The sequence below is a fragment of the Primulina eburnea genome, chromosome 7, assembly GCF_022965805.1.
Source record: "Primulina eburnea isolate SZY01 chromosome 7, ASM2296580v1, whole genome shotgun sequence".
NCBI lineage: Eukaryota > Viridiplantae > Streptophyta > Magnoliopsida > Lamiales > Gesneriaceae > Primulina > Primulina eburnea.
This window is the reverse complement of record NC_133107.1, coordinates 9,069,269-9,140,874: the sequence shown is the minus strand read 5'-3', so window position 1 is coordinate 9,140,874 and position 71,606 is coordinate 9,069,269. Positions and strand designations below refer to the sequence as shown.

The window sequence follows — 71,606 nt, the reverse complement described above, 5'->3', positions numbered from 1 at the left end:
ACTTCTATGATCGGAAAGTTGATAAGTCTTTAAGTGTGCAGAAAAATCGAAATATATTTTGAAATTGGACGTGTTGTCAGAAGATGTTGCCAACATTTGCGACAATATTTCATTTGTGAACATATCTCATATTTGTTTTCATGTTTCTATTTCTGTTACATTCTGTTATTAGGCATAAATAGGTCATGCATAAACATAACATTGTGAATATTGTTGGTCAAGAGGGTATGCGTATTTCAACAGAGAAAATTCGGTGAAAATCCAGATTTTGCTAGAAATCCAATATTTGTGATTTTTGATGGTTTAGTGGTGTTAATTCGATGTGGGTTTCAATTCTGGAAATTTTTTTGAAATGATTTTTGACGCAATTATCTCAGTAATTTTGGATAGTGATTACGGGCTAAAGCTGATCTTGTCTTCTATGAAAACTTAGTTTTTTTACTCTCATCTGGCTATGGAGGTAGATGTCCATTCTTGACAAAAAGGGGGAGAAGATGCTACTCAAACTCAAGGGACTGTGAATTGAAAGGATCACATGATACCATCTACCTGATACCTTTACTTGATTTCATTTTTAATGTTCTGCTCTGTTAAAGTTCTGCTTCCCTGATGTGTTTCTGTTTTAATGAACTGTTAATGATTTTTGTAGGTGTTGTGTCAGGTGTTGCCAACACAACGAACAACACCCGTACTAACTTGATTTTATTCAGGGGGAGAAAAATTCTCATATTAAAGGGGAGTTAACTGGAGTTAAACTGAGAAATTGAGTTTGATTTGATTTTGTCCAGAAAGACAAAAAGGGGAGATTGAAGGGAAATAATTTCCATATTAAATTTATTTCCCTAATATTATATTTTCTTTGTTGATTTGATTGAGTATAAAATTTAATTGTGGTTTTGCCTTTCTAGATAATTATGTTAAGATTTTATTGTGATATAATATCATGTGGAATATTTGTTTTATTTTTCTAGATATTACTTTTATGATAAAGATCTTAGAGATATGGTATCAATGTTTAAAAGAAGTTTATTTCTAATTAAACTCTCACTTTCCTTGTGAAATAGGTTTTCTTGAAGAATAAAATACTACATCTATAAATAAGAGATCAAAGACGTTGTTAAAATTTTCTCTCTCTCACTCTCTCTTCTCTCTCTCTTGTGCACAAGCCTTCTCGATTATTCATACACGCACTTTGGAGAGAGCTCTTGGATTGAGGATTCACGCATACTTTTAAGAGAGAGCTTTTTCGATTTATATGATTTTCACTCTTCGCTTGGAGGTTTTCATGAATGCATAGCTTATGCACTTTTGCACGTTCAGAATTTCAGAGAAAACCTTATTCAAGAGACGTGCTGTGTTTGAAGAGTTGTGACAGGGTGTTGCCGTGAATGTTGGGAACATCTCCAGACAACATCTGGGAAGAAGTTGGCCGAAGATTGCTTCTCTTGGATCTACTGTTTGGCAACACGTTTTTGCTTTCTTGTTTTAGTTTTATTCTGGTTATTTGTTTTAGAAAGCATTTGTTTTCTCAACTTGTTGAGGAAATTGATTTTAGTGAAAATCACTAGTGATAGGTTTTTGTGTAAACGGTTTGGTTTTCTAGTGAATAATTTTTGCCATAAGGCACCGCACAAGTATTAATACTTGTGCATATTTAATCTTGTCATTTATTTATTTCAAGTCAATTTGTGTTATAAAAGTTAATTTTCCGCTGCGTGCAGATGTTGTCCGAGATGTTGTAACATCTTGCACAACATTTAATTCTGATAAAACACGAATTCTCTTTGTTACATCATATTCTGATATTTTTATTATTTGTTATATCTGTCTGACAAAATAATCCTTACATATGTCGTATAGGAGCAAGAAACATCGTTTCAAACCAGTAGTCGTACACTTGGACTGTAAGTTGGCATGTTCTTGAGGTAATACATGAGTAATATTATGATTGCAAATACTTCCCATTGATTATTGCTATATGTACATTGTTAGTATCTTAATGATGAAAATATAGCACCATATTCCATTGTTATGTATTAAATATGAAAGAAACTCCTGAAGATTGAAGATGAGTGCTATGTTATGAACATGAAAGGAAAAAGATTGATTTTTACATGATATAGAGCTTGTTGACATCATGGGTGGTTTTAAGTCCACCAAACCTATTGGCCAATATATGTTCATGGGGCGTGGGTTGCCAAAGGTTGCTCCTTGACGTCCAACACAGTAGTAGCTATATAATAAAGCAAGCACGGTAATACAGGTCAACTAATGAGGCTCACGTACAAAAATGAACATGAATATATACTATGATATGACATGATTTAAAGATTCATTGTTGTCACGACTTGATATGTATGTTCGTTCGACGCATATTGATACGTACAAGTGCCAACTTATTGAGTTTTATAAACTCACGTAGCTCGTGTATTACATGATCAGGTGGAGAAGACGCATAGGATGCCGGTTCACCAATGGATGCTTGTGAGCCTCACCTCGACAAGAACCAGGACTTATTATTGTATAGATTCCGCATATGTATTATAATGAGTGTAATGTTAGGGTTTGAAACAAGTTCCATATTATGTTTCTGATGACACAAAGTATGCATGTATATGAGAATATGTATTTGTATAACAATATGGTGCATGGTTGTGTATGAAAATATAGTTGATGTTGTTGTATATGTGGTATTGCTTGAGTTTTTGGTTTAAACAAAAGTGTAGGGACATCATGCCAATTTTTAGAAACCATCAATTTGATGCCCCTTGTTTGATTTGTTTTATACTATAGGTATATCATTCAAACCCTATTTTGATTATGGTAATTATGCTAAGTATAGAGAAAGGGTGTGGCAGATACATCACATACTTTGGCCAGAGATTCCATGTACTATTATTTCATTAGATCACATAGGATATCCACACCTGTAGGTGAGCGGCAAATTCTCGACTACAATGCACTGGCTCCTATATATGTCGCAAATATACCAAATCTCGCCACTTTATGACCCTCATGGAGTCGGTAAACGAGTTAAAGCACAAACCTAGCATATAGAGTCTCAGTTTGTCCCGGGTCGTAAGAACTAATGGTGTACAATCATAATCACAGACTTATCATCTCGATGAATGATAACCACTTGGAAAGTCCGAGGGAGGTTAGTTCGGTATAATCATCGTACGACTACCCATCTGCATGTTTGGACATCTCTATGCCCTTACTAAGAAAACGTGGTATACAACATCACATATGCTAGTCTCGAGTTCAAGCGACTTTTATCCATATTTTAGGTGGTTGAATCGACTAGGAACAAATTTAGATCATACAGTGTTTACAAATGATTTTCAACATCGAATTACGATTCATTTGTAATAAAGTATAATCAAGGTTTGTATCTATGTTGTTCATGTGAGTATACAAATAAAAAAATAACAAACCATGAAATAATGAATTATATTAAATAAAGAATGTTTATTACAAATTAGTCAATAAATTCCCTAGCCAACAGTTGGCTTACATGACATCTACTCTAACAATAAAAATGTATTATCCCCCAAAGTTAGTTACTCTAGATCACTCAATCTTGATAATATAACAAGTATTGATATACTTTAATAAACTTCGCAAAATCTATGGGGCAATCCACTGGATGAGATGCCCTTGATGCTGAAATTTTAATAGTGTTTTCTTGAGAAAGAAAACAAAGTGAATTTGTATCAAGATATTTTCTTGTTATCTCATATATAAATTGATTGTAATAGTGCTTCCAATGGATGTAAGTTGTTTACTTTTGGCCGAAACACCTGAAATCATGTATCTTGTGTTTATTTATTATTTTTTAACTTTTTTTTCCCACACACATGATTGTTGCATCCAGAGTAAAAGAACCATAAATCTTCACTGCTGTCTCGGTTCATGTCTATGTGTGCCTTTAACTTCTCTTCTTGATCGTTTCTGCATAATGTTCTTCCTCCTTTTTTGAACACTGCCACTGAAAATTCCAAGCTTGTGATAATGGTCACATTCCACTGCTGTTTTGTCGAAGCTTTGTATGTTTCTTCCTTATCCTCTTCCTCTAAAATTTTCACAGTCTCAACCCTTTCCTCCAGTTTGATCTCCACGAGTGATCTTCAAGCTTGTTCTTCTCTAGCATGATACCTCATACATTGTTTATGCACCAGCATGCTGCTTTATAACTCATCAATGGTTAAGGTGTCTATATCCTTAATTGAACATACAACATAATCAAATTTGGGAATCATGGATCACAAAATCTTTCAATGACATCATCATCTCCTTTATTCTCACCATTCACTTTCATCTTAATTACGATGGCAAGAGTCTGAGAAAAATACTCGTGCATTGATTCTCCTTCCTTCATATGGAGTATTTCAAATTCCTTTCGAAGTGTTTGCAACATGGCACACTTGACTCGAGTTGTTCCTTGATATTTTTGCTTCATAGAGTCCCATATGTTCTTTGATGTATATGTGTTAAGGATCGTTTCTAGGACTGAACGATCCAATGCTTGAAGTAGTTAGTTTTTTCGCCTTCATATCTTTCAGCTTTTGATCTTCAATGTGGTTTCATTGTGGATCTCTAAGTGCTGCTGCAGAAACTTCATTCATTATTAAGCTTCAATATTCCTTTGAACGCAGGAAATTCTCTATGAGCATTGCCCAATGATTATAATGAATCTCCTATCGTCATTTTTTTAAGACTGTTGTTTCCAACGATAGTCGGGCCACTCGAGGGCTCTAGCACCAAATGTTAATAGTTGAGTTAAAGTAAAGATGCAATGTTTAGAAAGAAAATATATCTTATTTTATCAAATGAGAAACATGTCGGCTATTTGAATTGTGCAGGAACAAACCAAACTCAAAATTCATGTGTTTTCCTTCTAAGAAACTGAGAGAAATCAGAGCGAATTTTTATTGATATTGTCTTGTATCAATACTGATCAATAACATTCTCATGTTAATCAGTCCTCTTAAGCTCGCATATGGGCTGTGGCCTCAACTCCTCAATTTTGCTGCGATTAAAACTAGCAAAGTCGCCTCAGAAGTCAGAAATCATCTAGGTGCAAAAGTTATTAAACAAAATATTAAGGAAACTTGGAAGAATTTGAGAAAGACGATGAATTGTATTAGTTGGTAGATAACTTGATGATCACAAATGAAGACCATATCTTATTTTATAGTACTCGTGAATTATAATGGATGGTTAAAATCATGATCATCATCTAATGATAAAAGTCAAAAACTTGTGTGAGACGGTCTCACGAGTCTTATTTGTGAGACGGATCTCTTATTTGGGTCACACATACAAAAGTATCACTTTTTATGATAAGAGTATTACTTTTTATTGTGAATATGGGTAGGCTTGACCCGTCTCACGGATTAAGAGCCGTGAGACAGTCTCACATGAGACTCACTCATGATAAAAATAGGTTTTGTTGAACATTTTACCAACTAGATTGTTTTACTCTTTCCAAATATTCTAGATAATTCTTATAACTACAAAGAAAGGTTAAAGATACAGTAGAGAACATAAGTATGTTTGAATAAATTAAAAATATATGCCTTTTAATCCTGCTTGAGCAGTGCACTTGCAAAGTTGAACCCAAAAAAAGAAGAAGAATTTCAATTAAAAAAAATCCGACATATATACGAATATTACAACAATAGGAAAAATAATAGCTATCTCCACAAAAAAAAATTAGTAAAAAATATATTTTAAAAAATCAAACAAATAATAAAGAAAATAATCCAACAACAATAAAGAGAACCCCACGACCCGACAACGAATGACCCGAATTGGAATCCCTATCCTGTCGTGGAGTCAAAACAGGGCCCGACCCATTGTAGTTCGGGTTCGACCCGTATAGCTCTTGGATACCCGTAATATCATCGTTTGCTAGCTCCACTTTCCTCACACCCGATGGAATACTCGGGTACATTATCGATTCTTCGACCGAGCTGTGACCCAACCCGAGTAAGTGCCCGATCTCGTGAACCGCCACCGATTCGAGGTCCACGGCCGACAGCGGGGCGGCGTTGATGAAGTCGCCGTCGATCACCCAGTTCTCGTCGTTGTCCAGATGCAGCCTCCCAACCGTCGGCGCGAACGCGTGCGCCAGCGTGCCCAGGACCCCGTCGAACGGCTCGCCATCGCCGTGGTCGCCGCTGAAGAACCCGATCTTGATGTCCGCCTGCCGGAACGATGTAATCTGCGTGAAAGTCAGCGTGGTCACCTCTGACCACCGGTCGAAAGCGCGTGTGAACAGGCTCTGGACGTTTGGCGGCACCTGATTCTCCGGAGAGAAGGCGTACGTGAGCTCACTTTTTCTGGCCGGCCATCGGGGTCGGTTGGGGAAGAACGAGTAATGGGCAATCGTGTGGATCGTCGAATTTGTGCTTGGTGGTTTCCCGAAACGCATTGTGGAAGTCCCGTTGACCATATCGGGGTTGCCGCATCGGGGCTGCACGATGTGCTTCAAAGTCGGCGCATCTATCACTCCGGTGGTGTCGAGGTTGAAGTTGAGCTGGTAGATTTTGACGGCGGACTCGAAGGGGTCGTCGAATTCGTCGGAGAAATCCGCGTAAGAAGAATTAAGGTACCCGAAATACTGGAAGTATTTCTTGAGCTTAGGTAACCCATCGACTTTCATCCCATGTCTGCAGCCCGCAAGATTGTTAAACGCCTCCCAACCTGTGCCATTGGGGATCAACGATGCCGGGATTGATGTGATATTGGGGAAGAAATGTGCCGAAATCGGAGCTGGATTGACGAAAAAGATCAGCAGAGAGATTATCAGCAACGGTAACTTCATCTTCCTCGCGAGTGACAGAGAACGGATGAAATATTCTGCAATAAAATGGAGATGATCGAGTTTTAAAGATAAATATGATACGGAGGACGGCAGATTAATGGTGCTGATATAATCGTGTGAAAGAGAAGACAGACTGAGTCTATTTGAAAATTCAACATGTATTATTAAATTATTCCCCCCAACACCAATTCCTTCCAGGTTCTCTCATTTCTAACATTTTATTTAATTATTATTATCTGAAACATATAAATTTTTCAAAATATCTGACCAGCTCTAAAAATAAATTTGTTAAAAAGATTTAATATTTTTTTAATGTCGGTCATTCAGCCATTTATTCTTCTAGAAACTGATAATTCTTGAAACTTTTGTTTGGAGTTTGAGTGTAATTTCGACATTAAATCTGGGCAAAAACTTGTGTCAGACGGTCTCACGGATCGTATTTTATGAGACGAATCTTTTATTTGGGTCATCCATGATAAATTATTACTCTTTATGCTAAGATTATTATTTTTTATTGCGAATATCCGTAGGATTAACATGTCTCACAGATAAAGATTCGTGAAATTGTTTCATAAGAGGCCTACTTTTAAATCTATATACATCACATTTTATAATTAATATATACTACTACAATTTGAACACAATGAGCCGAGTGTCCATGCCCGAGCTAACATTTTGAAAAATTAATATTGGGAGCAAGCCATACAAAATTGTCAATTTTGTTGGATATAAGTCTCGCATTGTTTTATTTTAATTACTATTAAATCCCACGAGATCAAGATTTTAAACTCCATTTATATTCCCATCTCTGATCTTCCATTCAACTCAATTTTATAATTAGTCTGACTGCTAGCGAATTATTTCCAGAAGAATGTAACCAAGAAATTAAATTAATTTGGTAATCTGGCGTGACCAATAAATGAAACGTGATGCATTTTTTATTTTTTATTTTTGTTTAGGAGTGAAAGATATTGGTGTTCTAGCGAAAAGTTTGAAATTTACGGGGTTTGTTGTGATCGAATTACAATTTAAAATGATCGGATTACAATTTAAAAAGTGATGAACATGACCAATTCTTGATCGGTTCTGACTAGTTTGACCGTAAAACGGTTTTCAGATTAGGTTTGAACCGGACTCGTGGTAGTTTTCGGTCAAACCGACTAGTTCAGTTCAGTTTTTAAAACAATTATATGATTATTAAAGTATTTATATAAAATTTGAAATAATGATAGATAAATAGTAACTTCTTTAATTTTGACAAAGATTATGTTATGATTAAATGATAATTCCCAATTTTATCATTTCTTCATTATGGTTTGAATATTAAATTTAATTTATGATTATACATAAAAATATTATTTTTAATTATATTGGTTTGATGTTGAAAAATACGAGCACCCCTTCTGCACCGACTGCTTGACCAAGTACATCCGCTTCAAGCTCGAGGATCAGTATATATATCCCCGCTCGTCGGCCGATCCTTCTTCTTGCGATGGTGCGACGTACTCTGCGAGGGGGCGGTTATGGGTTATTATACATGCTATTTCCCGCATAGATAGGGATGGCAATTTTTCCCACTGGTTTGGGGCCCCGCGGGAAAAACCCGAAACGGGGATGTGGATCCTCGATTTTTTCGATTTTGGTTTCGGGTTCGGGGATTTTTTTAAATCCCCGATATAGTTCGGGGCGGGTATGAGATTATTATCCCCATCCCCGAAATCCCCGAACCTGTCCCGAAAATAATATCAATAATAAAATAATAGTATTATTAGTATTAATAATATAATAATAATATTGTTTTTTAAAATATTAATAATATTATTATTATTAATATTGATATTGTTATTAATATTAATATTAATATTATCTCTAATAATAATAGATAATAATAAATTTTGGTTTGAGAAAATCTTCGAATCCATTGCCATATTAATATTTTTGAAATGGGGATGAAGACGGGGATGAGATGTTGATCCCCGAAGTTTCGGGTTCGGGGATTCTCCGAACCCGAAAAAGCGGGGATGGGGACGGGGATGGGGGTGGGGATGGAATTCGGGGATGGGGATGAGAATGGCAAACCCGCCCCCGCCCCGGCCTATTGCCATCTCTACGCATAGAGTGTGGTGGGAACTTGGGGCGGTCGACATGCGCGAACTACAAGGGGTGGTGGGTTTGATTAATTTAAAAAAAATGTTTGTCACCTAACTTATCGGGTCCTATATGGACAAAACAGTGACTTTTCTGATTAAATAGATGAACGCTTGACATAAATTCGATTCTCTCAACATTTTCTTAAGCGAGAATGTCCTAACTAATTTGTATTGCAAGTAATTGCGTTAAGAATATAAATAATATATATTTGAAAAAACTTAGATTTTTTCCAGGTTATTGCGTTAAAGAATATTAATTGATTATATTTTATTTTTGAGAGAAGAAATAATTTTTTTGGGAAGGATTTTTCCAGACGTTTTCAAATTTTTGTTTGGACTTTGCAGCGTAATCTGTTTGACAAACTCAACGAGATGGCTTGTTGCTGAAGCTAAAATTATACAATCAATTAGTATAAAATTGAAATTTCGGTCAAATATATTAATCTTTTTATGATTTTAGTAATCTGTATTGTCAAATTTCAATTTTAATATGTTATATTTAATATTGAAATTTGAGAAAATATGATACCAAAATGATGAATAGTTGAATGAGAAATTGAGAAGGCTGGTGGCGCTGGAGGGTTGGATGAGGTGTCCCTCGTGTGGGATTTTCGTCCAACGGGTGGGGGATTGTTCATCTGTGAGATGCAGGTTAGTCTTTGGTATTTGGTTCATTTTTCGTTACTCGGATAGTTTATGTTTTGATTATGTTAATTTTAATGTAAAATAATAAATTTTTGGTTTTTTCGATTATTTTATTAATTAAAAAAGCGTTTTGGTCATTGAACTTGATCATTTCGGTTTTGTAGTCTGAGATAGCTCTAATTTGTCCGACATCATATCAATATTTCGATAAAAGAAAACCAAAAGTGAAAAAGAACCAACTTATTCAAACAATTACGACCCAATTTTTAACAAGGACAAAAATCTATTGTACGTCGAATTTTAAAAGTATTAGGTGCTTAATGTCAAAATGATGTGTGGAAGGGTTGTGTGGTCATGAAATATCTTCAAAACATTGTCATTGATTGTTGTAAAATGATGATTTTAGGTATTAAAAATGTTATTTGTTGCGAACCGGCTTGCAGCTCAATGGTCTCATCCCCTACAGGATTAGTCGGTTCTCTGGGTTCGATATGATCCCCCTCCTTGCGTGTGTTGTAGTAATAATAAAAAAATGTTATTTATTAAATCTAAAAACTATTTCAGCTTCTAATTTTTTAAAAAAAAATTTATTACAAGTAAATATGAGAATATTTTTTTACCCTAAGGCCATCTCCAACCCATCACCATGTTGATGTAATACTCCATCATAGTGTGAATTTTTCTTCTCCAACCCAACATCATTTCCTACTCCATTTTTGTGGTGTGCTACAGTATTTTGTGCAATACTGTAGCAATAGCATAAATCCCTTTTTTTTTTGTTTTTTTTTTTGGTTTTTTTTATGTTTTTTTAAGTATTAAGCTTAAGTATTTAAAATAATACTATTAAATACTAAAAAAAGTTAACGTAATTCAAAAAAATATTTAATTAAATTTTTAATTCATGTATATTTATAATGAATTTGATATATACATTATTTTAGATATTAATGATATTTTAATTATTGTGTTTAAAAATATTTTGTGAAATAAATTATTTGTTGTGAATAAAATAATAGAGAATATTCAGAGAATATTCTTTTTGGTGTAGAGTTTAGAGTTGATGGGTTGGAGATGAGTTTTAGATTTAGTGTAAAAATTACATTATTTTAAAGTTAGTGTGACATTAAGATAGTGTAATGGGTTGGAGATGGCCTAAAGTAGAGAAACAGATAAGAAGCGGTTAAAAAGATTCCTAGACATTGATAATTCTTCGAACTTTTTGTTTGGAGTTTGCAGAGTAATCATTTGACAAACTCAACGAGATGACATGTATTGTTTTTTCTGAAGCTCAAATATTATAAAATCAATTAAGGAAAAATAAAGTTTGTCCACTTATATTTTTATTTTAGATTTGGTCTATTGAGTTTTCAAAGTTTGATTTTGATGTGTTAACTTTTATATTTATTACTTTGGTTATATCGCTGACGTACATCAAAACAAACCAACAATTTCCGATGTCACTTTATTTTTTAATGTTTCGTTAGCATTTAGGCAAAAAATGACTGAACTTTTTTAATTTACAAAAACCAATATTTGAAAATTTAATGGGTCAAAATCCAAAACTGAACAAGTCAGTGGAAATAAAATATTTTCCCGTCAATTAATGTATAATTATCCTGTTTTTACAATGAGCTAAATGCCAATGAATGCGCAAACATTTTGAAAAATATTAATATTGACAAAATTTTGGGACCACTCATCATCAAATGTAAAATTGTCAATGAGTAAGTCTCTTGTGAGACGGTCTCATGAGTTTTTATGAAGTCATTTGATTGAGATCGAGTAGCAGATCCATCTCTCAGAAAAAGAAAAATCCTCCAATGTTGGTTTATGATTCCCTAATGCCGATAAAACACTTTACCAGATCTTCAGTTTCTAGTCTGAAGCCATTAATGTAAAGAAAGCTATCGTGCGCCCATATAAACTCTCTCGAGAAGGGACGAATCTGTAGTGACCCGTTCCAGAATCACCTACTAATCAAGAACTAAGCATGCAACTTAACTTAATTAATAACAATCAGAGATAATAGCGGAAAAGGTCAACAAATGATAGTTATACAATCCCATCGAAAATCCATAACAACTCAGAATGAAAAGAAAGTATACGGTACAACCATATCGAATCAAAGAGTACTGAATAAATAACTCCACCGGCTACTCAACGTCCTCCTCCTCCTCCTGAGCCATCCAACCTGAGGCCTGCCCCGTGGGAATGGGGTGTCCAAGATAAACAAAACCGAGGACGTGAGCGATAAGAACGCCCAGTACAAAAGCATGAGTATACAAGCCTATATGAAATGCACATGCTATGATATGATACCAGGGTAGTCAAGAAACAGGAGTAACAAAGGATCTCAAAATGCTCAGTCTAGAGGCGCCAAGTGGATAGTGCCGCGCGGTACTCCTCTGGGTCACTGCATCCACTACAAGATCAGACGTGGACCTAAAATGTCCCGGATCACCGAAGCCCTCCCGACCCGTCGGCCACTGTGTACTCTCGGTGTCCATGCGTCCACAAGATAGGGCTGAGCGGCCCCACAAGATATAGCTTATCTCGAAAGAGATACAGCTCAACAGTAAAGGCTATCTCGAAGGAGATACGGCTCAACATGAAATGCAACATGCAGTAATAAACGTGACATAATAGCATGCATCATATGACATATATCAATGCACCACATAATAATGCAACACATATAAGAATGTATACTCGACCAGGATATCTCGGATAGTACTTTCGTACCTCTATCACAGCAAGCCTAGCCTTACGCAACACCGCTAATCAGGTCTAGAACAAGCCTACGCATCAAAAGCATACCCAATGACCAATACTACCATGCTCAACTAGCAAAACCAGTACTACCAAAGGTTTAGGGTTTACCTTCGTCCGTCGACAGCCCTTTGATGTCGATTGCCTCGTAACTCCGGCGTCGCTACGCTACCAATCCTGGCAGCTCTTGGCTATCGCTCGACCAACAACTAACCCTAGAAACCTTCCAAACCTCTCAAAATGAGACACAACTTCAAGAACTTGCCATCCAAAATGAGGAATTCCGAGCACTATTTATAGGCTATGTTCGGATCCACCGAACCCACTTCGGAACGTCCGAACTCCTACGTGTCCATCAGCTCTTGACACCTCATGATCGGATCCACCGAACCTACACTTCGGAACGTCCGAACTCCCACGTGTCCATCGGCTCTTGACACCTCATGATCGGATCCACCGAACCTACACTTCGGAACGTCCGAACTCCCACGTGTCCATCGGCTCTTGACACCTCATGATCGGATCCACCGAACCTACACTTCGGATCGTCCGAACTCTTCGGTGCTACCGAACCATCTTCGGTCCGTCTGATCATGACCACGGTCAAAATTACACATTAAACCTTCTTAATCACCATTAATCCGTTAATTACCCAATTTGGAATTCGGGCTACTACATTCTCCCCCCCTTAAAAGATTTCGTCCTCGAAATCAGGCTTATAGGATGAACAAAACGGAATAACAACATCGTTATTACATCTCAATTGTTGTTGAACACAAATGATCTAGAAAATCCCGAAAGACTCGATTCATCAGATCCATGAACACTGCTGGCGCATTCGTCAATCCAAATGGCATAACTAGAAACTCATAATGCCCATATCGAGTACGAAATGCAGTCTTGGAAATATCATCTATACCAACACTACCCGTGGAAGAATCAATCGCATAGATGAGGTAGCCTTCCCCGCCCGCCTCTAAAGCACGACAGGCTTTCAGAGCAGATACCATTGGCATCGGAGGTCGCGCTCCCTCACCATAGAAAAACCAACTAGAGCTCTCAGTCATACGAAACTGAACAAGCTTCTGGTAACAATCCACGGTAGCTCGGTAGGTAGTCAATAGGTCTATACCTAGAATACAATCAAAATCTTCCATCTCCAAGATCATAAGATTCGCAATCAATTCGTTACCCTCAAAATCTAAGGGACAACCCATCACTAGACGCTTCGCTAACACCGAATGACCCATCGGGGTAGAAACGGAAAGAATGACGTCTAGAGAAACATACGGTAACTTATGACGCTTAACAAATCGTGCAGAAATGAATGAATGCGATGCTCCGGTATCAATAAGAACAAAAGCAGGAATACCGCATAAACAAAAAGTACCTGCTATGACTCTCTCTGTCTCATCTGCAGCCTGATCCTGGTTCAGCGCAAAAACCTGACCTTGGGCACGAGGTCTAAGATTTGAACTACCCACTGCCTGACCCTGCCTCCTCTGCTGAACAGTCGTCTGAGATCCGGAACCAGATCCTGCTCCACCTCGCAACTGAGGGCAATTCTTCTTGAGATGACCCATCTCTCCGCACTGAAAACAAGCTCCCGCGGCTGATCGGCATTGCTCCGATGGATGGTTCTTCCCACAATGCACACAAGAAACCTTATTCTTATCAAAGCGGAAAACACTGCTAGACCGTGATCCAGATCCAGAAGAAGAAGAACCAGATTTCTTGAAAGACTGAGATCGAGGGCTCAAAGTACTCGGAGGTCTAGAAGAAAGAATAGCCCTACCACGCTGGAGACTGATCTCTGCCTGGCGACACCAGTTCACTAACCCATCATAAGAAGTAGGATTATCACAGACAGTGACTCGATCAAAAATCTCCTGGTTAAGACCCTGGAGGAAATGGTCATACTTGACCTCAGAACTGCCACTGATATGAGGGGCAAAGGGTAACAACTCGAAGAACTTCTGCTGATATTCATCAACAGACATACTCCCCTGCTTAAGATTCAGGAGCTCAATCGTCTTTGCCTGGCGAAGGGCTGGAGGAAAATACAGCTGCATGAAAGCTGCACGGAAATCGGCCCAGGTCACCCTACCCTGAGACTGGACTATCGGCGCAGAAGTCGATCGCCACCACTTGCGCGCACGGCCCTCGAGAAGAAAACTAAGGGTCTCTATCCTCTGCTCCTCGGTGCACTGGAATGCACGGAAACAGCTCTCCATGCGCTCTAACCAATCCTCAGCATCATCGGGAGTCTCACCGCCGACTAAAGGCTTAGGCCCCATCTGAATGAAACGGTGCAAATCAAAACGCCTAGGACCATCCCGACGATGACGATGTTCACGATGGCGCCTACGATCGTCCTGGTCACCCCAACGACCTACACTTCCCTGACTACTCTCATCACCAAAGTGGTCAGCCATCGCTACAAGATAGAATGGGGAAAATGGTCAAATGGTCAACGAAAATCCCAAAACAGAAATCTATATCCCAAATTCGTAAGCATGCTCTGATACCATAAATGTAGTGACCCGTTCCAGAATCACCTACTAATCAAGAACTAAGCATGCAACTTAACTTAATTAATAACAATCAGAGATAATAGCGGAAAAGGTCAACAAATGATAGTTATACAATCCCATCGAAAATCCATAACAACTCAGAATGAAAAGAAAGTATACGGTACAACCATATCGAATCAAAGAGTACTGAATAAATAACTCCACCGGCTACTCAACGTCCTCCTCCTCCTCCTGAGCCATCCAACCTGAGGCCTGCCCCGTGGGAATGGGGTGTCCAAGATAAACAAAACCGAGGACGTGAGCGATAAGAACGCCCAGTACAAAAGCATGAGTATACAAGCCTATATGAAATGCACATGCTATGATATGATACCAGGGTAGTCAAGAAACAGGAGTAACAAAGGATCTCAAAATGCTCAGTCTAGAGGCGCCAAGTGGATAGTGCCGCGCGGTACTCCTCTGGGTCACTGCATCCACTACAAGATCAGACGTGGACCTAAAATGTCCCGGATCACCGAAGCCCTCCCGACCCGTCGGCCACTGTGTACTCTCGGTGTCCATGCGTCCACAAGATAGGGCTGAGCGGCCCCACAAGATATAGCTTATCTCGAAAGAGATACAGCTCAACAGTAAAGGCTATCTCGAAGGAGATACGGCTCAACATGAAATGCAACATGCAGTAATAAACGTGACATAATAGCATGCATCATATGACATATATCAATGCACCACATAATCATGCAACACATATAAGAATGTATACTCGACCAGGATATCTCGGATAGTACTTTCGTACCTCTATCACAGCAAGCCTAGCCTTACGCAACACCGCTAATCAGGTCTAGAACAAGCCTACGCATCAAAAGCATACCCAATGACCAATACTACCATGCTCAACTAGCAAAACCAGTACTACCAAAGGTTTAGGGTTTACCTTCGTCCGTCGACAGCCCTTTGATGTCGATTGCCTCGTAACTCCGGCGTCGCTACGCTACCAATCCTGGCAGCTCTTGGCTATCGCTCGACCAACAACTAACCCTAGAAACCTTCCAAACCTCTCAAAATGAGACATAACTTCAAGAACTTGCCATCCAAAATGAGGAATTCCGAGCACTATTTATAGGCTATGTTCGGATCCACCGAACCCACTTCGGAACGTCCGAACTCCTACGTGTCCATCAGCTCTTGACACCTCATGATCGGATCCACCGAACCTACACTTCGGAACGTCCGAACTCCCACGTGTCCATCGGCTCTTGACACCTCATGATCGGATCCACCGAACCTACACTTCGGAACGTCCGAACTCCCACGTGTCCATCGGCTCTTGACACCTCATGATCGGATCCACCGAACCTACACTTCGGATCGTCCGAACTCTTCGGTGCTACCGAACCATCTTCGGTCCGTCTGATCATGACCACGGTCAAAATTACACATTAAACCTTCTTAATCACCATTAATCCGTTAATTACCCAATTTGGAATTCGGGCTACTACAGAATCCCAGTTCCTATTCCTCTGATTAGAACCATTGATATTCAAAATAAAAAGTAATACTCTTAACATAAAAATTAATATTTTCATGGATAACCTAAATAAGAGATTCAATTCACGAAATTGATCCGTGAGATCGTCTCACAAGAGTTTTTGTGATTATCAATTTTGTTGTACCTAAGTTTGGTATTGTTTAAATGTATCTAATTGATTAATATTAACTAATTTCGACAAGATCAAGATTTTAGACTTCATTAATATATATTCAAAAAAAGACTTAATTCAAATGTACTATATATTAAGCCACAATTCTTTATAGGTCAGACCATTTACTCCAAAGTTATAATGTTACTATTATATTACCATCCCTAAGTAATAATTTTAAAAAATCGGAATATATTTAATAGATTGTATATGAATGCAACGTGTGCATAAGGGGACAAAATCATTTGCTACATTGGTGTTTCAAACCATGTTTCACTTTACTCAAACATACTATGTTTGCATAAAATATTAAAAAATAAACTCACTAACACAATGTTTAAACAAAATAAAATCAGTCATTGGTGAAACATTTGATTAATCTATTTTTTAAAAAGAAATCTATGTCCCAATCACGATAAACGACTAAAACAATATATTGATGGTTTTTAAATTTTAAAACTAGATTAATCAAACGTTTTATCGATTATTAATTGTATTTTGTGTATCCATGATGTTTAGCGCATTTAATTTTTAATAATTTGTGCAAACGAGACTTATTTAAGCAAAGTGTAGCATGATTTGGATCACCAAATATAACAAAAGATTCCGTCTGTAGTAACGAGAGCATTAATTTATATTATAAGTTAGACCGCTACCCAAATTATTTCAAGAACTAAATAACCAAGACTAGTAAAAGTTTTTGTGTTTTAATTTTTTGAAGCACGATACATGTGATATTAATTGTTGATTATCATGCTTATATGAATTATCGATTTTGGGAAATTTCAAGGAGAAATTGTTAGAGACCAACTCATCCAAATTTCATTGGTTCATACATGTGCACTCATTTGAGCCTAAATTCTTTGTTTTGTAATTTATAAATGACAAAATGTCAATTTTAGTCTTAAATCTATTGTGTTGTGACATTTTTAGTCTTATATCTTTTGTTGAATCAATTATGGTCTTGCAACCATGCAACGCCGATCAATTTTGGTCATTCTCCTCGAAATCATGTAATTAAATTACTAATATCATAATTAATTTTATAATTACTTAGTTTAAAAATTTCTCATTACGTGCATGTTTTACAATAAAATTATAAAAATTTAACAATGATATTAGCCATTTAATTATGCAACTTTTAGGAAAAAGACTACAATTTATCATCAAAACATAGCTACAAAACAATAATTTATTCAACAAAAGACAGAAATGAATATGTCACACACAATACATATAAAAAGACTAAAATTGATATTTGACCTTTACAAAATTATAAGCCAAGTGGCTATCTCGTGAGGTTTCAAAAAAATGTATGAGCCTGGGATTGAGCCGCATGGAAGTACGAGTTCAACAGCATTTTGAGCATTGAGTGGTTAAAAAAATTGTTTAAAAAAAACAAGTAAAAAATATTTTTTATAAGTTAAATTTTTTGACTTTTACACTTTTACTTTTATTTGAAAATAAAAAAAATTCAATATTTATCGAAATTACAACCACTTCTGTATATATATAAATTGGACTTTTACACTTTTACTTTTGTTTGAAAATAAAAAAATTCAATATTTATCTAAATTACAACGACTTCTGTATATATATATATATATATATATATATATATATATATATATATTTATATTATATATATATATATATAAACACTTTAACAAAATTAAATTTAGTTAAGTGTTTTTTTAAGCAACATGCTTATATATGCAAACTCGCATGTCTATGAGATATGATTTGGGTACTTTGAGAAGCAAAATGTTGTTATATTATTCCTTTTATCTCCTAGCTAGAATATTATTGTATCATGCATCCTGTACGGATTTGCTTATTATTGGGTTTCTTTTTTTTACAAAAAATTAAATTCTAAAAAAAATTGATTTTTAAAAATATTATAAATGATATGATTTTGCATTTTAAATGTAAAACATATTATATATATTTCGTTGAGATTCATACTCTTTTTATTCACGTTGCGCAACATATTAAAAATTCACGTTCAGCAACATACTACAAACATTGCGCAAATTTTATTTTCAATTTTCAAATTTGAGAAGGTAAAAGTTGAGTTTTTCTTTTATATATATAACGTATTCAGTGTTATATTATATTTTCATCAGTAATATTTTTATTATATTTATTTAATATTAATATATTTTAAATACTAATTTATGATTTTTATTATTTGTTACATGATGACTGCTAATCAAGGTCCAAGACATCCTGGTGTTTCTGTATTTGCAATCTTTATTGTAACGATCCATTACAGGCCCTGTGGACCGCCCATACGGCCCACTGTCCCGATCGATCCAAGGCTATCTCGATATTGAGCTCCCTCAAAGGGGCCTTTTCCCTCACGGGCTTTCCATAGGCGTCGTACGGGTTACTCATAGAACTCTTCAGCCCATGCACTGAAGCTTGTGCCTTCCAAGGATCGAACCTAAGACCACATGGATATATAGGTACTTAGCCAGGATCTTACCTACTTTTTCAGAAACGTTAGTAGATTGAACATACCCAACAAACAAGCTATCAAAATATCATATTGCTTTCCACAAAACTCTACGTGCAGAACTAGCTTCTTTATACTGTCAGTGATCGTTTCTAGCACATTTTGTGTAGGTCTATCTGGGAATAAAATTAACGATAAGATAAAGAAAGAAAGGGCGACAACAACAATGTCTTTGAATTAATGAATCATTTAATGAGCTACAGTCGAACATTGAAGGGAAAAAAATACATAAAATAATATATATAGAGAGAATGTCAAAGAAGAGAAAACAGATAGACGATTCAAGATTGCATTCTTAAAAACACTTTTGAGAAATTTCTAGACAGCTTAAGTCGAAGGATTCATCATCTTAATTCTATATTAGTTGTTAGAATGTGTATCTCAACTGTTGTAAGAAGTTTCAATTTAGACATGTGATAAGTAGTTCTCATGTTGAAGCAGATTATTACATGTTTTATAAAACCAAAGTCTTCTAGTGAAAACTTTCCACAAGTGGAAGAAAAAGTGACGTAAAAGATCAAGTGTTCGAGCATCTATAAACATCACTTGTATTATTTCCTTATTGCATTTATTTATATTATTTAAATTGCCTTATTTGAGTATAAATTATTCATAAGATTCATTAGACCGCTTTCACACAATTTGTGGGCCGATCGTTTCTTAAGAAGCTGAGAAAATCTGGTCTTGATATTTAACAACATCAAGACTTAAATATCAAGACCGGTCGCACTATTTGACAGAGTTTAAAAAAAGTTTTTAAAAAAAATTTCATCCCTCTAAACTCTAACCCGATTTAACATTATAGATAGCTCTCACTACTTTCTATCATATTAAATAAAATATAAATTTTTTTATGTAATATTACGTATTCCAATTTTTAAAAAGAATGTCATCGTGAATTTTTATATATTGATTGTCCGTAAATTATTATTATTATTATTATTATTATTATTATTATTATTATTATTATTATTATTATTATTATTGTTGTTGTTGTTAAAAAAATTAATATAAATAGTTTTTAAACTTTTTCTCAAAAATAAATTTTTAATCAAAATTTATTCATCAAAAAATTAAAAATTTTGGCTTTTTGAAAATTATATATTAACTATTTAAAATTTTGATAAAATAATAACATATGATCTTTTAAATATTTTTTCTATTTTTTTGTTAGTAACAATTTCGTTCAACTAAGATAAATAAGTGTTTATCCTCATTTGAGCGTTATCTCAAATAACATAAATATTTTTATATACTAATATTTAAATTTTAAATATGTTCATTATATTCTGTCAATAATTTTAAATAACTATTCAAACACTAATACTTGTTAATTTTTTTAATAATTATTTACATAAAATAACATTTTTGCATTTTACGAGTGAAATACTAGTCTATATAAAGAAGGATAACCTCTTGGTGAAATAGGTTGACGAGATTCAGATACTATATGGTAGTGTTTGGGAATGAAATTGGAATAAGGATAAGTCACCTTTGATTAAATAAATATTGAGGATCTGAGATGTTCTTATATCAGCCCAGAGTGCGGCGATCTTGCTGGAGAGTTGGTTAAGCTGTGATGGTGGCCTTGCTAGAGCTTACTATTTCTTTGTCCAGAAAGAGGGGCGTTATCCATGGAAACCTCTCATTTGGAAACCATACATTCTGCCCAGGCATCGATTTGCCATGTGGTTGTTTGGACATGGTAAGTTCCCTATTACGATAAACAATACTACATTGAGAACAAGATTTGTGTGTTGTGTAATGAACATGAAGAATATGTGCTCATCTCTTCTTTGCTTGTGTTGTCTCGAAGAAAATTTAGAAGGGTATTAGGGAATGGCTTGGAATGCACAAGATCATGGGTTATGCAACCTCAGTTTTGAAAGGATTCGAGATGTTTACAGAGGTAATTCTGCACTATCGAAGATGAGATGTACTGCCTAAGCAGCGTGTCTGCAACATTTGGAATGCACGCAATCGGACACGCTTCGAAGATATCTGATGCTCATCTCTTCTTCGCTTGTGTTGTCTCGAAGCAAATTTGGAAGGGTATTAGGGAATGACTTGGAATGCGCAAGATCATGGGTTTTGCAACCTCGGTTTTGAACGAATTCGAGATGTTTTCAGAGGTAATTCTGCACTGTCAAAGATGAGATGTACTGCCTAAGCAGCGTGTCTGCAACATTTGGAATGCACACAATCGAACACTCTTCGAAGATATCTGATGCTCATCTCTTCTTTGCTTGTGTCATCTGATGCTCATCTCTTCTTTGCTTGTGTTGTCTCGAAGCAAATTTGGAAGTGTATTAGGGAATGACTTGGAATGCGCAAGATCATGGGTTCTGCAACCTCAGTTTTGAAAGAATTCGAGATGTTTTCAGAGGTAATTATGCACTGTCAAAGATGAGATGTATTGCCTAAGCAGCATGTCTGCAACATTTGAAATGCACGTAATTGAACACTCTTTGAAGATATCTGATGCTCATCTCTTCTTTGCTTGTGTTGTCTCGAAGCAAATTTGGAAGTGTATTAAGGAATGACTTGGAATGCGCAAGATCATGGGTTCTGCAGCCTTAGTTTTAAAACATTTCGAGTTGTTTTTAGAGGTAATTCAGCACTGTCCAAGATGGGATGTACTGCCTAAGCAGTGTGTGTATCTACAACATTTGGAACACAGCAATCGAACACTCTTTGAAGATGACTTGCCTTGTACCGAGAGCATTATTAGGAAAGTCAAGATTTTTACCCTACCATGTACCCCTAGTTATTTGAATATAAGCTCTTGATTGTATGAGCTTTTGCTTCTTTATTGCATGGATACAACTATCCTATCTTGTTCCTAGCACCATGGGCGGTTATAGTCGGCCTCCCGGTTGAACTTTTCTTGGTTGGATGTTCGTTATCGTCTGGAGATGTCGAGTATACTTGTACAAAACTCTTTTTACCTTCTTTTTGATGGATGCTAATTTCATAAATAAATAAAAAAGAAAATGAAATACATGGCAAACGTTTAACATACCGAACGCAGAATGTAACAGCGGCTTTTCTATTTGAGCCACTTTTAACTTGAAATTGCTGTCACCTATATTTTCGACAATTTACATAGCTATACCTTGACATGCATTCCTTCAGGACTTTGCGACAAGAAAAGCGAAAAGTAACTTAAGACTAGTTGAAAAGATTCGTAGTACCATTTCCCTCTTTCTAAAAGCGGGAGTCTTCAACTACACTGGAACATAAGGCCACACACCCATCATTTAAACACCAAAAAGGTCAAATGTATGGGTTTTGTATATATCACATACCAAAGAGAAAGCAATTAGAATAGCAAGGAAGAAACAGCGCACTTCCTTCCACTTGAAGAGGCTGCCTGAATGGATTTAGCTGAATCTGCAGAAGAAAAAATACGACTCAATTTCATATGAAGTTTGGAGATGTCCGAATGCAGAATATTTGGAGCATAAAATGTAGAGAAACACACAGGGATTTTTGGAGCTCTGCCGGTGGCAGAGGTTATGCAACGAGCTGCCAAATGAGAAGCCTCTTCACAGTAATCAGAAAAAACAGCTGGAACTTTGATCTCCTTGATTAGATTCTAAATTAGATACAGAGATGGTCAAAACACACAAATTGACTTCTAGCAACAACTAGTACACATAAAAATGCTTAAACGCTATCCCGCTGAGAGGCGAATCCAAAAGTTTAGTCGAGATATTCAGAGTTTGGAGCTAATTTATATTTCCCTTCAAGGGGGTTTTTTCTTCGCGGTAGGTGTAGGTGGGGGTGGGGGGGGGGGGGGATGGAGGAGGGAATTCGTAACTCACAAGAGTTGGCAACCAGCTCATGTAGGCAGCAATACCAGCATTTGGGGCAATGATTATATGAGGAATTGAATCCTACCAATCAAACCAACCTAATCAGATATGAACATAGTGAAAACAAGTAATACACCTTTCGAAGAGTGGGGATAACCTTCACCAATTCTTCGAAATGGTCATGGTAACAACCTGCGTGAAGCTGTAATGTAATTGCTTGCGAATTGTGTGATGTTAAGCCCTTGCTATCTTTTTCAATGGGACATTTGCATTGACAATCTATCAGATCACATTCAGCATAGGAGTAAAGATCAACTTTTTCACCATCCCTACAATACAAGTATATGAAATGTTTTTAAATTTGAAAATGTTAAATTGTATTGAAATTATAGTTAGAAAGCAAAACTAGTCAAAAACATCTGGAGAAACACCTGACCTATGATGCGGAATTTCGGGACCAACAAAGTCTAAATGCACATTTACTCCTGGAAAAAGTGCACGTAATTCTCCAAACACCGCCAATTGAAGCATCTCTTTTTCTGGCCCTTCGAGGTTTTTTTCACAAATAAAAACATGAAGTCAACACCAACAATTTTTTTTTTTGATAGGAAACGATAATTTATTAATATTAGAGTGAATAGGAGTACATCACACTATCGTAATGTCGCACAACATACAACACCAACAATTATTATGTGACTTTAAATATCATATGAAAGTTTCATATACAGGGGGTAATATTTAAAATATAATTATCTAATTTTGTTCGTAACTAGAAATTAAAGCCGTGATCTTTAATTTAAAATTTCTTGCATGGTTCATTGAATGAAACCATTCTATCCAGATTGGTAACCATGAGACTCTTGTAAGTTGTAATGAAAGTGCTTTATATAATTTGATTATATAGGACAAAAGCACAATAAGTTTTGAATCTATATCTCAATTCTGAGTAATCCATAGACTCTTATTTGTTACATTGTATCTTTTGACATAGCAACGACACAAATACACATAGTGTCAATTTTTCCTGTAATTTGGATAAACTAAAATAAATTGCTATGAATTTATATACAAGATGAAAATGAAATCCATTCTATTCCTACGCAAAGAAATCAGATAAATGGTTCCAAGTATTAGATTCAGGACTTGAATAATAAGTACGCTTAATTGGTGATTAGATCATAAATATAATATTTATTAGAGTATTAATGAGACTTAAAGAAAAAGATATGATTAAAGAGAATAGTCGAAATTACCTATCTTTGATTATGAACCGATATATATTTTAATCCTCAACACTTGATAAAAGAGAAGTATATTTTCATTGATTTAATTTTTAAGAATTCTAAATTCGTAAAATTTCCATATTTTGTATATTCAATATGCATATCATATAAATACATTAATTATATCAATAATAATAATTCACTTCCTTCTTTCGAGCGAGGTGATGGATGTTTGATGTGGAAATATATACATATATATATATGCATATAATCATCTCTCATTTTATTTCCTATATAATCCACATATACATATAGCATTTATGTACATATATTAGTCGTATCATAACACTTCATCTCCCTGTTTTACAGAGGTGGTTGACGTGTGATGTCTCCTCCACAGTTCAGTCTCTTGCGTCCTTTTTTTTATATATGCACTTATATATCATATTCACTATAATATCAATAATCACTTCTCTGTTTGAGGGAGGTGACTAACTTGATTTATGGAGGTGATTAGATCTCTTTCAGAATCCCTGTCGCTTTTCGTTTAATTTAAATATTTATCCTATAAACATTTAAAAGCAAAGCAATTTATACTATTAAGACAAGATATCAGGTGGAATGAAAATGTTATGTGAGAGACATCATAAAATAATATTTAATATTATTTATCTTCAATAAAAGAACCAAAAGACCTCACAAGTGCTCTCATCGATAGAATAGGCAAATTATTCTAATTGGTTAGGCAGAACCAAATGTTTAATTATTTGGTATTTCATCCATAAGGGTGTATAATATATCTACTCTGTGATTCCAAAATCCAAATCATATGTAATTTCCAGGTTCCATAGTAGAAATAACTATTATAATATGCAACCAGTAGATAATTCAAGAGCATAATCTGCACGTCAGAAAATAAAGATTATACATGGCGTACCACTAGCTACGGTAATTGTGAATGTAATTTGTACAGAAGCACAGAAATGAATTCATAGTTTTCTTAAGCGACAGGAAATAGTCATATGCACTCAACCTGTTTCAGATGGTACTATTAATCCAAAGATCTTAATATATAAGTTGAGGTAGAACTTCGGCTCTAGAATGGCTAGTTTCAGGGACCAAGGTGGCTTAAATGCTAAAATATATTGCGAGTCTGTAGAAGGATTTAAAACTCACCAAAAGCTAAAAGGGAAAATTTAAAAATGCACAAATTCACGTCAAACAAAACTATGTTGAATTTGCAAAGACAAATACCTAAGTAATGTATGCGCAGTTCATTGCTGGTTTCAGAATTCATGCTTTCAAGAGTAACAAGTTGAACAGCCCAATATATTGTGAGTGGCTGGAACAAGTGAAATCACAAGAGAAAGCATTTATAGTCCGCAATCATTAAAATAAATTCACGAAGAGATGCAGGGATGCATACACGAGAGATAAGCCACCAATCTCCACATGTTCAGACTCTAGAGGTTGAGACCAGTCAGGGAAATTCCGTATTGGAGAAATTTACAGGCATTTAAACCAATGAATCGACGGGAGGTCGCATATATTCATTTCTTACAAGTGTTGCATGTGTAAGTAACAATCATAATGGACAATTAAAAATGCATAAAATCTATTTTTGGTCAGGCCAGTTAATTTCAAAGATACAAAATAACATACCCAATGAAGAAGTACAGCTGCCGGAGAATCTAGAGGGATGCACCTCCACTCATAGTACTCCTTCCAGCTAGTCAATTGTCGGGTAATTGGAGAGAGAGGACCTGAACTATCACATGAAACCAATTCTAGTAACACATGCATTAAAGCTTATTACAACCATTCATCAAGCGAAAAATAATACCTTTACAGGGGCACAACGGGCTACCAAGATTCCAAAGGCGAATCAACCTAAAAACAAACTTGTGAGAATTCTAAGAGATAGGAGAGCATCTCTAACTCACTTATTCTCCAATGCCTTACGATGTCGGGTTAATTATTAATAAAATGGACCATAATTTATAGACATTTAAAAAATTAAAGCTCTAAATCTTATTTTCATATACCAACTGTATTCATACATGATTTCAACTCCAGTTCTAGAATATCCAAATTACTAAAACAAAATCAATGTTTTCCCATTCAAATTAGTAAACCCGCAAAATTATGGTAAAATCGGTTAGCTCAAATACCTTGATTGATCGAAACTACTAGCTGACGTTCCGCAACTACATTCACACTTCCACATTCCTACTCGGTGAATTCCATGTTTTATAAAAAACGAACACCGCGTCTCCTAATGCCAAAATTAGACAATTAATCCAAATTCACATGTGACCAGAATAAAATGAAATCAATAACAAGTACAAAAAATTAACCTGAATTTGAGTAGCGTCCTGAGAAAAGGAAAATGGAAAATCATTCAGAACATCAGCACACTTCATTTGCTGTTGAAACCTTCCGCACTCTTTTCTATGCACGGTCCAGTGCGAAACCTAAAATCGTTGATTAACAACACAGCGAAAGCTTAACAATAATCCATGGAGCATGAAAAGCTAAAAACGCGCGCAAATACGTACATAAGCGGGTATGCATAGGTACCTGATGAGAGACGGAGCAATAGGAAACAGCGCGGCAACGGTGGCAGCGTCTGGTGGGTGGGCCGGAACATGGGGTCCGGCTTCCCCTTCCGGCGCATTCCATTATGCGTCCCCGGCTATAATGGTTCAGATGAAAATCGCTGGTACCGCAATGCGATTTCTATTGTATTTAGATGATGTTGGGCCTGATGGACTCAATAGTTGGACGATCCAACTAATTAATTGGGCCTATGTTGTATAGTTCTTTTGGAGAGCAGTCAAATAAGGCTTGCCATATTTTCAGATTTATTAGCTCAAACACAAAAAGGTGAAGTCACAAGTTAGAGTAGATCTCTTGTGAGACGTCCTCACGAGTTTTTATCTATGAGACGAGTCAATCATGTCGATATTCACAATAAAAAGTAATACTCTTAGGGTGTGTTTGGTTGAGTTATTTAAATATGAATAGATTAATAGTCAAATACTTATCGTTAAAATTTTAAGTTGTTTTAATAATCATTTTGACCTGGTTTAAGATCCAATTTTATTAATCAAATAGTTATCCATAAAATTGGATCTTAAACCGGGTCAAAATGATTATTAAAACAACTTAAAATTTTAATGAAAAGTATTGACTATTAATCTATCTTTATTTAAATAACTCAACCAAACACACACTTAGCATAAAAAGTAATATTTTTTCATTGATGATCCAAATAAGAGATCCGTCTAACAAAATACGATCTGTGAGACCGTCTAATACAAGTTTTTGTCTTTGTTCCTATCATTCCAAATTAATGCATGAGTCATTGTGTATTTGTAGAATCTTTTATATAATTATTTCGATTTATATTAAAATAGAATACTATTATAATCGTAAAAGGTAATGAAAAGTCTTATTATAATTTGAAAATTATTGTATTTAAATAGAGATAATATCATAACTGTACAAACTAAGAGATTAAACTGCAATTTGAAATAATTTTTTTTAAAAAAAAAAGAAAGAAAGACTAAACTGCAATTTAAAACAAAGAAATGAAAAAAAAAAAAAGATAATAACAAATATCATGACTAAACTGCAATTTAAAACAAAGAAATGAAAAAAAAAAAAAAAGATAATAACAAATATCATGATGTCATTTTGTCTCTGCTATAAAAATTCTTTATAAATAGCAATAGATTTCTCCATTCGATCAAACCAAAAACAAAGAGCTTTAGTTTGTACCATTCATGCGATGACACATTGCCATTTATGTTACACCCCTAATGTGTGAATACATCGTGAACTTAAAATGTAGTTCGAATGATGAATGACATTAATATATCAACGATAAATCTATATATATAACATAATGATTTATAATTATATTCTTTTATAAAATTTGAGTCAAACGCTTGACGAACAACAACTGTAATCAGTTAATATCTCATCATTCGCATCTAACGGTATCTAATTCATACATATAATTATGAGCTTTGCGATACGGTGCAGTCTATATCGGCGGAGAACGTCATGCTGAGAGATCGCATGACGTCACTAGAGGAGCAGGTCCGAGCCCTAGTTGCAGGCATGTCACAGACAGCTGCTGGGCATACGTCAGGACGCACGGCGTCTGTACCCGACACTTCTCACAGGGGTCGATCCCGAGCCCGTGGCGCATCAGTTGGTCATTCTTCTCGTAGGTATCAATTATCACAGACTTATATTCCTCCGACGCAGGGGTACGGGGAAGACGACGACGACGACCACGACGACCACGACGACGACGAGACGCAGTCACCTTAGATACTTTTTTTTTTTGATTTTTTTTTTATGACAGCTGTAGAAAACAATTTATTCTTATTTTTATTCTAATAATATGATTATGTTTTTTAAATTGTGTTGTCAATAGTTTGTTAATTTTACATCACAATGTATATATTATATTAAATAAAAAAAAAATTGGAAAATAACGACAGATTACTTTTAACCGTCGCTATACCGTCGCTTTATATAGCGACGGTGTTGACAATACCGTCGCTATAGGGAGCGACGGTTTTTAAAGCACCGTCGCTATATATAGCGACGGTTAAAACCTAAACCGTCGCTATAGTAAGCGACGGTTTACACATAACCGTCGCTTAATAAAGCGACTGTCGGAAATAAACCGTCGCTCAAAATAACGACGGTTGGAATTACAACGTCGTTATATATAGCGACGGGTTTAATTTAACCGTTGCCAAAATGGCGACGGTAATCATAATGAAAACCGTCGCCATAATGGTCACGGTTTCTGAGTTAGAGTCGCTTGGCAAGGCAACGCGCCCCCCGGTTACGGTTAACCGAGCCGACGCCAAAACCGTCGCTATAACCAATTTGCGACGGTTTTAGCGACGGTTTGGACCGTCGCTAACCTCCGCGTTTTTTTGTAGTGTAAATGAGTTGGAAAAGGAACTGATATTCTCTATATTATTCCATTCTTCGTGTTAGAAGATACACTTGAGGAGGATTGATAATGCTCAACGTCGAACGATTTTAGACATTTATTTTCCATTAATTTAATATTTATAACCGTCGCTAACCTCCGCGTTTTTTTGTAGTGTAAATGAGTTGGAAAAGGAACTGATATTCTCTATATTATTCCATTCTTCGTGTTAGAAGATACACTTGAGGAGGATTGATAATGCTCAACGTCGAACGATTTTAGACATTTATTTTCCATTAATTTAATATTTATTTGAATAAAATAAATATAATACGAAGATGTACCGTGACATGGATTACGTTTCTCTAAAGTATTTAGATAATAAACTCAAAAGACCCATAATTAAAATTATTTTTTTTCCCGGACACCATTTTTTCTACATAACCTGGTAAACCATCTGAAAGGGCTGTCTGATTATCCTTACAACATAACTACATACGATCCTTCCGACATGGATAGAAGACGAGAGTTCGATTCTATATACGCTCAAAGCTCAACCAATCTCTCTCTGCAGCGATACAGATGAACATCAAATGCATACTCTTACATCTCCAACGATGGCTGCTGCTTGAAGTTGATAATCGATATTTTGTAGCCAATGATGCAGTTTCACCCATTTGATGATGCAGCAGCAGGTCTACGATTTGCCGTCTTATTACCAGCACTCTCCTGCAAAATCACAGCAGAGTAACCGGTTCAGCATGAGAAATGTAGATGTAACTCCACTCGAAAATGGCAATGTAAATAACACAATATTTGAATAGTGTCTCGACAAATGCACATCACCAATGGGAAGCTGAGAACCTAAAAAAACATAGATACACAAAATAATCAGCACTTTGGGAAGCTGAGAATGGTCCACACGCCTTTTTGAATACAACACCACCAATGAATAGAATACAATACATCATTTCAAAACTCCGATCTTTCATAGTTTCTTATAACTATTTTCCCTGACTTTCTATAAAAGCCAACATTGTATACGATTTAGTCAGAATAGGATCTTTAACAGCGTAGAATGCAGTCAAAACACAACCATTTATCATGTAGATATGGTATCCGCTTTTTTGATTTGACAGATGCTTCTATCGAATCCCATAGACATACCCAACCTCATCATCCAAGTATCATCCAAGAAATATTCGATTTGGTGGTGACAATTTTTAGCACTATGCCACTATCCCATTCATTATGACGAATGTTTTTCATATTTGGTTTACAGGATATTAAGGCAAATGCAAACTCTAATAACAAATCTGAGGGATACTTTTTAGGCAAATAGTCAACGCTGTATGCTTTTTGTGAGTTTCAGAGGCCAACCAAACATTAAATAACAAGCAATTATTTATCTCTCACACCCTAAGATCACACCTTCACATGGTAACAGCGCATGGTTCTAAAATTCGCTAGACGCTAGTCGGGCGCCAAACTAGCGCCTAGAGCCTAGGCCGCCTAGGCGGAGACTAGGTGCCGCTAGGCGGATTCCACGGTATCGAGAGACTTGTAATGGTTTTTAGTCTAAATTTCAGCCCAAACTTTGTTAAAATCCAATTGATACTTGGTTCATTCCTCCTGCTTCTTCTGCTAAGAGAAGATCAGAATAACAGGCGAAGCAAAAAAAAATCAAAATAAAGAAAAAAATTACTTTTAGGGTCTGATTCGATTTTCTTATATGTGCAAAAGTAGACAGATACAGAAGATGAGAGTGGCGTGTTAGGGTAAGCGTAAGCTAACAAATCCTAGTTTTAATTGGGCTTTCAATCCCCAAAAAATAAAAGCACGAGCCTATAATTCTTTCTTTATGTCATGTTCTAGTTTAATTCGACTTTCAAAAATTAAAAGCCCAAAAAAAATTTGCCAAAAAAACTTTAAACACCTAGGCCCGCAAGCCCGCCTAAGAGCCCTTGCCGCATAGGCTGGCCTCCTAGAACCTTGTCGGTGCGGTCAAGCGGCGCCTAGGCGGCCGCCTAGCCCGAGTTTTAGAACACTTCACATTCTAGACGAACAAAAATCAGCTCTCATGAGGTGAGATCTATTATACTTTAATGCAAAAGTTCTCAACAATTTTGATGTCGAGGGAGGAATATACCTTTTCTGGGTGATCTTTTCCACGTCTATAAAAAGATGGCAGAGGATTGGCCTTAAAGTTGTGAGATTGTCGCAACTTTCTAATCTCAGGCGTTTTTTCTTCCTGGATCAAATGTATCTTGTTGAGTCATAGTTGATATGTAAATGGGGTGACATCAACTGGTAAAGGGCCTAATATATCGAAATGGAGTATTCTTCTCAATCCTTTCATGTAAATAAAGCTTACCTTTGATTTTGCACTAAGTTGTGCATTTTCTGCCTCTCTGGCAATTGATTTTGCCTTTAAATTGCACAGAAACTGCTTCAAGATCAATAACAGCGGCACAAATGAAGCAAATCAGTAACAAGATTCATCAATCAAAGCACCAAATCAACACGTAACAGATGCTAAAGAAGGATAGGTTGGGTAGAAATACCTCTTTTCGTTTCTCATCTTTTTCATCACCTTTCAAGCCTACAGACGGAGAGACAACTATTGTATTCTTTTTGTGCTGTCCAGAACTTTTATGTGATCTGCCGTAGAAGGAGAGTCAATTCAAGGATAAGATCCTAGCACAACCTAAATAATTATAAAATTTACAAAAGTGTTTGAAAATCAGCAAAAAGTTAAGTTAGTCATGTTGTAAGTTCCTTTCCTCGTCACAACTTTGGATTTTAATAATCATTTAACTAAATGTTTTTAAAAGACGGGTTAAATGAAGGAAAGGATCCACTAGTTACCCATACCGTCTCTGCACATTCCACTAATTTATAAAGAACGAGAAGCAAGGTCGGCTTCAATAATGGATGATTTGAAAGATCTTTCAAGAAAATATAACAAGGAACAAATCTATATCACTCACCCATGCAAATAGTATATAAATCAGATATAAGAAATCTTACCCCCAGAGCAAAGGCTTTGATTGCTGATCCCACTGATTCTTTCGATTCACCATCTTTTCTGCAGCATTTCTAAGTCTACAGTCGAAATGATAAATCAATTCCACATACAAAGCCTAAAGCAGTGAAGGAATGGGAAGGGAAAACAAATTGTTGATTTCCCACTAAAAACAAAAATTCAATAGACCAATAAGGAATGTCCATTGCAAGTGCTTTTGTTGCATAAATTGAAAGGAGATTAGAAGGAAAAAAAGAGGAAACTTTTTGCCAGCAGATAGATGAGAAACAGAGAAAATTGATTACCCTTTATTTTCCTTTTGAGGAGTTAGAGAAGGGGAGATCATCTCAGATGCTGTTGATGATACCTTAACCTGGCCAAATACATTGTTGAAAAATCAAGTTTACATATATACCACGCCAAAAACAAAACGCAGACATAAATACATGACTCACTGACGGAAAGTAGCAATCCTATAATAACATACAAACCTGCTTTATTGTACTAGATTTTCCATCGGTGGGAAGTCCATTTATTTGACTCTGGAAACTCTTAAAAGCTCGCCTAACAATATCCTTATCCCCCATTTTCTCCATTATCATAGACTTCCGAGTCATTCCAAAAGGAGTTGAAGATTTTGCAGGGCCCAAGCTAAGAGACATGTGCAGGGATGTTGGAGCAACTCTCTTGCTTTCTACCACCATTGATTGGTTCAACTTCTTCTTTCCGGACAGGGAGGCAGAGGTGGGTGTGGAAATTAAAGATGGCTTTGAATATTTAGGAGTAGAAGCCTGTGAATGCTTGACAGCAGGTGACGCAACTTTAATTTTTGTACCAGTCAAATTTCTCTCCATTTTAGTTTGGGTCACCTAGCCACCATACACAATTATACATAAAACCAGATCAATTTAGTTGTTGGCACTAATAACATGGTTACTTATACAAGAACGAGCAGGCAGAAGAAATGTATTACCTTTTGATTTATATTTCCTGCATTGAGCTTGGAACTTTGTTTTCTCAGTTCGGTTATTTGTTTTACTGTATTCTTGCTTTCAGGCGGATGTTCTGCATGTTCAGGATCCTTATTAGAGGAGTCTCTTCCTCGGCTGGTACAGCTTCTTCTCCATTCCACCCATCGTCAGCCACTAGAACATTGGTCTCTTTCTTAGCTTCCTCATCCATGGGGTTTAGATCCTCCACAGCAGTAGAAGCTTCCTCCTTTTCCTCATCCAAAATGGCCATATCTATGAAGCCATTACTGTAGGCTCCCTGCTCAAGCACTACAGTTGATGTATCTTCATCTTTTGCCTCATCGACCATCACTTCACGGGCAACTACGCCATTTGATTTCTCCCCATTGCATGATTCAAAGTTAGCATGCATCCCAGATGAACTTTCATTATGATCATCAATGGTTGGCTCATCTCGACTAGAAGCAACTGGTTCCATTTGGTTTTCTTGCTCAAATTGCTCGGATTTTTTAGTAGCAATCTTCTTGTAGTGGGCTTCAAAGTATGCTTTTTTCTGGGCTACAGATCCAGGAGTTGATAAACTTCCAGCTTCATCCAAATACTTATTGGGAGAGAAAGATGACCATTTCTCCCAAGAAAGTGCATCATTCTCAAACCTACCAAATGAAACCGACACTTCAAGCCTAGAATCAGGTCTCACCGGCTCATCCATCTGCTTCCTATAAATAAAGATCTTTATCTCAGTCAAAAGTTAATGGACCTCAAGAATTAAAACTCCCAACAACACAAGGGCAAGCAAGGGGAGTCTTCAATTATGTGTGATTCATCTAGACTCCACAACAAACACAGAAAGAATCAAACTGTAACCAAATGGACCACCATTATAATATATATTTCAAAGAACTAAAATTCTATCCATTCTCAAGGATGATTAATCAGAAAGCTACCTCGGTTGAAGCAAGAATGGGCACAACATTGTTTCAAAGAACTAAAAAAAGAGGTCACAATCAAGACAAGTTGAAGACAATGAATAAGCTGCCAGTTGAAAACAACACCCATCTGCTGTGTTTCTTACCCAACTAAGTGTCAAAAAAATTGCAACTTTTTACAGCTGCACACAGTTGTACGTCCCAAGTTCTAATGTAAACACCTGTCATAACAACCTCAATCATCGGAACACAAAATGTGCAATAAAAATCTAAAAGAACGTACAAAGATTTGCATAACAATACACAGATCAGGAACTAAAAAAGGTGTTCCTTTTGCCTCTCACCTTTTACACTGAAAACCCACTTTCTAAAATGAGTAAAACTTGATCTTTGCAATCTTTGAGCCTGCAAAGAACATTAAGCGCCATATTTAACGGGTTAAGTGGAGAAAAACTTCAAACGAATGCCACTGCTAACCAAATAATTTAAGGGTTAATACTGAATAAGTACCGAATTGACTAATTTGAAGGGAAAACGAGTTTTTTACTGGAAGAATTGTTAAGGTAATGATGATTACAGAGTGGATAGAGATGTGTTCGAAGGCCCACTGGAAGGGAGAGTGAAGTTAAATCCAGTGAAGAAATGGAAGCATGAAAACGGCATCGCACGTGCCAGATCTCGTAGTTCAATCATGGAGGGATAAGGGGGCACGTGTGGGCCCTCAAAATATAAATGAGTAATTATTGAAAAATTTAAAAATAACAACACACCAAGTAAAAGGTTGATATAAACTGTAAGTTTGAGAAAAATCCTCTACTTCATTTGGTCAATCTACTACTTTCTCCAAGAGTATAGTATAGAATCGGATGTTTTTCTAATCACAAAAACTTTTGTAAGACGAACATGTAGTTTTCCAGATAAGTCAATGGTGTTTGATTATTATTTTCTTTGCTTTCGTGGTAGTCTTGTTTGATTCGAGTAATTCAGTCAATTTCACATGACGAGTGAAACAACTAATTACTTGCTATTTGAAAATTTTACATATTGAAGTCAAGTTTATGATGTATCAAGAGAAAGCACATTTCCTGTAGAATATATAATGTTTGATGCATAATTTATACATAAAATATGAATATAACATATATATATATGTCAGAATGAATATTACATGAAATTCTATTCCAACATAAATTCCATAAATGTGAAGCGACAAAATAATACATAAGTTAAGATAATATATAACGATAGCTGTTCGGCCATTGAGGGCCTCCCCCCTAGCTGCAGCCACAGGAGGAGAGCTACGAGTAACCTGCACCAGTTGTCCTAAAATTAAGAGTGTTCTTTATCAAGATAAATAAGAGACAGTAAAGAAAAAAACTTGGAAAAGGGGCTCGACTTCTTTCCAGAATTAGAGTTCGACCACAGCTCTCCCCCTTTTTTTGGGGGAGATCAGGTGAGAGGAAAAGGCTTAAGGCAACTAATCCCAAGCACGATAACTCCTGTTCCGAGTGATAAGGCCTAGGATAGAAGGTAGAAACAAAACAATTGCTTTCAAGGTACAATTTTGGGGACGATTTGCAATATGAGATGTCATAACTTTTTATTTTCAGATATTTACTTAATAAATATTTAAATTTTTGTTATAAATGTTAATATAAAAGTAAATGTGGTGAAGATGATAGTTTAAACCAAGTTATCTTATATTTGTTTTTTCGAAAGAGAAATAAAGTGTCGTAAATTTGTAAAAGATACATAAATTCGAACATAAATCAATTAACAATGTCGTGAGAAAATACAACAGGCAAAAATAAAATAGTAAAGTAAATCGGGCCTATACGAAGTACGGTTCTTACCTTCAGAGACCTTGTGACCCACGAACATCATAATTATAGCATTTTTCAGAGAATTTTTTCTTTGAAATGTCTCATTTGGGTCCCAGATTCATCTTTTTGTTTGAAGGAGAAAAGTTTTTATTTTTCGAGCCTTGACCTTGCTCGACAACATTCGTGAAATGTCCACTATTCGTTTTCTTAAAACGTACTAGAAATTTTAATTTTTTTTCCTCCTTAATCTTGATAATTCGAAATATACATATATATATATATATGCTTTAAAATGCTTTGACACCATTTTTAAAACAAAACAACTAACTAACATTTAAAAATCCAAAGGAAAATAGCTTGAATCATGAAAATCGTTAAACATTTTACTGACCTTAAAAGCATTATTTGAAAAGTATAGCTCATACTATATATCTCAAAAACCTCTCAAAAACATACATAAAAAGTCGTATAAATCTCTTTAACATAACTTAAATAATAATAACTAGTGTAGAAAATTAGCGCTAGTCCTCGGGTTATGTGCACATTCAGTCCAGCAAAGTCAACCATCAAGACCTCCATTATCATAATCAATTGCATCAATCACACCTAGTGAGTCTAAAGACTCAACACACCATAATCTTGATAACAACATGATACATATACAAAACACATGCAACTATGAAAATACTTGTACTTAAAATATTGTTTTCATAATCGTGCGTAACATAACCATAAACATTTTCATAACATTTTCATAAACATTTTCATGAAGATGCATAAACTTTAAACAATTACGTTTTCATTAACATTTTCATAAAGATGCATAAACTTTAAACATAAACATTTTAATATCATCGTAAACATATCCATATTCGTATCCATATCCATATTCATATTCATATCCACATATTCATATTCATATTCGTTTTCGTTGAATTCAGATCGTTAATTGTGACTTGCGTAATCATATTCGTATTGGGCGATGGATCCATCTACACGTAACCATAGTATTGGGCGCGCGGAGGCATCAACGACATTCTCACCCGTCAACTAAGCCTTGGCCTATGTATTACCATATCATGTCATTAGAAATACGATCGTCAGGCTCCCTATGTGACCATTTCCCATAGACGGGCTCCCTCTGGGACCTTCTCCCATAAATGGGCTTTCTCTGGAGCCTTTCTCGTAAACAGGCTCCCTCTGGGGCCTTTTCCCTCACGATATCTCCAATCATATCATTGTATCTTCGTATTAGTCACAATTACTTCACTTCCTTCAATGTTTCGTATTTTCATCACTTTATAAAAATTAAACATGCATATAACGTTTTTCTTTTAAACCAAGCATGCAACATATTTTTTAACGTTATCGTTTCATCATAATAATCCATAAACATTTTAACATATTAAATCATAAAAATCCATTAGCATTTAAAATAAATGTTTTGACATATTAAATCATAAAAATCCATAACATTTAAAATAATAATATTAGTATATAAAACAATATTCAGGATACTGCCATGACGTTTACTAATTTTCGGGTGTAAAATTACCGTTTTACCCCTAGACGTAAAATTTCACGTTTTTGACATTTTATTAATTTCATCGACTCTAGATAATCCCAAATAAATATTTAAGCTTACATTAATTTTCCCATATTTTTATTTGGCATAAATCGATAATTTTTAAATATAATTTATTAATGCGTTTTAATTCGGAATTAAGCCAAACTTTAATATAGAATTTCTTAATTAAAAATTAGACTTTTAATAATTATTTGGCCCTTGTGAACCATGATTCGACACCCGTTGAGCCATGTTTCAACTTTTTTAGCCATTAGAACCCTAAGTTTCGAACCACACTAAGACACCTTGAACCAACTTACATTTTTATCGAGCCACCTTAGAGCGAGCCTGAGCCAAATTTGAACCAACCCTCCCCTGGACCCTCGTGAACCCTTATAACCCCTAGTACTTGACCATAGCCCCAAAACCGAAGCCACAACTCAGGACAAGCCATGGCCGAGAAACCCACCTAGACTAGGACTCCGTGTTTTCTTGCTTAGCCACTTAACCAACAAGCCAGCCCCTGAACCTGACCCTTGAGCCCCTCCTAGGGCCCTAGTGACTTGACCTAGCCTAGCCCAGCCCTGGTTACAACTGAGCCATGCCATGCAACCAAACTCCCTATCACATGTTTCGTTTCCAGATTTTGTTCCTTCGAGTGCAACATGGTTTGTGTGTGTCTAGGACCCTTGTGTAAAACATGCCCCTTACCATCCTAATTCATGGCAGCCCCTTTAGGTAGATATAAAACATGTTTTTGGTACAAAAAAACAAGCTTTAAATATCACCTTGGACGCATAAACGAAAATATAACAAAGTGTCCCTTGTTTTTCATGTAAAACATCTTTAAACAAATACTATAGTGTGATGGATGAGTAAAGGAAAGAGATGACATGCCTTTGCGTTTTTAATGCACAAATTATTGTTGACGAATCGAAGAACGATAACTTGAAGAACCCTTGAAATTTTCAAAGCTTTCTTTGTTTTTTGATGGTGTGTGCCATGTGGTTAAGAGCAAAAAGAGTCTTGGTAATCTGATGGTGAGGGAGGCGTGAGTTTATGTGTGAATTATGGGGTGAATTGCCCTTTAAATATTAATTAAATCACTAATAATAGCTTATGCCTATTAGCAAAGTTAATTAGGCTCAATAAGTTCATTAGTGATAATTAAAATTATTTTGTTTACTAAAGTTTGTGAATTTATTAGCCGGCTTGTCAATACGTTTGTATTTCTGTTGAAGATCTAACATCGATAAGAATTACGTCTCGGCATATAAATCACCTCAAAAACTCCTTATTTTCAAAAATATGAAAAAACATCAACCATATCTTAAATAATTAAAAACAATTATTTAATAAAAACATTTTCCATTTTTCAGCCTCCGGTCTCCATTCCACGATCGCAACTCGAATAACTTTTAAAAATACATTTTAATACAACCATGTAGAAAAGTATATTTTAAATATGTCAACATGCACAATATAATTAATTTATGCAATTAAAACAATTAATTGAAATACACAAGGAATTTAATAACTTGCATGCATGTGATTCGCGTTGACCTTCAAATATTCGGGGCGTTACAATTTACCTTGACAACAACTAAAGGAAGCAATCGCATTTCAGAACTCTTGTTGTCTTCCTCGATGCGAAGTCGAACAATGAGCTTTTCAATATTCATATCATTCCGCTTCAGTTTCAAATAATTTTTGAAATCGTTCCAAGCTAGAGGTAGCTTCTGAACAATAGCAATTACTTGGAAAGAATTCGCTCAAAGTCATCCCCTCAGTGTGAATCTCATGAAGAATCACTTGGATTTCTTAAACTTGAACGATAAACGGCTTAGAACCCAACATTTTAAAATCTAGAAAGCTACCTACAAGAAATTTCTTGGCCCCGACATTCTCGATTTTGTACTTTTTGTCCAGGGATTTTTTCATAGATCTTTAGCCGTTTTCTTTTCGTAAAACACATTATAAAGAGAATTGGAAAATCCATTCAGTACATAATTTCGACATAGGAAATCATAATGATTTCATGCCTCCAGAGTACTGATGGATTCAACATCTCCCCCACCCTTCTTTGATTTTAGGAGCATTCTTATATGGGAATCTGGCTAGGTTCAATGTCTTTATTTAAAACAACGGTTTTTGCTGCCACATTTTGAAGTTCACTGGTGTGAACTTCTTTGGTTTTTCTCTGTGACCGGCTGGAACAAAAATTGCAACAGCACATCAGGCAATAAGAGGAATGACTAGAGGCGTACCAGGAAAAGTGATATGAGGACCAACATGACCAGTTTCCCATCGTATGTTTGTTTCAAAAGTCATATCATAAAGAAATCACGTAATGAGTATATCATATATGTTTTAAGGTTGTTAAACAAATGTCGTAGTTCTCAAAAGAAAATTAAAGTACAATAAACATGTAAAAAATACATAAATTTGAACATAAACTAATGAACAAGTTCTTGTAAAAATACAACAGGCAAAACTAAAACAGTAAAGAAAACAGAAGCCTGTACGAAGTACAGTTTCCTTAAAACATATTTGTCTTCTCCGAATGTGCTTCGAGATCAGGACGGACAACTAGTTCCTAGGATACAACGAAAAAAACATGCAGAAACTTAGCACGAAATAACTACACCGACGAACTGAAAACGTATATTCACTTTATGACCAAAACTTAACTGAAACTGAATGAAAAGCTAACAATATAAAATGCAAGAGAATGCTTGAATGAAATCGTGAGTGCGTTCGTAAAATATATTTTTTATATTTTTGGATTGAGGAAATATACATACTATTTACAAGCTCCAAATGCAAACCAAAATCTATACAAGATTAATTAACTCTATTAATCTTGCAATTAACTCAATAATATATAGAGTCAAAAGTCTTCAATTGGAAAGTCAAAAAGATACTTCTACAATCATGAGTCACGACCGTGTAGAACCAAATGGCATTCTTACATTCATGAGTCATAACTTTTCTTCAAACTATAAATTTGATTCAAATTTCTCACAATATTTTCCGACTCTATTAAATGGTTGAGTTTAACCTATTATGATAGTATCTTCAAGATAGATCTGATAGCCACCCATTGCCAAAAATATTTTCCATGTGAGATTAACATTGACCATGCGATTTCACCAGTGATAATAGTTGAATTTGTGGTGAGTTGATATTCTCATATTCATACCGTAGCATCTTAATAACCACGATAATGGTACCACATATATTTTTTCATATGCGTCCCAACGTGAGACCACATGGAAAATACAATTGCCCCCTATGAACGGTCGGATATATAGTGGGGGGCCTATAGGTTTTCCCTGCGAAGCATCAAATAAGTCAATACCCCTAATATAATGAACTAAATATTGTATAAGAAATGTTTTAGGCACCGTAAGATGAGATTAATAATTTGAAGATAATAGAAGGGATAAGAAAGTTTAGTACATGGACATTTAGTACAAGTTTAAACTTGAGTTTCTGTTTGGTTCTATTTATTCTGTCTGGATAAATACTAATATCTGTCAACGATCACAATTTTCGATGGGTCGTTTATTTTCTCAATTATATTAAACTTAACAATTTTTTTCTCAGTTTACTACTAATTATGTTACACATTCTAGCTGCAACATTCCTTTCATTTCCTTCTTTTGCTTAATTTTCAAATTTCATCATTATGTATTTCATGCAGTGACATAAACATCTTTCAATAATGAAAAACATAAGTTGATCTGAAGTGCAAAACAAAATCGAAATTTTCTTATAAACTTTCGTAGATATAAAAGGCTAGTCGATGGCACCTAAACTCCCAAGAGTTTTCCACACACACTGGCAATGAACATAGAAAATCACCTCAGGACTTGTCCAAAGGCGACCCGAGGGAGAGTCGATGGGATTAATCATCCTCCCTAAAATATATATCAATCAAATTCATCAAAAGGTCGATAAAGGCCATAGTATTCTGTCAGAACAATATCATGGTTGCCCTAACAATCTATTCGGGAGAGGTGTTAGAGAGCCCTTGCTCGTCCCCCTCCAGATTCGCGCTGTTCAAGTTTCTAGGAGGATTTCTGTGTGGTCTGGATGGTGTCCTGATAATCTTGACAACTTTGTTAAACCTCTCAGGGTGTTATATATTTCTTCTGTTCTTGAATGCCTTTCATCGAATGCACAGAACTCGAAGATTTCATCTTCAGTCTCAATCAAACTGCAACCCGGCTGTTTCTTGGATCCCATATCCCTCAACGCAACTTTTAACCGAGCCAAGTCTTCCCACTTCTTTGCTTCCCCATAAACATTTGACAACATAACATAGTTTGCAGGGTTTTGTGGATCAAGTTCAATGAGTTTCTGAAGAGACAATTCTGCCAATTTTATATTCTTGTGAACTCGAGAAGCTGCAAGTAAGGTGCTCCAAATGACACTATCTGGTTTGATAGGCATCTTTTGCACAAACTCCACAGCATGCTCCAAAACACCAGCACGCGCCAAGAGATCAACCATGCATCCAAAATGTTCAATTTGAGGTATGATAGAATATTCATTAATCATTGACTGAAAATAGTTTAATCCATCTTTAACAAATCCCATGTGAGAACAAGCGCATAATATGCCTATGAAAGTGATTCCATCTGGTTTTTCTCCACGATATTTCATCTCATTGAAAAGGCTCAATGCATCAGCTCCATGACTGTGCACCGCTAAACAATTAATTATCGTGTTCCATGAAACTAAATCTTTCTTAATCATGCCCCTAAACACGTCAACTGCACTTCTTACCAACCCACATTTTGCATACATTTCGATCAAACCATTACAGACATAAATATTCGTTTTGTACCCGTTGTTCTCGGCATATATATGCACCCATTTACCAAAATCAAGAGCTCCTAATCTCGCACAAGCAGTTAACACGTTAACAAGCGTCGCGTCATTGGGCTGCACATCATTCTCCTTCAGCATCCTTTTAAACAGACCAAGAACCTCAACGAAACGCCCATTATGAGCATACCCACCAATCAATCCATTCCAAGAGAAAATATTCCTATCCTGCATCTCCTCAAACAACCTCTCGCATCTTTCAACATCCCCATTCTTCGCATATCCATTCAACAAAGTATTCCACGAGATCAAATCTTTATCTGGCATGAGTTCGAAAAGCCTCTTAGCTTCCACCATATCTCCACACTCTATGTATGCTGAAACAATCCTGTTCCAAAGCACAACATCCCTTTCAGGTGCCAAATCAAACAGCCTCCTCCCTGATACCAAATCACCATTTGCAATATACCCAAGTATCATTGCAGTCCAAGATACGACATTCCTCAATACCATCTCAATAAACACTCTATAAGCACAAGCTACAGAACCCCCGTCGGAATAAAACTCAATTAAAGTAGTTCCTACATACGTATTCGTCTTGAAACCAAACTTCAAAGAAAGGCAATGCATTTCCTCACCTTCTCTGAAAGCCAATAACTTGCAGCATGACTTCAAGACCACAGGAAATGTGTAGCAGTTGGGCTTCACATTCTCCCTCATCATATCACCAAACAACGCTATCGCTTCCCTGTACGCATCATTGTCGAGATACCCTTTTGACATCACATTCCAAAGAGACGTAAATCTTGGACTGGTCAATTTGTCGAACATTTTCCGGGCGTAACACAGTTCCTGGAACGAAGAAGCCTTGTGCAGAAAATGGGAGGTAACGAGGTGAGTTCTGGAATCAACAGCATTTGATATGATCTGGGATTGAATTTGTCGGAGTTGCTTGAGGGTTTTACATGATCTGACGAGGGTGATTAGTTTTTGCTCTAGTGCTTCCAAAGAATTTGGTTTCAAGTTTGGAGCAAATTTATTAGCTATTTTGAGACTGAAAAACGGTGGCAACGGACAACAGATTTCGTGGTAAAAAAAAAAAAAATTGGATATGATATTCTTATGTAGTTATGGAATGTGATGTTAAATTCTGAAAAAACAAGGTTCTATATTATGAGAAAATTGGTTTTAAATCCCCAAACCCAAACTCACTTTATCTTAACTCCATACCCCTCAAAAACTTTGCCCAAACTCCCTTAAAACCAAAAATGTGACAAAAAAACCCTCATATTCAAGTGATTGATTTTTTGAGCCAAAAATAGTATCAGAGCCTAGGTAAAATTATTTCAAACATACAAATTATTATTACCAAGTAATTAAATGTTTGAGGAGGAAAATTTTCTCAAATTACATGAATCCGAACCCAGGTTCGAGATTATTTATTTAAAAGAAATATTCCAGAACTCTGGAATATTTGCAACAGGAAGATCTAACTAAGGTTAGATATCAAGAAAGAACTTATCAGAATACTAAGATAAAATTATGATTCAAAATAACAAGTTCTTAGAAAATGAAACAAGATGTATTAAACGTTTTGATCCAACCCCGTATATTGAAAAAGCAGTTTATTATCAAGATCTTATTCAGGTATACCGATTTGAGGACATTGCCTCAGATGAAAGTATATATGAAGAAGAAGAAGTCTTGAGTTAGAAAAATCTGATGGAACAAAATCGAAATTTGACTGAAGACGAAGTGTTTCGATACGAAACACATGAAGATTTGTCTGGATTATTTAGCCAGACAACAATATCTCGTAATATGGTTCAAAGAATCATGAGAGAAAATCCTAGTCTACAGAGATATCAAGAATTCTCTGCAGGACAGGTAGAAAATTTTTTAGGAAGTCTTGGCCTAAGAAACAGAAAGTATCATCTAATCTATAAAGTTTTCAGAAGGGAAATGACAATTCCTATGGAACTTACATCAAATAGAATGGAGATGCAACTAATTTCTTCCGAAGAAATTAAGGAGGAATTATAAAAACTCAAGATAGAAGTAGCAAGGACTATGTCCTAGATTCATATCGGAGCAATCCAGATTTTGATAAAAGCTACTTTCAAAGAAGGAATAGATTCACCCATTGATACTGGTATATGCGATAAAAGATAAAAGAATGGGGAACCTTCAAGATTCAGTACTGGGAACTATCTCAGGAAATCTCTGCGAAAGAAAGATTGTAGGAGTAATTTATCCGAGAATTGCCTACAACTTAGTAGATCGAGATTTTAGTAGAGCCTTAACATTACATCAAAATTTCATGGAAAAAGGACTGATGAAAGAGGGTAATAGACCATATTCTATTACCTATCAAATTTTATATGCTCTATCTAATACACATCATTCAGAATTATTTATTAGAAATGAGTTCATTGAAATACCCGAGATATTTGGAAAAGTTGTCCAGACAATTTATCTAGAAAGATTTGAGTTTTCTTTAATACAAGAAACAGATATCCAAATACAAGAAAATCGATTCTAGAAAAGAATCAAAGTCTCAGATTAGAATCAAGGAGACTATCTTTCCAAGGAGATAGAATTACGAGTTATAGGTGGGGGAAAGCGCATGTCCAAGAAACAAACAGTAGCCGAAAAGCTTTTCCACCATAGGAAAGCTTAGATGCCAGGGAAGGAAATAGAAATAATATTTGATATTACGAAACAAAGGAATCAATTTCTTTGTAATACCATATACTATTTGGAGCAACCTATGATAGGAATTTACCAAGAAATGATCAATATCGGAGAATTGGAAGTTCATATCAAAGGAATTCCAGGAAAAGAATCAGATGGACTGGTTCTTGGACTAGAGTTTCTCGAGGACCATAAACCTTGGAAACGTCTAGAGTAAGGAATTGAGTTTATGGCAGATGATAAGATGTGGAAAATCCAATGACCACAAGCCCATTCTCGATATATATTCCAGTAGGAATGTTATATGAACAATATAAGGCAGAATATTTTGCTGCTTATATTGATTCAGGAGCTGGAATCTGTACAACAAAAAGAAGAGTTTTTCCAAATAATTTGGAAGAAGAATTACCAAAGATTGCTGGAAGAGATTTTTCCAGAAGAATTTTAATCTTATGTAAGGGGATTCAGATGACAGAAATCGTAATTGGCGATGATGAACAAACACCTTGGTACAAGGTAAAAACACCACCAATTTATTTTCATGATACACGAGCTGATATTCTGCTAGGAAATAATTTCCTACAAATGTTCAAGTCCTATACTCAAGAAAATGAGACTAGAAGATTAGTGTTTACAACACGTTGTGATCACAAAATTATAGTCCAGAGAATGCGAGAGGCAATTTACAGAAAATTCCAATGCAGCAAGCGTGGTGATGAAGCAAAATTTTTAAACCCAAAAATGAAGGATTCTAGACGGTTTGGAGAAATAATGCTCCAATTCAGAGCAGATAAAGAACTCCAACCAGAAGAAATAGAATGCCTTAAGATAGCTCTACATAAGAATGAGGTAGTGTTTGAATATAAGGTATCATTAGAATATTTCAAGAAAATGATCAAAGAAAATTACAATGAAGATAATTTGGCATGGTGGGATAAAAATCAACTCAAAGCTTGCCTTAAAATTAAGAAATGCAAAGAATATGAATTTGTCCGTTGTAAGCCTATCCCACTGAATATCATTGATCAAAGGGATATGCATATTATAATCAAGGAACATTTGGACCTTGGTTTAATCAAAGCAGGAATTTCACCATATAGCAGCCCAGGATTCCTGGTAAGAAATCATGGTGAAATAAAAAGGAACAAACCCATAGTAGTTATTAATTATCGAGAGATTAATAAGATTCTGGAGTTTGATGGGTATTTTATGCCTAGCAGAGAACATCTAATCAGTGCATACGCAATGCAAAGATATTCTCAAAGTTCGATTGTAAGTCTGGTTTTTATCAAATTCGAATGGAGGAAGAAAGCAAGAAATTCACAACTTTCTCCACACCACAAAGACACTATATCTGGGAGGTATTACCAATTGGATTGGCTAATTCACCACAGATATTTCAAAGAAAGATGGATTATATATTTAAGATTATTTCAAATTTATGTTTGTCTACATTGATGATGTTTTAATTGCATTTAAAAATATGGAAGAACATATTAAGTATTTAGAGATTTTCTCTGATGTTTGTAAAAAGAAGGACTTGTTCTATCAGAAAAGAAAGCAGTCATTACCACAAGAAAGATTGACTTCCTTGGAATAGAAATCGATGAATCTGGAATAATTTTTCAAGATCATATAGTAGAAAAGGTGCAAAATATTCAAACGAGTTAAAAAAAAAAAAGAGACAACTTCAGAGTTTTCTAGGAGTTGTTAATTTTGCTGAGATGTTTATAAAAACCTAGCAAAACACCACACAGAAGGACAAGTCCAGTTAAAGGAGATTTGTAAAAATCTTCCGAAAATGGTTATTCCTCAAGATGAGGATGATTTGGTATTATATACGGATGCTAGTGATCATTGGTGGGCGGCAGTCTTAACAAAGCTCACTTCAGATGGAGAACAACCATGTAGATATTGCAGTGGACCATTCTCAGATGCAGAAGCCATAAGATGGCATATCAACGAAAAGGAATTCTATGCAGTAAAAAGGGCTTTGGAAAAATGGCCAATATTTTTACTCGCAAAGAAATTCACTTTAAAAGTTGATAATACACAGGAGAAAGCTTTCTTAAGGAATAGAATTGAGTCTAAACATGAGAAGACTAGATTATTAAGATGGCAAGCACTATGTCAGAATTATATTTTTGATATTGTGATAATTAAATCTCATGAAAATATTCTTGTAGATTTTTTTAACAAGAGATGAACAGTGGTGATATCGATGCCATCATCAAGATGCAGAAGAATTTGAGAGAACATCTTGAAATGCTTCAAAACGAGTTTAACAAGTTGGTCTTAAATGCAGAAGTTGCGGGAAGACTACAATAAGCCGATAAGAGAATTGTCTCTGATTGAATCACATGATGTTTACAGGCTTATACTCAGTTATGGTCTGTAATGCAAAGACCTATCCTATAAGACATTGAGAAGCCACCGGTTTCCCAAATGGAGAGTTTTCGAGTACATGACTCTATACATGGAGCAGGGGATTAAAATACCCCTAGCACAAGTGTTAAGTCGGGATCATCTCCAGATGAGTCGGCTGAAACAAAAATTGAGACTCCAGATCCTTATCTCGAGTATTCAAGTCAACCCTTCACCTCGGGGATTGAAGAGAGAAAGATCAACCTTAGACCTAATACTGACAAGGGCAAATCTAAGGTTGGTACTGATGAAGCTACAATTTCTCCATTACAGGTATACTAACAATTGTGGGAGAAATTAAAAACAAGAGTAGGCATTAACCCCGCTACCAATAGGGTTGATGTTTCAGAAAAATATCCTAGGGTATGGATGAAACCAAATTCATATCCGAAGGAGGTCAAAGCATGGTATGAATTCGGAGCTCTTGCCTCAGTTTATACCACATCACCCAGCTTCCCAGAAATTGCAGGATCACCCAAATGGATCTAGGAAGATGTTCATGAAACTTGGGCGAATAACGATTATTTGTCCATAAGAAATATTCTGGAGCAATACTTTTTCAGTACATCACCAGAACCAGCAGGGAAAGACTCACACGAAGATTTTCATTTTATCAAGTTAAGGAGGCCAGATTCAAATGCCCAGAAATTTATCAAGGATCCTCCGTCAGATGAAACACCCCTGTTGCTTCAATAACTGAAGACGACATTTTCACCAAAAGAGCATGGGGTGTATGGGTTTGTCTTACTGAGATCGACAAAGTCAAGTTTCCGTTTAAGTTTTATCAGAATTCGATAACCGGATCATTCCAGTTAAATACTATGACATGAAAAACCACAAGTTTTGCATAAGATCTATTCGAAAAGAAAAGAAATCTTCTGTGGAATAGCAAGCTGCCAGTGAGTAAAGAGGCTCGTCGGAAATTCTGTAACATGGCACATGTGGGAAGATGGTAAGAAAACATCTGCTCAGAATGCCATAACCAGAAAGGACCAGAGTTTGGTAAAGGATTCAAGCCGAGATCTGATCGGAAACACTTTACCGGCACCAATACAAGTGAGGAAGGACCACAAGCACGTTTTCCTTGGGGACACAGAAAGCCAAAGATTCCCCGACAAAGCTAAAGTGGACATGTGACCATCCCACTAACAAAAGTAAGGACCATCATGTGAGTGGAATACAAGGACCACTAATAATCGATGGTAAAAGACAAAAGAACATTGGATTCTCTCTCTTTAAAGAAAAAGGAAATCAAATAAACAGACAAGAAACTTTAACCCCATAAAATCATCTAAAAAGAGAAGTTAAAACGGGGTAAAAGAAACACACAAGAAAAATTTGAAACCTAAAAAAATGTATTACACATATCTGAAGGTTTCTAAAAGACGCATCAAGAGAATAAGAAAGCAGCTGGTAAATAATAAAGATCTCTACAAACTGTTAAAAGAAGAAGAGAACGAGATCTCAGCTTATATAATACAAACACATATCTATTGGTTATGCCAGGAGATCAAGTCAGAAAAAAGAGCTGTTTCTAGACTAATAATCTAGGAAGAAGACAAGCTGAGTGGAAGGACAATTCAATCACTCAATGAGATGGAGCCAACCACAGCTGGAAGGCATCATATTATAGCAAGAGTTTGAAGTCCGAAATACAAATCCGTCAGGGCTTCTATAAATGCAGAAAGAAGATGAAGACATCATTCAACCTCTTCATTTTTCTTCAAAATATTTGTAATATTTTCTCTTTCAAGTTTATGTGTGTTGTAAGTTCATCTACGATTAGTAGCTAAACAAGTTCCTCCACAGGAGGTTACTATGTAATAATAGTTTGTATGGTTGAATAAAAGAACCAAGGCTTTTACCCTCTCATGTATGGTTTCAAATTAAGCTTTTTACTATACATCCTGAGGTAGGAAACGAAACAGGGTTGTACCAAGTATTGTTGAAGAAATCTGAGTCAGGAACCATCTGTTGCGACTGCGTGGTTAGGCTGTGAGGAGCATTCTGTAAAATTCGGTGGATATAACCCGACGATACTTTAGTCAAAGAGGTAAACAGTTCAATTTATTATACGAAAACATGATGGACCTTTTAGAAAAAAAAATAAAAATAAAAAAATCGATCATTTGAGAATTGTATATGGGCTGGAAACCTTGCGTAGCTGCATGTCTTGGGGCTATATGCCTTCAAGAACAGGCTCGATAGGTATAACAATGCCACGTATCAAAATCATAGAATTAAGGATGTTTTTGAAAATTTTAGAAAAATGGGGAGTTTAAACAAAGAAATAGATGGATGGGGAGTGAGAAGAAAGTTGAGAATGAAAATTGAGAGTTATTGCAGGTTTGCCCTAAAAAAAACACTAAACACAAACTTGATAGAGTAGGTCTCTTGTGAGACAGTCTCACGAATCTTTATCTGTGAGACAGGTCAACCCTACCGATATTCATAATAAAAATTAATACTCTTAGTATAAAAAATAATACTTTTTCATGGATGACCAAAATAAGATATCTGTATCACAAAATACGACTTGTGAAACCGCCTTCACACAAATTTTTGCCAACTTGATAAATGTATCGGCCTATCATGCCATCATAACTAACTTAAAAGGTACGAATGATAGCCTTTAGGTTGAGTTTTTTTTTTTTTTTGAACATACCTTTAGGTTGAGTTGGTTAAATGTTGAAAAATTATACATTTATTTATACATTATAAATTGGATGACCGACTATATTTTTTTATTAACGTTTTTATTTTAATTTTTTTTTTGTAAAATAATCTTCAAACATCTACAAAAATAAAGATCAATTAACATTTAAAAATTATAAACATTTATGCCAAATACTTTTTTCAATCAATTTATAATTTTACAAAATAACTTCAATGCTAACTAAGTCGCGTACCCGTTATACCTAGACCATTGACATCCCTAACTATAATCAATTAGGGTCAAAAAAATAAGAATGAAAAAAGTTGGACAACAAAATAATTAGTGCTATCAATTCTAGTCTAACCCAAAGAAGTCAAGTCTAAATGTCCAAGGGCACAAATTCAGTTCAATGAAATTATGATCAGTCGTCAGAATAAAATGGAAAACTACTTCCTCCATCCTTTTAAATTACACAACACGGCAATATTATCATCATATCATTTTTTGCTTCTGTTTTCTGAGGGGTAAAGAAAGGAATATACAGCCCAAAAAATCCCCTGCCACCATTACTTCTCTGGAGTGGAGTACTCGAGTGAACTCCCGATAGAAGAATGATGAAGAAAATCACTCTCCAAAAAACAATTACTAGTCTCTTAAGGTGCGTCAAGAGTGACATAACTGCAAACGAGCGTTACAGACGGCTGAAAAGAGGTCACTCAGGTTCACAAAAAGTAATCTGGAGTTTTGCGAGCCATATCAGGTTCAATCTGCCGAGGAGCTGGGTCAAACTGGAGAAAATTCTTATCCATGTTCTCCCCAATTTCGAGTATGGCAGCCATATTTCCACAACGATAACAATAGTTTGGAGCGCTAAAGACTGTTACTACGTTCTTCTCCTACAAATACATGAAAGAGAAAAACTAGTGATGAGACTGTTGTTAGAAATGAAGGGTGATGTGCTTCTGTGATCCAGATTAGTAGCATACCTGGCACCAATTGAAGCCCTCCATGACAAGCTGGTGAGCTCTTGAAATTAGAGAGAGGCCATTGGTGTGGTTGAATTGAGCTGCAATATCCTGTCCAAAAGTGTATCCAGCGCCACGTGGTGAGATGCCCCAACCACAGCGATCATCCGGATCAGACCATAAGAGATCGCACATTGGTCCTTCATGTGGAACCTACAAGCCAATCAACAAGCACGTTGATCAAGAACATGTGGTAAATGAGACACAATACACAGGAGCATAAAGATGATACAGAGGCATTCTCTTAGCTAAGAACAAAAATAGCCATACAGCTAAGGAGAAGGCACCATGAGCTCACAAAATATCAACTCCAACCCAAATCACCCCATGGCCTCGTACAAGCAAGGACAAGATATACTAAAAACAGGAAATACAATACATGTATGATGTATCAGAGAAACATAAAAAGGCAAACAACAAGAAAAACACCCTGTACCTCCTGTATACGGTCCAAAGCTCGGATATTGTCTAGTGTATCAAGAGATGGCGAGAGACCTCCATGCAAACAAAATATCTACAAGGAAGCAATGCAGGACATCAGACATAAAGTTATTCCATTGACAAAATCAAAATATTGAGTATGGCAACTTATAATCCACACCTGACTCTCAATTAGTGCAGTCAAGGGTAGATAATCAAAAAGATCCGTGAAATACTTCCAGACGTTGGCATTGCCATACTTTCTCAAGCATTCATCATAGAAACCATATCTAGCAAGCAAAAGAGGTAAATAAGTAAACCTGGGAATGATCAAACTAAGAGGAATATAGTCTTCAAATTTGGAAATGCTCGAGAACATAGATAACTTTAATTTTCCATCTAAAAAAATTCCATGAGCAAATCTGATATCAAAGAAAAAGTTATTTTCATCTAAGATCTCTAAAATGATGCCCCGTTTTATCCATCAATTTGGGTTATAGTCCGAACTTTGCAGCTTTTCATTAGGTTTTTATGTGTTAATACCAACCGAAGCATTTAACATATTTTGCTAATGATACATATAATATTTGGCAGTGTCTTTTTAACATACAGAAAGGATGAACAATGTGCTTCATACATATTATATCCAGTACAATGTAGCAAACTGGTTCGCAGATGAGGATAATTTATGCCGCTTCAAAGGATATCAATCAGTAAGAGCATATGAAAGAAAGTAGAGGTCTTACACTTGAGTGATTTGCCGGCTTTCATGATTCCCTCTAAGAATAGTAATCCTATCTCTATAACGAACTTTTAAAGCAACTAAAAGTGTAACGGTCTCCACTGAGTAGTACCCACGGTCTGCGGTACACGAAATGCATTATCAGAGAACTGTAAGATGCCCTTTATAACAGGCCAGCTAATCAATAAAAATATATGTTATCTAAAGAAATCATAAATATTGCTCAGTGCGAAGGATCAATAAGATGCAAGAGATACCACAGGGACGCACAAGACAGAATCCATTATTAGACATTAGTGAAGCGTGATTCAATAATTGTCAGAAAATTCAAATGCCTAACAAAGGATATGTTGACGAGGATAGGTGTTAAAAGTTCAGTCTATATTAAAGAGCTGTAGTAAAGCAAGGTGAAGTTCAGTAAAATGTGCCAAGGAATCAGCTCTCATTCACACCTCATTGGTTTTTCTTCCAGAATATATATCCCCGGAATAAACTAGGCATCACAATTAATACCCATAATTCAGTTCACTTCCCACAATCAAATGCACAAATTATCCAATTCCTTCTTCTGGCTTAGACTAGAAACATCAAGAATGAAGTGAAAAAAACTACTCATCTCCCCAAAATACCTAAGATGGACAATAACAAACAAGAAGAAACCCATCTACTATTCATCCAAATTACAAATATTAGCTAAAACTTCCTCCAGACCCAGTTCATATGGATCAAACAAATAACACAAGCCAAAATAAGCTTCTCTTCCATAAAATAGCACAATCCATGTAAATCTCACCAACATAGTCTCCCATGAAGAGGTAATTGGTGTCGGGAGCGTTTCCACCTATTCGAAAAAGCTCGATCAGATCGTAAAACTGCCCGTGAATATCGCCGCACACTGTCACGGGGCATTTCACCGGCTGCACATTCCATTCCTCCACCAAAATTGCTCGAGCTTGCTCGCACAGAGTCCTCACATCCGCCTCTGATAGCGGCTTGCACTCCATCAACTGTTCTATTTGCCTATCCAAATCCCCATGACCCGGCATTTTTTCTGTATAATTATTATAAAAAAAACACAGACTTCGTTTCCGTTGCTCGAATTTCAAACCCTTAGATCTGAAAATTGAGCTTGAACTGAATTCAAATTTTTTTAAAAAATATAAACACAAAAAGAGACTCCAGATCACCGCAGATCTAGATTTGAGAGATTATGACAAAACTTCATCATCGGTCTCAGTAATCGAGATTCGTTTCTATCACAGGAGAATCAATCCTCCATAATCTATAGAATTGTTGATAAAACTCGGAGAAAATTTTCTACCGATATCACGTGTGGCAAAACTTGGCGGAGGGAATAAAAATGAGAGAAGAAATGGTAAATGCCAAATGAAACTCAAAACGAAATGCAAAGATGATAAAGTCGGAGTTCTCTAGCTATTTTATTTCACGCCCAGAGTGTGTTTTGTGCGGCATTTAATTGAGAAATTTGGGACATAATATTTTATAAAATTTTAATTTAAATTACTATATTTTTATGTTTTATATTTATTTCATGTATTTAGGCACCGTTTGGTAACATGTATAAGTGGTTGATTTGTGTTGAATTCGGATTTAGTACCATGATTGGTTCGAGTACACGGTCTTTATGCTTGTGTATGGGCCCGTTACAAAGTACTGTACGACAGCTATTACTAATACCATCTGCAGGCCAAGACATGTTATGCCATCTGTACAGTTCCATGTACTACACCAACACATTTTACCAAAATAGCCTCGAAGCCATACCATTTATTATAACATTGACCAACCAATCTCATTTTTCTTCTTCCCGAAGCCGTCAATGGGAGCGCTGCATCCATGAAATTCCTGTGAAGAAAAAAATTGGAAGCCATCTACTACCTTCTTACAAAGGGTTAGATATTTTCGTATCCATCAATTTCACATAAGATCTGGTTAATTTGTTTGCGTTTTCTCCGAGACGAAGGAGAAAGAACCTACCTTTTTCACTTCTCTGTTTGTTTGTTGGTTTCGGTACATTTTCTTAGTACTTAGTTCCTTTTTTCTTACTATTTTTCTTGTTTTACATCTTCAATACTTGTTGTGATATACCTTGTTATTTGTTGTTCTGTTTTTTTAGTAGAGCACGTTAAATGGCTAGAACTTGTGGCATAAATCTATCTGTCATGGCTGAAGTAAACCGAGACATCGCAACATTTCTAGCGGTACACCAACATTTGAGCAGGTCCTTCATCTTCTTATTGCTGTTAACACGTTTTTTTACGAAGTTCGTATCACGTTCGCCTCGTAGATACCGTAGAAGAGACCCTTCTTACAATATTACAGGAAGAATACCTGGTCAGATAAACCATCTACATAGGATTATTAAATTAGGAGATGTGCAGTGTGTTTCGAATTTGAGAATGGATCGTAATGCATTTGCACGTCTTTGTTATTTGGTAAAAAATGTGAGTGGCGTAGTGGATTCTAGATATGTTCGTATTGAGGAGAAGGTGGCAATGTTTTTATCTATTTTAGCACATCACAAGAAAGTTAGAGTAATTGGTCATGATTATGTACGAAGTGGTCAAACAGTGAGCTGTCATTTCCACGAAGTACTACGTGCGATTCTCAAACTACACCCCATACTACTTGTCAAACCAGTTCCAGTGGATGAGAATTGCTCCAACAATACGTGGAAATGGTTCAAGGTAATTGTATTTATTCATTATATAGACGTCATGCATTTAAATTCAACATCTGAAGCATAGCAACCACAAATGTTTTTGCGACTAATTTGAAGTGTACGAACGACATACACAATAGGGTTGTTTGGGTGCATTGGATGGAACGTATATAAGTGTCCAAGTATCAAATGTAGACAAAGCGAAATACAGGAATAGAAAAGGAACAACATCAATAAATGTTTTGGGGATATGCAATCGTGACATGCAGTTTATTTACGCACTAACCGGATGGGAAGGATCAGCGGCAGACGCTCGTGTTCTACGTGATGCAGTTAATCGCCAAGATGGGCTAAAGATTCCAAGAGGTTTGTACTTAACTGTCGTAAGTGCTCTTAAGGAGTGTAAAACACTTTTCGAATTTGTAATTTGTTCTCTCTAACTCTTAATACTTTTGTGAAATGACAGGTTGTTATTACTTGTGCGACAATGGCTATCCAAACGTTGAAGGATTCTTGACGCCGTATAGGAGAACTCGATACCATATGAATCAGTGGGTGGGCGGTTCTTTTGCACCCCAGAATTACAAAGAGTTTTTCAACTCTAAACATTGTCATGCTCGTAATGTTATTGAAAGAGCATTTGGGTTATTGAAAAGACGATGGGCTATTCTTTGCAGCCCATCGTTTTACCCCTTGAAAGTTCATAATCGTATAGTAATGGCTTGCATTCTGCTACATAATTTCATTCGATCCGAAATGGTAGATGACCCTGTAGATGTGTTTGATGACTCATCTGTTGAACTTACAGAAACCGGCGATTTGGACTTCATTGGCAATGTTGAATCTTCTCCTGCATGGGACACATGGAGGGAAAACTTAGCGCTGTCTATGTACCACAGTAACTGATAAAATATGTTGTCCATGTATTTTTTTTTGTATTACTGCTATTTTAGACAATATGTCCAAGGTTGATGATTTATGTTTTCTGTTGTGCTTGACTTTTTATGCCCTTATTTTTGTGATATGTAAAACTCGATGTTGTTTGTGTATTTTAAAAAATTCTATGTATGGAGGTTCCAATTTTCGAATAAAATAGTCTACATAAATAATTCTGCATTGTACAGGGGTTATTATATATTGTTCTAGTCATCATGGATATTAGCTCACCTATTGGCACTGCAAATAGCACCGCCAAGAAATCTGAGAGAATTCGGCGAGTGTGGACACAGAAGGAGGATGAATTCCTCATTCAGGCACTAAAAGAACTAGTCAACGCTGGATGGAAGAGTGAAAATGGGTTTCGCTGCGGATACTTGACTGTGTTAGAGAAATCTATTGCCCAGGCTTTTCCAAACACCGATTTAAGAGGGAACCCACATATTAACTCAAAGATACATGTGTGGAAAAGGACTCATGGTTCTTTGTTGACAATGCTTAGCAGGAGTGGTATTGGTTGGAATGAAACAGAGAAGAGGATTGAAGCCACAGACGAAACATGGGATTCATTTGTGAAGGTAATCCTTTGTTGTACATAATTTCGGGTTGCATTGTTTATTTACTAAATAAATACGTGCAGTGTGCATCTCCACTTTTTTTGTCAATCGTAAATGTAATTGTCGTGCACTATTTAATCTGTAATATACAAACAGGCTGATAGCAGTGTTCGTACGTGGCGTTACAAAACATGGCCTTATTTTCCCGATTGGTGCGAAATATTTGGAAATGACCGTGCAACGGGACAGCATGCTGAGAGCTTTGCAGAGGCCCTTCAAGGAGTTTTGAACATGACTGATGAGATTGATATTTTGCCACACGACAAAACTGGACCGAATACTCTCATCCAGGACACTGACGAAGCAGGTGAATCCATGTCGGTGTCAAATGCTCCTTCCGTGAACAAATTTGGTAGTAAATCAAAGAACACCAGGAAACGGAAGAAGCATTCAGACGGTGAGCAGCTATTCATTGATGCCCTTAACAATTTCACTGAGATGTCAAGATCTACAATGAACGAATTTGTGAAGCGAATTGGCGTCGAGTATGATACAGTTAACGCAACTAAAGATGTGTTTGATGTGCTAGAATCAATCCCCGGACTTAGTGAAGATGATATTGTTGTTGCTGCTGCATTGCTAGCAGAAAATCCAAAGCAACAGAATCTTTTGTTTAAAGCTCCTCAACAAGCAAGGCTAAAGTTGGTTCGGAGGCTACTTAAGGAAGACTGAACTTAGAAGAACGTATTTAGAAGCACATTTCATACATTCAACTCCACGCACGTTCTGAAATGGGAATGAATTGTTTTGTATTTTGTTCATCTACCTGCCATTATCTTTTTGGTTTGTTGAATGGTCTACGTAGTTGCTGTGGTACTCTGTTTTAGAAACCGTTGGCTTTTTGTGTACATGAAACGTTTGTGGAATTGTATGAGTTTGCATATATTTTTTCTTGTCGAAAACTGATGAAACTGCACGATTACTTAACTTTATTTTTCTGTTGTACACATTGAATAAATTAATTCTGTCCCAAAAGCAATAATTGGTTTACGAGGTTCTCCTCGTTTCTCCTGTCACCATTCTATTGGTGTTGCTCTCACGGTGTCTTCGTAGAGGGCCTTTGTTTTTCTTTGTTTTCAATAAATTTTCGTTGTTGTCACTTTCGGCATTATTATTAGCTGCTGAAGAAATTGAGTTTGTATATCTTTGACTGGACAATTGAAGGTTTTTTCGAAACCTTTCCGCATTTTCTGTTAAGTTTCACCAAGTTCGTCAATTAAATTTTCCTTGTTTTCAATCTCGGCATTTATATTGCTTTCGTACTCTGTTTCAGAAACCTTTCGGAATTTCATGTTAACCATGTTCTATCTGGTTTTAGTATTTGTTTGTCTTTGCAATTCAAATGTAAAGTCTTGGAACCAGTAACATTAACTTGGGTGAGTATGTACAATTGTTGGAACAAAAACAAAATCATTGATGCCTACACACACAAAAGCATAATGGACGATTGCACCCAAGACAAGTTGGTGATTAACCAACAACAAAAAGGGTTCCAAAACTAATTATCTTACCACGGATGAAAGATTTAGCCACTGCAGTTCAGATCACATTTAGATTCTTCATAGCATTTCATTTGTACTGATTCTGTCTTAACCACTGCAGCATGAACGTCCTCATTTGTACCATCGTCATCTGCATCATTCATCACGTCGACCCCTTGAAGATCAGTCACAATCTTAGGCTTCTTACCCTTGTGTTTTAGTGATGAGGAATCTTCCTTCCTGTTGGCAGAGAGTAAACCATTCCCAGCTGTAGGTGGAACAATTACATCCACTTTGGTTGTTGATGGAGGCATAGGGGTTGGGGAAGCCAATAAGACAGCTCCATCGGTTTTCAGCTCATTGTCAGCATCCGATGAAATTTTTATGATGTCGATTTCAGCTTCATCGTCACTTGATATAAGCTCAATAACAACTGGTACTAAAGCTTTGTAAGTGCTATTCACAGACTCCTCAGATGATACATCCAAATCTCTAGGCATTTTTCCTCTAACTTAATTTCTGGTGTTTAAAAAAGCTAACATGTCCGAGTAACAAATAAACAAGGAGTTAAATACAAGTAATACATGTATTTATGATGCCACACCTACTACCAATATTGAGATGTCCATCTGATCTCTTCCCAGTAGCAGGGTTTGACAACTACAATTTATTGTAATGTCCCATCTCCACTGGAGAAGAGATAAATATTTAATACGTTGCACCATGAAATGGAGAAGCATTAAATTTGAGTTCAAATTGATTCACGAAATCAGAAGAAGCCCTATTGATACAAAATACAAAATAAGGGACACTGATTCGATTGCATTATCCTTCAATAGAAAATGTCAAAACCCGAAACTAAGACTCATACCTAACACTGCATCATTCTACAGGAAAATGAATGATACAACATACATGTACATTTTTAAGAGATCATACACATATTTACAATTACATTACTTTGACAAAATAACACACATTAGTAAAAATAGGAGGAACACACTTACGAAACAACAAGTGCACCCGAAACAGCAACAAATTTCCTCTGATGAAATAGGCATGGGCCTCGGGACCATTTTCTCACTGTCTCCGGTTTCTTCTTTAAGTCACATGCCTGTGCAACAAATTCTTTTGTGGGGGCGATTGATTCTTTCTTTCTTGGGTAACAATCTTGAGTAAATGCGTGTTCCTGCGTTGAGGGACCTTTGTGATTGATACATGTTTGCTTCGTACCACTGCTAGATCCACTAGTATATTCCATTGACATGCTATTTTTGTTTGTGACATCATTTCCTTGATACTGGTCATACCAGATAAATTTTTTCCGATGGTTAAGCGATGCAGGGCATATGTAGTAAAATTCTCCTGGACGAGTGGATCTATCACCAGCCTTACGTAAGAGCATGAACCCATTGCCACACTGGCATTCAGGTGTAGGCTTTGTCTCCATAACAACTAAGCATTGAACATATTAACTCACAATACAGAATAAAAACATGTACTTAATTAAAGATATTTTCTTATAATCAGGGAATATGTAGTCAGCTACTGAAATGTACCTTTTTAGAAGCACAGCAATTAGGTTTTCATCTAAAAACAATACGAAGGCTACATACGGTAAGAGATTACAAATATGAGTAATCGTTTGCCGGCGCTACATCAGAGCGTACTGAAATTAAGCAACACTACAACAATAACATAAAATCATACTAAGATGGGAAACAGAAGGGCAGTCAATGTAAACCTGCATTTGGGTTTTATTTCAACGAAACTGAATAATAAAACCGACTGTTAAGTAGAAAGTATTCAACAACCTTTTTAGCCGACCAACTTCTTGTCTTCGTAGAGAAAAGCGTTGGGTTTTTGGGAGAGAAATAGGATTTCAGAAGTTGTGGAGAGAAACAGGTTACAGAAGTTTGGACGGTACAGGTGTGGAGAGGAAGAAACGTCCTAAGAAGGTAAGCAAAAGCATAAAATATAATAAATTTAAAAAATACAAGGGGCTTTTTGGGTATTACCCATTTTATGTACCATTCCATTACAAACCTCACAAGAAAACCAAAAATAATATATATTATCCATCATACAATAATTGTCCACAAGGTCAACATTGTTTATCATCCTTATTAAGTTTGTTTAATTATACCATCCAATTAACCAAACGGTGCCTTAAAGATTTGGAGTAGTCCTACCGGCTACCACGACAATTATTCCACTTTAATAATCTCATTTCAATATTTATATTTCTTGTTATCAATGTGAATTGAACTCCTAACATTAAAACTAATGTCAATTGTAATATTAAATGCTTGTTGTTTTGCTAAAAATTATAGTTAATGGTAACAGCCAAAATCTAATTTTTAAATCGAACGGCAAGCCAAACATCATCTTTTTCGATTTTTTTTCTAGCAGAGACAATTAAAACACTCCAAAAAAATAATAATATTATGTGTGCTTATATGATATAATAATTTTTATAATATTTGATTTTATATATATATATATATATATATATATATATATATTTGGAATAGTAAAATTGTGTGTTATCTTGAATGTAAAATAATATTAAGAAGTTACCAAGTGTATCCAAGTGTTGGCTAAGTAAGCATCATGTATTAAGAGAATTAGTCATACTACCTAAAGAAATTAAAGGAAATCAAAAAAAAAAGTAGATTGGAAATAGGCGGACATTGTTTTCTTCCGGAGTGGGGTGGCACTATAGAGTGAAAGATAGAAGAAAGAAAATCACCAAAAATCTTAAAAAAAAGAACAATTGTTTCTTTTTAACAACTCATGTTTTCATCAAGTTGAGGACTTCACGAGGATTCCTTACAATGGGACAGAGAGCTTCCGAAATATAATGAGATCTTCGTAAAATTGAGCATTTCAAAATCATATGAAGGAAAGCGATAAGCAGAGTAGTCCTTTTGTAAAGATAGTATATCACCACGTGAACATAGCATGTTGATGTGAATGTAATTCCTTCTTGAGGTATCAACCACTATGGACTATATTTGGAAGTGGGATGAGGGTGGACATAGACAGGAACAAACTTTTAATAAAAAAAAGATAGAGATCCTACGTAAAATAAACGTCTTTCGGCGAAAATCCAATGTTGAAAGAGACAAATTTTCTCGGCAAAAAATATGCGGAGTTGGAACTCCTAAGTATGATGAATGCGCTAACTATGAATATAAAGCCGGAAATTCTTTTTAAGTAAATACCTGAATGTATTACATATATCAAAATAAATCTATATAAAAAGGGTAAAAAAAAATATGAAGTAAAACGATACACAATATTTCAATGTGTATGTATAAGTTTTATGTTTGTCAAATGAGTCGTGTTGGAGAGATCAATTTTAAATAAACAATATCTGATATATTTAGTGGTTTCGGACGAAAATATACCAAAAACCAAAAGAGTTATAAATTATTTGATGAAAATCAAGTATCGACAATTTACAAAACTAAAACCAAGAACATATAAACTTCAAAAACTAAAACTATAATATTCTCTATATCAACATCATATTTTTGTATTAGTATATTCGATCAATATGTATTGATTAGTTAGTCAAATATTATTATTGCCTAAGCTTTAGCATATAACCATTCTAAAGTAAAATATTTATCGAAATGACGTATTTTTTAATGTCTCCTTGCTGATATGCCTTGTTTCCTTCTAAAGTCATCTTATTGAAGAATTATTGTGAAGTGTGTGTTCAGTATAAGGACATTTTGAGTTTGAAAAGTCAAAACGAACAATCCTATTGATTGATGTTCGGGAAAAGTCATGTCCAAAAACTAAGTATAACTTATTTATTGAATATAGTTTTGGGTAATTTCATTGTATATGTTTATTTTCTAGTAATTCTGGTTTTATATGTTATCCAAATTGGGTTTTGATACTGTATTTTTTAATTTTTATAATTTAAGTCATTTTTTTTTATTGAAAGTACTAATATGACATAATACACATAAAGGCCAAATCGAAAAAATAACCAAAATTATATTAAAAAAATAAACAAATACAATAACTTAAAGATTAAAATTTGACAACATGTCTATAATCAAAATAGTAAAGTGACAAACCTACTATTTTCAATATTTTTTTATTTTAAAAGGATAATAATAGAGAACTTCAACTAACTACTAAGTGGATCAAACATGTAAAGCTACGAAATTGTAGACGTAACTATAATTCATGCCATCAATGCAGGGTTTGTAGAGGTTGAACTGTTTGGGCTTGGGGGTCGGTCTTTATAAATTACGAGGTATTTATATTTTTCTTTGTGAGCGGGCCAAATTCCATGTGGATTATTCTCTTCTCAAACAAGTCACGAATAAACGATGTCTAATATCAATGTGTTTTGTAAGAGAGTATTGTACTGGGTTCTTTGAAATATCAATCGCATTCGAATTGTAACAATCGACAACGATATCTCATTATGAAAGTCGTAGTTCTCTACCATTTGGTTCATTCACATGAGTTGTGAACAATAACTCTCCTATGTCACATACTCTGATTCAATAGTTGAGAGAGACACATAGTTTTGTTTTATGTTGTACCATGACACCAAGTTATTTACTAAGTAAAAGCGTCCTCTGGTGGTGTTTTTCCTATCATCTAAATCTCCAGCCTAATCAGCATTACTAAACCTTACTAAGTCTGTGTTTGTTTTCTTAGTGTACCATAATCCTATATCTAAAGTTCCTGCTATGTACTTCAAGATTCGATTCATTGCCTTCAAGTGAGTGATCTTAGGATTTGCTCGATACCTTGTACATAAACATACACTTAATATTATGTCAGGATGACTGGCGGTTAAATAGAGAAGACTGCTAATGATGCTGATATACAAGGTGTTGTCAACACCTTCAGCGTCATCGTCCTTACCCAATTTTTCACTAGACCCCGAGGGAGTTTTCAAATTTGTTGCCAAATTTCTTTACTAGAACTTTTGCATACTTGTTTTGACATATAAAAATTTTATCATGCAATTGTTTGATTTTTAGTCCAAGAAAGAAACTTAATTCCCTAACCGTACTATTTCAAACGTGGAAGACATATATTCAACAAAGTTATCAACATGTTTCTGTGAAGAGGCATAAAAAATAATATCATCCACATAAATTAGACATATGAGTATATCATCCTTCAATCTCTTAATGAAAAAGGTTTTATCGACTCCACCTTGTTTGAAGCATGTCTTGAGTAGATATTCAGTCAACCTATCATACCACGCACGTGGAGCATATTTCAGTCCGTACAATGGCTTCTTTAGCTTGTAAACATAGTCTAAGTGATGTGGATCTTCAAATCATATTGGTTGTTTCAAATACACTTCCTCATTCAAAATGCCATTTTAAAATACACTTTTTGCATCTATTTGATAAAGGTTAATCCCCATATGACATGCAATAGCAAGTAGCAGCTGGAATGACTTAATGTGGGCTACAGAGGTGAATGTTCATCAAAATCAACCCCCTCAACCTGTATATACCCTTGAAAAACCAACCGAGCTTTTTTAATAACAATATTCCCTAACTCATCGATTTTGTTCTTAAAAGTTCATTTGATTCAATAACATTACCATGTTCAGGTCCTGGAATTAAATACCACATATTATTTCGGAAAAATTGTTTGAGTTCATTATGTATAGCATTAATCCATAATTCATCCTTTTAAGACTTTATTAATGTTTTTTGGTTCAATGTTGGAAACAAAGCATGAATGCATTACATGTAAGTACACGGAAGTCATGCATACTAACAAATCATCTTTCGGTAATCCACTTCTCTTTCATTGGACTCATAATATCTCCCAAGCTTTCCACTTCAATTGGACTCATAATATTCATATGTCACAGTTCAAGGTATCATGTTGTGCCAAAGTATCGCAACAATTGATGTGGCACCCAAGTTTTCTTGCTTTTTTGACATGCCTGACAAATACAATATTTTTGAGTTCTGATTAGGCATACCTTGCACATTGTATCTTCCCAAATTCTTCAATGTCTTGAATTTGGCATGTTCCAAATTTTTATGCCACAAATCTAGTTCGCTTACTTTCGTATGTCTGCAGTCGTGTTTGTCTTCTAGTTGATAGCAGTTGTCGACAGATCTTGTACTTTTCATAACACATGCATTAGCTTTATCAAATACTTCACAAGTATTTTGTCAAACTTAACTTACAAATCATCATCACATAATGACTAATGCTTATTAAGTTGGAGTTGAGTCCCTCAACATGAAGCACGTTGTGAATCTTTGGAAGTCCATCCACGTTCATTGTCCCTTTACCAACAATTTTTATCTTCCGCATCACCTCCATAAGTGACTCGGAAAATTTTTTATTCAACATAATCAGTGAGGTGTTCATTCAAAACTTTCATGTGATGTGAGAACCCACTATCGAAATACCAAAGACCTGCAATGTTAGTTTTTAAAGAGTTATAGATAAGAGTGCAATGAACTTCAGCCTTAGGTACACAAATCTTCTATACTGAAATTTTCTTGTTGGAGGTGTTGCTGGTGGTGTTGTATTACACTTCGTGCAACATCCAATTTGCCTTCCAGCTCATGTAATATTCTCTCGGCTTGAAGTAGTAAGGTTTGATGTGACAAGGTTTAAAACATTAGTAACATAAAAAGCGAAGTCTCCTTTGTTTTGGCTATTGCGCATAATATTGCCTCTCTGTTAGAGGGCTCTTGACCGTAAGGGCTGATGTTGGTGAGATAGATGAATCAATACTCTCTTTCATGAATACAATTGATTGTGTTGTGGGGACCCGGACGCTAATCATCTTCTTAATCATCTTTGGGGTTTAATTATCAGTTAAGATAAACAGGGTCTAAAAATTTTCTTTTAAAATGCGGAAGGTAATGGAATCAATCTATTATACAAACTAGTATAATAATACAAATCTTGTATAACATGCCTCTAATTTAAAATTAGGTTCAACTACTACATTCAAGTAATAAAACCTATCTACATCCAAGTCCGTGATCACCACTCTAATCTCGATCTCTCCTCATCTTCTGGACCCTGATCCTGCCCCACCTGTTGTCATGCACACATACAAAACAAGACAACAGCCGGATAACTCCGGTGAGATATAAATATCCCAGTATAAACAATGTATTAAATGTATTCATATAAAACATATATAAAAGCATAAACAACATCAAAACATGTATCTAATCTGACTACATGAATCAACGACTCGTGATCTAATCTTATCTTATCTCAAATCTAGGGATCCCAATCTAATTTAGACTTTGGTATGCTGTATCGAATGTGTCTGAGATAGACGTCGATCTACATCTGAAGCTCTTCGATACACCGTAAGTCTAGAGTCTTATCGGTTCTGAGAAAGACTCGTCGGTTCTGCCCTAGCTAGGCTGTCTGCCCTAGACTCGGACTCTGACTCTATTCTAAGTCAATTCATTAACATATCAATCTGATAATCTGCAAATATCTATGCAATAAAATAAAGTATGTGATTTAGGGAAACTCAAGTCAAACCTAACTCGAGTTGTGCAATCCCGAATCAACATTTATTTATACCTTTGTCGTCCCGGTCTGACGAAGACGATGACCTGTATTCAACTCTGTCCATATCAAATCTGAAATGACAATATCGAATACAACGTATCAGTAAATAACTCAATATACAATCTGTTCTGATCAATACTCAATCCAGTATACAATCTGATCATTGTCTGAACAAGATACAATCTGAGTCATATCAATAATATTACGATACAATCGAAATCATTATCAAATCTGATCAGATGTCAGTCTGCTGATGTTTTGACGGCATAACAATACTATCTGAATAACCCCGTCAGTCTGAACATCACAAATATAATACCAGAATTCATAATAAATATCAGTACAATTCATAATCTCAATATCTGTACACTCAAATTCAATATCAACACCATTCTGATATCAAATCTCCATCAATTTCACTCTGAAATTCATAACAATTGCATAATCCGTCTATTCTTAAATCTGACCTCAATTATACAATGTCTATTGTAGCAGAAACACCATATCTGGTTTCTATTCAATTCTGACAATATCATAAATTCAAATCACGTCTAAACGTAATAAAACTTACGTCCAGATGAAGTCTACGTTGCTAGGAACACGGTACCGAAGTCGGATTTAAAATCTAACGGACGGATTGAAATATAAAGGCGTAAGGATTCTAGGCTATTCTCGGAAGTCTCCTCCTTATTTCTGAAGGATATCACGTTTGTATGTATATATATATATCCACCTTGCATGTTAATGGAACGTGGCATATTTTCTTGCATTTTGGTCGGCGCTCGAGCGGTAATAAATTACCGCTCGGGCGCGACCCTTTCTGCCCAAGCCTATCGAAAAGTACCCTTGGCGCTCGGGCGGTCAAAAACTACCGCCCGGGCGCCAACTCTTCTGCCCGCAACGATTACTCGATAAACACCGGCGCTCGGGCGGTGTTTTTCTACCGCCCGGACGCCACATATTCTGCCAAAAATCTTGGCTCACAATGCGACGACGCCCGGCTTCTTCATTTGAGTTCTTATAACCTCAATCATGTCAATAATCAACGTCTGATTATAATGATTAAATTTCGGGCATTACAGATATAGAGTTGGATGATTCTTCAATTTCAAACACATCGTTGCTGAATCTCATACCACTTTTCTTTTCTTTTCCCATCATCAGTATGGAGTCAAGTTTGGTTGAGCTCAAGTTGAAATTAGCAAGGTTTTGTTTTTCCTTTTTGAGTTCAACCTTGATCTTGTACATGATCTCCAAGTCCTTCATACTTAAGATCACCTCAAGTCCGGCCACATAACCTTTGAACTCGATATTTTCTTTTGAGAGAGTCGAGTTCAATTTATTTCTTTTGATCCAATCAACATATAATTCATCATATAATTTTTGTACATTTTCCAGTGTGACTTATTTTTCATCTACTTCCTGGGTTTCCAAATTACTTGTATCAACAGAGATTGTTGGGTTGAGGCATATTAGGCTCGATGAGTTTGGATAAATGCTACCAGGTGTTGCAATACCCGAAGCAAAACTAAATGGGTTAACTTGCATCCAATGTTTCTCCTCCAATAGTGCAAACAAGAAGGTATGGTTTTCCTCTTCACCGGATTTCTTTTCTTCGTCAGATTCTCTATCACTTAAGGAAACATTCATTCATTTGTTTTTACAAAATCTGCTTTGACACTCATTTGAATAATTTCCAAAACAGTGCATTCTCCGCATTGTACAAAGTCGAACATCTTGGCATCTAATTGATCCATTCATTCCTCGGTTGAAATTGTCCTTGAGTGGGTAACATCCTATGAGTTTTTGAGTAGCTATACTTGGAGGTTTGGGTTTCTTTCCTGTTTTTTTTGTCTTTTATCTTATTCAGGTAGTCTCCAAACTGTTTTGTGAACAATGAGATGGAGCCTTCACACAGTTCAGACTCATTGACTTCTTGAGAAAGTTGAAACAGATCATTGTAAGAGCCGTTAGAGAACTTGAAATGCGATAATCTTTTCTTTCTCCTTCTTCTGAGGTCCATGTTCATCTAAAATGTTAGAAGGGAACTAACCAAGTCATCCAGTCCAAGCTTAGTGATGTCTCACACCTTGTTGATTTCACAGAGCGTAGTTGGATACATCCGAAATGATAGTCGTGGTGCATTGTTGACAAGTGGCACGTCCATAGTACTTCTTTTTGTTAAGAAAAAATAACCAAAATATCACTTAGTAACGTCAAATGTCTGCTCTGGTACCAATTGAAAGAATTGTTTAACATATAAGTACTAAATAACACGAGAATTGTGTGTTTGAGATATAGATGTTGTGTACGATGTTGTAATACCTAACACAACATGCAGTGGAATAAATACTTTAGTACACAGATACTTTATGTAAATACATTAATTTACAGCCACTGTTATCCACTGGGTCAGCTGCTCTGGATCGATTGAAAAAGTTTGATGAGAGGGTGGATTTCTTTGGGGGAACTCTGATTATGTGGTCTTCTTTCCAGAATCATACCTTCGAACGGATTTTCGAGTGGAAACAATATATACGTCTACAGATCTGACTCCCCACAAATGGCGCCAATGATGATGGCCAAGTAAATCGGGTGAGCTGTGTGGGCGATTTATCGGTCCGAGTAAGTTCTTCTTGGGCACACTGAAGACATGACTGATGATACCCAAGCTGAATAACCTGCACACTTTAAGAGCAAAGAACATTAGTGAGGCGTTGGAGGGTATTCTGGCATGATCACTCCGATGCTCAAATCACTTAAGTGCTTATGCAAAAGAGAGTGTAGTATAGAGAGTATATGTTGAGTGTTTGTAGAAAATGTCAAGTGAAATTGATTGTTTATGAATAAGTAAACATGGGTATTTATACTGGAAAAAAGTAATTATGACCTTATTTTCAATGTTAGACTATTCCTCATAATCAAGTGACTGCTCATGCCCTACCCTCTTGGCACCGTCACTACTGACAACTCATATTGTCGCTAGTCTTTTCATACCATCTATACGTGTACTGAGTGACATGCCAATGATATCGGAGTATGGCCCTTCATGCCTGTGGGTCCAAGATTGACGCCTGTTCCGAAGTGCTTAAGCAGTGATCTCGATATGAGGACACAGACAGGGTCCTCAGGATGTTCTTTAAAAGAGCACTTCTTTTACCCGTTCTAGTTTTTAACTCCACTTCCTTCATCATCCCGATCTATCATCCTGCTCGAATTCTATAATGACCCGAGCTCTTTCCGAGATATGAGCATTGATGTAGATTTATATCATTATTAGACGTGTAACACATATTTTTTTCTTGCAACTCCTTTTGTATTTTTTATGAATAAGATCATCCAGTTATTTATATTTTGTATTTTTAATTAATACGGTAAGGCTGCGTTTGGTTTGAAGGATAGGATAAACTAATGATTAGTACGTAAATGATAAAGAAAATGATTGTGGTAGGATTGTAATATATGGTGTAAAATAATATTATGTTTGGTAAGATTTTTAAGTGTAGGATAATTTTGAATTTTTTTGATGAATAGACGAAATTGTCCTTCCCCCGGAAAAGATCGGTGGGTGAGTCGGCCGGAGACGGCTGCCGGAAATTACCGACGGTTTTCCTGAGAAACTGTCGCCAATCTTGTTTTGAATTATTTTAATTACTAAAAATTTGACATTTTGCGACGGTTTATAACAAAACCGTCGCTATTTGCGACGGATTTTTGCAAACCGTCGCTAACCGGCTGTCGGCCGGTGTTCTGCCGGCAATCGGCAGTTCGTCGCCGGTCTGCCGGTGGTCGGCCGCGGTCGGCGGTCCGTCGGTGGTCGGCCGGCGGCGGTCGTGGAGGCGGCCGTCGGTGGCGGGAAGTGGTGGTGAGTTTGAATTTAGGAGAAGGGTAAAATTGGAAAAATAAGAGGTATTAAGAGTGGGATAAATAATCCTAGGGGGTGAGGAGGTATTATTTTAACCTACCTAATATAACATAATCATTCATAGGAGAGATTGAGTTGGTTTAATAATCACGCGAACCAAACAGCTGACTAGGTAGGATAAAATAATCAATACAGACTAATCACCCGAACCAAACGCAACCTAAAAGACAAAGCAATGTGGATGGATTAACGGGAAAAGTGGCAAATGTTAAAAATTAAATCAATATGTAAATTCGTCACGCTCGTGAATCCAACTTCATTTACTGAATTACCTATTCTTTTATTTAAGTGATTTTCTATGTCAATGTTACACATATAGTATATCAAAAAAAATAGTAGGAGAAAAAGGCGTCAAACATCCCAGTAAAATTCTAGATGAACAAATACATTTATCAGTAACGAATTTGAAAATTTCAGTCTTTCTCTAATATTTTTTTTTTGAGTTTATTCTCACCAAAATTTATTTTTGGTCTCATTGATTTATCGAAAAAGGAAAAAGTCCTTCATTTAACAATAATCTTTCTCCAATTCTCGGAACATGATCGATTTTTAAGTCCCTGAAAATTGAACTCTCCAATCTAAGAACTTTGGGGAAAGTGAGCTCCATTTGAACAATGGTTAGTTTAGAACACGAGACTCGCAAGATTCTTGCAAATACGAATAAATTAAAAGTAAGCTTAGATCAAATGATACTGACGACTTCATACGTCAATGCAGACAAATCTTACTAGTTGGACCCAAATAAAATAAAATAAAAATTCCATGAATTACGAAGCTAGATCAAATTAATTTATTTTTTATGTTTGAAGATCTTTTATTGTATATTAATATCATAAATCAAAAAAATTTAAAAGTATAATATTTATTTTGTGAAATATTTTAATTTTCTGAACAGTTATTATTTTTGGAGTAATTAATCATATAGACAATTGAACTACAAAATTAAAATATTTAAACACATGAAACATGATTATCATATTTATATATAAAATTATATTATAATGTGATTAAATTTAATTTTTATTATGATTATATCATTTGAATTTTTAAAGTTTTATTTTATTATTTTTTAAAATTATTGATAAAAATAAAATCGGATTGACAGGTTGTTTGATTTCGGGTTCAAGATTAGAGTTTCCATGTTGTGTTGTTTTAGGTTGGGGTTGAGATTTTTTGTAATACTTTTGCTTCAACCGTTCAACTTGACCCGAACTCATCTAAATTGACACCCTTAACTCGGGGATTGTAGGAAAAAATCGAAATGTGAAAATTGAACTAACGTAACAAATTGCATCTTTTAGCTCGTGCATTCACAATCATACCGACAAAATCCGCATGCTCAAAAAAATTATAAGAGAAAGACCGTAACACTCAACTCGTTGTAGAGAGAATATTAGCTCATCCAGAATTTCATAGTGATATTTGGCGCAATTCTCTCAAATATTAATGATAGAATCGACGAGTTTATTAGATGGTTGTCTCGAAGAGTGGGTCTCATGTGAGATCGTGAGACGGATCAACCTTACCCATATTCACAATAAAAAATAATACTCTTAGCATAAAAAGTAATACTTTTTCATGGATTACCCAAATAAGAGATCCGTCTCACAAATACGACCTGTGAAACCGTCTAACACAAATTTTTGTCAGTTTCGAATTTTTCTTCAACTCGGATCAATATCAGCTTTGATCAGATATCAACGGATGAAAAGAACTGCAAATAAAGCTTGAACTTTACTGAATGTCACCTGTGTTTTCAAATACATCCCAATTACAACAAACAGCTTTGACAGAGATATACCACAAGCATGAATTTGGCAGAGGCTTTACACCAGGTCCCTGATTCTTGGAATCTTCTAATCTACTGGACGAGAAGGCGAAGCATGCTTATAAGATGTAACCATCTTCCAGACTGTTAATGATTTTTGTTCGTGGAATTATATTATGATTCAAGTAATCAGAATACTGTTGCAGTTTGAGGAAGATGCACAGCGTTTGGAATTGATTTCACGATGTTCGTTCAAATCTGCCACCAGTCTGCATATGCAGCCGTTCCGGAGACAAACTCCTTCCATATTCTCTTGCACCTTGGGAATCATATGTCATAACAGGAGCATCAAAAGTTTGCTGAGCA

General features: G+C 35.7%; 9 protein-coding genes across 12 annotated transcripts in view; 2 read left to right on the top strand and 7 right to left on the bottom strand.

The window, feature by feature from the left end:
* Positions 1-5,616: 5,616 nt before the first annotated feature.
* LOC140837167 (metalloendoproteinase 2-MMP-like) lies at positions 5,617-7,052 on the bottom strand. Its single transcript, XM_073203223.1, has one exon. The coding sequence runs from the start codon at positions 6,830-6,832 to the stop codon at positions 5,744-5,746; it is 1,089 nt and encodes a 362-aa protein (XP_073059324.1). The 5' UTR covers positions 6,833-7,052; the 3' UTR covers positions 5,617-5,743.
* A 14,700-nt stretch (positions 7,053-21,752) lies between these two features.
* LOC140837165 (uncharacterized) lies at positions 21,753-26,945 on the bottom strand. Its single transcript, XM_073203222.1, has 11 exons — positions 26,773-26,945; positions 26,550-26,666; positions 26,364-26,467; positions 26,036-26,082; positions 25,855-25,955; positions 25,447-25,534; positions 23,403-23,511; positions 23,124-23,295; positions 22,976-23,047; positions 22,633-22,746; positions 21,753-22,541 (listed from the first exon to the last, which is right to left on the bottom strand). Exons 1-11 carry the CDS (start codon positions 26,872-26,874, stop codon positions 22,449-22,451), a joined length of 1,119 nt encoding a protein of 372 aa, XP_073059323.1. The 5' UTR covers positions 26,875-26,945; the 3' UTR covers positions 21,753-22,448.
* A 2,509-nt stretch (positions 26,946-29,454) lies between these two features.
* On the bottom strand, positions 29,455-34,235 carry LOC140835668 (protein WVD2-like 7). Its single transcript, XM_073201068.1, has 9 exons — positions 34,099-34,235; positions 33,219-33,870; positions 32,672-33,049; positions 32,486-32,553; positions 32,188-32,260; positions 31,720-31,821; positions 31,530-31,601; positions 31,305-31,406; positions 29,455-29,884 (listed from the first exon to the last, which is right to left on the bottom strand). Exons 1-9 carry the CDS (start codon positions 34,125-34,127, stop codon positions 29,825-29,827), a joined length of 1,536 nt encoding a protein of 511 aa, XP_073057169.1. The 5' UTR covers positions 34,128-34,235; the 3' UTR covers positions 29,455-29,824.
* A 6,987-nt stretch (positions 34,236-41,222) lies between these two features.
* Positions 41,223-43,299, bottom strand: LOC140837164 (pentatricopeptide repeat-containing protein At1g74630-like). The gene has a single exon (XM_073203221.1). The coding sequence runs from the start codon at positions 43,135-43,137 to the stop codon at positions 41,536-41,538; it is 1,602 nt and encodes a 533-aa protein (XP_073059322.1). The 5' UTR covers positions 43,138-43,299; the 3' UTR covers positions 41,223-41,535.
* A 7,167-nt stretch (positions 43,300-50,466) lies between these two features.
* Positions 50,467-53,682, bottom strand: LOC140837163 (serine/threonine-protein phosphatase PP2A-2 catalytic subunit-like). Its single transcript, XM_073203220.1, has 6 exons — positions 53,061-53,682; positions 52,272-52,386; positions 51,707-51,815; positions 51,542-51,619; positions 51,067-51,258; positions 50,467-50,976 (listed from the first exon to the last, which is right to left on the bottom strand). The coding sequence occupies exons 1-6, from the start codon at positions 53,311-53,313 to the stop codon at positions 50,803-50,805; spliced, it is 921 nt and encodes a 306-aa protein (XP_073059321.1). The 5' UTR covers positions 53,314-53,682; the 3' UTR covers positions 50,467-50,802.
* Positions 53,683-54,098: 416 nt separating this feature from the next.
* LOC140836118 (uncharacterized) lies at positions 54,099-57,196 on the top strand. Its single transcript, XM_073201527.1, has 3 exons — positions 54,099-54,179; positions 56,075-56,464; positions 56,600-57,196. Exons 2-3 carry the CDS (start codon positions 56,102-56,104, stop codon positions 57,173-57,175), a joined length of 939 nt encoding a protein of 312 aa, XP_073057628.1. The 5' UTR covers positions 54,099-54,179; positions 56,075-56,101; the 3' UTR covers positions 57,176-57,196.
* On the top strand, positions 54,104-56,066 carry LOC140836117 (uncharacterized). The gene is made up of 3 exons (XM_073201526.1): positions 54,104-54,975; positions 55,091-55,316; positions 55,417-56,066. Exons 1-3 carry the CDS (start codon positions 54,418-54,420, stop codon positions 55,854-55,856), a joined length of 1,224 nt encoding a protein of 407 aa, XP_073057627.1. The 5' UTR covers positions 54,104-54,417; the 3' UTR covers positions 55,857-56,066.
* A 729-nt stretch (positions 57,197-57,925) lies between the features above and the next one.
* Positions 57,926-59,931, bottom strand: LOC140836115 (uncharacterized). 3 transcript variants are annotated; one of them, XM_073201524.1, is made up of 2 exons: positions 59,799-59,931; positions 57,926-59,669 (listed from the first exon to the last, which is right to left on the bottom strand). In XM_073201524.1, the coding sequence occupies exon 2, from the start codon at positions 58,482-58,484 to the stop codon at positions 58,029-58,031; it is 456 nt and encodes a 151-aa protein (XP_073057625.1). In that variant the 5' UTR covers positions 58,485-59,669; positions 59,799-59,931; the 3' UTR covers positions 57,926-58,028. The 3 variants fall into 3 exon arrangements, with proteins under 3 accessions (XP_073057625.1, XP_073057624.1, XP_073057626.1); XM_073201523.1 differs by having other exon boundaries at positions 57,926-59,439; positions 59,544-59,925; XM_073201525.1 differs by having other exon boundaries at positions 57,926-59,439; positions 59,799-59,918.
* Positions 59,932-71,187: 11,256 nt separating this feature from the next.
* LOC140837162 (transcription factor BHLH089-like) overlaps positions 71,188-71,606 on the bottom strand; it is a 4,837-nt gene continuing 4,418 nt past the window's right edge. The window contains exon 6 of one of the 2 annotated variants that reach the window (XM_073203218.1): positions 71,188-71,559. In XM_073203218.1, the coding sequence (XP_073059319.1) occupies positions 71,422-71,559 (138 nt within the window). In that variant the 3' untranslated portion in view covers positions 71,188-71,421. The other variant, XM_073203219.1, reaches the window with a different exon arrangement.

Coding starts and splice junctions, on each gene's coding strand:
- LOC140836118 (XM_073201527.1), top strand. CDS start 56,102: ATGGATATTAGCTCACCTATTGGCACTGCAAATAGCACCGCCAAGAAA. Junction 56,465..56,599: donor CATGGGATTCATTTGTGAAG/GTAATCCTTTGT, acceptor ATATACAAACAG/GCTGATAGCAGTGTTCGTAC.
- LOC140837163 (XM_073203220.1), bottom strand. CDS start 53,313: ATGCCGGGTCATGGGGATTTGGATAGGCAAATAGAACAGTTGATGGAG. Junction 51,259..51,541: donor CTTTGGACCGTATACAGGAG/GTACAGGGTGTT, acceptor ATTGGCTTGTAG/GTTCCACATGAAGGACCAAT. Junction 50,977..51,066: donor AGGGCTTCAATTGGTGCCAG/GTATGCTACTAA, acceptor ATGTATTTGTAG/GAGAAGAACGTAGTAACAGT.
- LOC140837165 (XM_073203222.1), bottom strand. CDS start 26,874: ATGGAATGCGCCGGAAGGGGAAGCCGGACCCCATGTTCCGGCCCACCC. Junction 23,512..25,446: donor ACTGCGCATACATTACTTAG/GTATTTGTCTTT, acceptor AAAACCTCGAAG/GGCCAGAAAAAGAGATGCTT. Junction 23,048..23,123: donor ATTTCGAAGAATTGGTGAAG/GTTATCCCCACT, acceptor TTTGATTGGTAG/GATTCAATTCCTCATATAAT.
- LOC140837167 (XM_073203223.1), bottom strand. CDS start 6,832: ATGAAGTTACCGTTGCTGATAATCTCTCTGCTGATCTTTTTCGTCAAT.
- LOC140836117 (XM_073201526.1), top strand. CDS start 54,418: ATGGCTAGAACTTGTGGCATAAATCTATCTGTCATGGCTGAAGTAAAC. Junction 54,976..55,090: donor ATACGTGGAAATGGTTCAAG/GTAATTGTATTT, acceptor CATACACAATAG/GGTTGTTTGGGTGCATTGGA. Junction 55,317..55,416: donor TGGGCTAAAGATTCCAAGAG/GTTTGTACTTAA, acceptor GTGAAATGACAG/GTTGTTATTACTTGTGCGAC.
- LOC140836115 (XM_073201524.1), bottom strand. CDS start 58,484: ATGCCTAGAGATTTGGATGTATCATCTGAGGAGTCTGTGAATAGCACT.
- LOC140835668 (XM_073201068.1), bottom strand. CDS start 34,127: ATGTTGTGCCCATTCTTGCTTCAACCGAG. Junction 33,871..34,098: donor CCATTCTTGCTTCAACCGAG/GTAGCTTTCTGA, acceptor CTTTATTTATAG/GAAGCAGATGGATGAGCCGG. Junction 32,554..32,671: donor AATCTAGTACAATAAAGCAG/GTTTGTATGTTA, acceptor GTATTTGGCCAG/GTTAAGGTATCATCAACAGC.
- LOC140837164 (XM_073203221.1), bottom strand. CDS start 43,137: ATGTTCGACAAATTGACCAGTCCAAGATTTACGTCTCTTTGGAATGTG.